The 72,089-nt window shown below is 36.1% G+C and overlaps 1 protein-coding gene across 4 annotated transcripts; it reads left to right on the forward strand.

The window, feature by feature from the left end:
• Positions 1-13,825: 13,825 nt before the first annotated feature.
• On the forward strand, positions 13,826-46,826 carry LOC134654133 (protein drumstick). 4 transcript variants are annotated; one of them, XM_063509580.1, is made up of 3 exons: positions 13,826-14,030; positions 38,087-38,346; positions 46,185-46,826. In XM_063509580.1, the coding sequence occupies exons 2-3, from the start codon at positions 38,129-38,131 to the stop codon at positions 46,231-46,233; spliced, it is 267 nt and encodes an 88-aa protein (XP_063365650.1). In that variant the 5' UTR covers positions 13,826-14,030; positions 38,087-38,128; the 3' UTR covers positions 46,234-46,826. The 4 variants fall into 4 exon arrangements, with proteins under 4 accessions (XP_063365650.1, XP_063365648.1, XP_063365652.1 ...); XM_063509578.1 differs by lacking the exon at positions 13,826-14,030 and adding an exon at positions 14,079-14,320 and having other exon boundaries at positions 46,185-46,817; XM_063509582.1 differs by lacking the exons at positions 13,826-14,030; positions 46,185-46,826 and adding exons at positions 14,100-14,320; positions 45,488-45,559.
• The last annotated feature ends 25,263 nt before the right edge of the window (positions 46,827-72,089 follow it).

Genomic DNA, 72,089 nt, shown 5'->3' on the forward strand with positions numbered 1-72,089 from the left:
TGTATATTAGGACTACTTGAATTCCTTGTAGCGCGTCGACATAGACAAAAATAATGAAAGAGGCCAGAGAGATCATTAGTTTTGTTGTAAATTAGTTACTACATTTTTAATAAACCTAGAAACCTACCTACTTTAATTTTGCACACGCCAGAGTAGGTCGAGGCTTATGCATGAAGCATGAATCTTGCCCTTCAAGAAAATGCATAAGTATGAAATTATCCGTTTCTATATTTTAAATAATTATCCCAGTTCGCATCATCCGTTGCACCATGAGACCGAGCAACGCCTAAAACAAAACAATAAATCACCCCAGCCTACCAATAAACGGAATCAATTTGAAACAAAACGTAAGGCAGTGAAACTACACATTACAGGTCCACATATTCGTAAACCCTTGTTACAGTCCAGTCTGAATCTGATCTTAGCTTACATGTAGTCGTTATGAATCTAAAGGCTTAGTTATACTAGGAAAGGTCTCAGTTGCGTATACAATGTTTAGTAGATTATGCAGGGTAAATCAAAGGGAGAGTGACGTGGCCGCGCGCGCTTTTGTGTCATTCCAAACGCAGTAAGCACAGATAAGTTGAAAACTTACACCAGTATAAGTACGATTTTCGATTACATATAGTGCTTCAGCTCATTAGATCATGCTACACTGGAGAGACAGGGACTCATTGCGCTTGCGCAACTTATGGGGATGGGAGCACGGGCGGTTCCCACGCCGCGGCGCCCGCGGCGGCTGAAACTTGCCTTAAATCCGTTCTACAAATCCCGCTCAGGCTTAACTTTTGTTTTTTGTGCCTGAGAACGTGCGGATGAGATGGAAATGTCACTTATGGAAGTATTTAACACCTCAGCTCTGCATGGATATCATTTGTCGTATTATTTGTGTAGTTATGTCTCATTTAAACAATATTTAAGCGTGAGAGGGATTGTGTATGGAGCAATTAAGGCATGTTAAAAATAATATCTGGAATAGCTAATATAGCTATGTTAAGTAACGTCGAATTCTAAATCATACACACGGACTTTTATTATAGTGTATTATAGTGTAATATAAGATATCAGCGTAAACGTAGTTCAACAAACACATATTTTCAATTAGGTATATAATTAAAGTTAAGTACCTCATATTTTCATACTAGGTACTTGGTTTTTTGATTTTGATCTGAAGCTCATGATCAGTCATTACATAAATTATGCCAGTATTTGAAAACATCAACTCTGCAAAGAAAATAACTTAGGTAATATGTAGATACACATCGCTTCTTTGCCTATGCCTTTTTCAAACCCTTTATTTTGAAGCCGACACGCTTAAAGTATAGAGTGCTTACTTGTCTGTTTTTAGTACCGACCTATTTGGCTTAATTTGCTGTAAAACGTAAAAAAAATGGCATACACCAATACTATATTGTTTTGGTGCATGCTCCGTTCTCGAAGTGTACGTCTTTACTCTGTATTGTTAAGTACGTAAATAGGTGCTAGGCGGCACCTTTTGACCGAATCAACTAAAGGTGCGTTTACCATTACAATGTAAGGATATTTCTTCAGGTACGTTTAGTGTGCTTGGTTCCGGGCTGAAACGCTGAAAATTCATAAATTCAACGACCGTTTATTGTCATATATGATGTTATCTCTTTTGGTTGCCAAAAAAGCCGCTGATATCACTTTTAGAACATTTTCTTTGCACTAGTTTCCGCAGAATTCATCAATGGCAACCAAATGTAGGATTTCAATGTCCATTTCGCTATTATTGCACTATATTCGCGGTAACGTAGTTAAGTCAAAGAAATTGGTAGGAATAACATACTTAAGGATAGTCACTTTCAGTCGAAATCACCTATAAGTACTAATTAGAGATTATTAACGTTAAGGTATTTAACCCTTAATTGAGCACCTCCCTTGTAACTAATTGTACCTTTAACTTACGCCTACAGTAGTACGAAAATCCTACTTTTAACAATGTAAGTACCTGTTAGAAATCCATGCACGCGCGCTACGCTAAAAAACGAGCCCTTCAAAACAAAAAGGCAACTAAAAGAGTCGTTCCACATAACTGCGCAATTACACTAATATAAAGAATCACTTACACGAGCCGACTTCACCGATTGCCGTCGGTGTATTCTAATAAGCGAGTACGGCAAAGTTACGAGTGAGGGCATTACTCTGTCCGTTCCGTAAGTCATCCGTGGAGATGAATGGTCGGGTCTTAACATGTTAGTGTCCGTACCATCGGTGACATAGGTAACTGAATATTCATAGACCGTATTCCAAGAAGATTAAGGTCTATTTATGATTATTTAAGTGTGTTGCTGTTGGTACAATGGTTTGCTTGTCCTCCTATTATTACAGGCGGAGCTTTTATGCGTACGTCACGATAGGCTTGAGTCACATTGATGTGGGAGATTCGAAATTTGAAGCTTTAGAGATTGAATGGAATTCCAAAAGCGTTACGTATTTATGTATTGTTCCGCTTTACTTAGGTATTCATTGACACGGAAAAACTGACCCCATATATGATCAGCATACATGCAGTTACACGTACGTCGCCCAAAAACACGTTGACAAAAAATGATAAGATTGATAAGGAATACGTAATTGCATATTCTTACTTACACGTCTTTTACAAAACATCATTGAAAATTTGAACTACATTCATTTATCCAAAACAAAACGTATTATCTTCTAAATACATATATATTCTCAACTCAACTAGCTAAGATACCTACACAAACGGAATTAACAATATGACTTACCTAGTAAAAAACATGTTTTTTTTAACTAAAACACTAATTAAATTACTAGCAGTTAAAAAAGTCAGTGTACTCTTTTGTGCTTTACATTTTCGCACTTCTTTTAAGGCACTCTTAGTCGGAGAAATTTTTTATAAATTCGTGACTACGAAAGGCAGTGCGCCCGCCTCGAATCCGCGTCCGGACTACAGGGATCACCGGATTAGCGAGGCTCTACTGTATATGTCTATGTGTCAATACAGGAACGACCCTACTCATAAGTTCGTCGTGAGAACTGAGAAGAGAGTTCCTAAATACATGTTTCGATTTCATTGTCTACAACATAGGCGTCATTAAACCTTAAATACTTATTATTAACATAATCTTCCAGTTAACTAGGCTATGGTTCGGTTACAATTGGGAGAGGGCGGACACTTGACGGGTTGTAAAGAAAATAACAATGTAGGTACATAATGTAAGTTAAACTTTTCAGTCATGGTAGAATCGCAATCAAAGGAATCGTCGGTTGGCAATTATGTAAGCAAACACACCGTTTATTCGTCATTTACGCACAAAAACATACATCATTGATTGTCAAACTTTGTCAGTTTGAGGTCCTGACCGCCCGCAGTCGTCAAAGCCTCCGCCAAACTGACGGTGGTCTCGCCGCAACATTATTTGCCAAATGTCACCACCAACGATGAGACACAATAACCTTTGTAAATCACATTTTTACCCATTACAACACAACCCAGCACCTTATTTCTAATGAATTAAAGCCGAAATTTAAAGACACATTCATTTTCAGACGTGTTTGGATGTGGTAGTTTACTTTACTTAAGGTAATAAAGGCAATGCTATCGGTTTTCCGCACTGTTCCGAGAATATGGATTGATTTGAGCGCTTTTAGGGTTCCGTAGCCAAATGGCAAAAAACGGAACCCTTATGGATTCGTCATGTCTGTCTGTCTGTCTGTCCGTCTGTCCGTCCGTATGTCACAGCCACTTTTTTCCGAAACTATAAGAACTATACTGTTGAAACTTGGTAAGTAGATGTATTCTGTGAACCGCATTAAGATTTTCACACAAAAATAGAAAAAAAACAATAAATTTTGGGGGTCCCATCCCATACTTAGAACTAAAACTATAAATCCCCTAAATACGGAACCCTTCATGGGCGAGCCCGACTCGCACTTGGCCGCTTTTTAAGATGTCTTGTTTGACCGTGTTTCAAACAATGTGGTCAAATAGCAACTTCCTGTGAGGTATGGCTGGTCTTATCTTGCATCCGTTGCTTGTGGAAAATCTTTGTGGATGGGAATTTCGTTGACGCGGGGTTTCGTCCGTGGTTTTCTTTACAGCGGATGGAATATTTCTTCCTGAACGTAAAAATGCATTTTTAAAATCGGAAGCTATACAAAAAAGCCTGCTTAGACAAATACCATATTAATTAACAATTTAGATGGTAAAATTAGCCTTTTAATGTCTATGTTTAGAGGGTTTTAAGTTGAAACTTTTAACTGGTATGTAGGTAATCTGATTAAAATCAATACACGTTTTTCTTAATTAAGACCTTGCGTGCAAATTCAGCTTGCTTTCAATATTGAATTAAATGAAAGGTACCTACTCGTTTTCAATCTCGCATTTCCAGTTAAGCAAAATTAAAATGATTACACGGAGCAGTTCCAACCGTCTTCATCACCGAGCAATTTAAAAAATAAACTTTATTCACCATTTCCAATTATGACAGCTTACAAAACGGCTTGCCGAACTAGCTCTTAAAACAAAGAGATAAGGTACACAAATTTTGTGTGCAGTTTAATATCAATCGGACTTTTTCCAATATGGTATACTTTAGCCGTTTCGTTTCACATCTCAGATTACAGATCTGAGTTAAGATGTGTTATTTAAGTGGCCTCTAAAGTATCGCTTTACGTCTTAATGGTGGCTGAGTCATTGCTGAAGCGTATTAGCATGTGCGAAGAGCAAACAAATTAAATCATTTGGAAAGTTATTTGCATTTGCTTGCTTTACAAACAGGGCACACATTCAACTCGCGCGAGTTGTGCGTAAAGTTACTTTTAGTTGAATCATATAGAACATATAAAACAAGCAAATTCTGGAAATATGAGGAAATTGATATTCCGATGTACATACTTCTTTAGTGTTTTTTATTTATTTATTTGACATTTAGATTTTATTCTAGAAACATTCTAGACTAGTATTTTTTATACAATTTTTTTTTCATGTTTGACGATCCCTTTGAGAAATTCTTAATTTAATTTAATTTGTGTTTAATTTGATTTGTATAATTATCCAATATTCTTATGGAATAATAACATCAATAAATTGCTCTGATAATTTATAAGTATGTTACGATTCATAAGTGCTTGTTGCTAGGCCTACATGAATAAAGTATATTTTGACTTGACTTGACTTGATGTATATGCTTGTCTAGATTTAAAGTATACCAAAACCCACTGATCCAACCTATCTGGTCTCAATAAGATGGTTTAGTTTAGGGACATCAAAATCCTTTAGAGCTAGAGCGCTCATAGAAATGTGTTGTCTCCCTTGTGGGAGGGCGGCGTACGATGAAACAATATGTGTAGGTAGGTATATGTAACAAACCCAGAAAGAATACCAACTTTATGTTTTTTATTTTTTATTTCGATATCAGAAATATTTCAATATATTTATGTAGATACTCATTTCTAACCCCATTTTTACCACTATTGGGCCATTATTAGGTAAGCGACTCGTGTGAAATGTCTTGATGTAGACTGTAGAGTATGAGAATTAAGTTATCGCTTCATAATTCATTTTTGGAATTAATCTATTCAAAAAATGTATTGTCCATTCTCATTCTCAATTGCTCCTAATTTACACGCTGACACATCACCCACGTGTAGACGTCTTTGCCTCGTTGATTTATAATAATATACCTTTATAAATCGCGACTAAAATGCCGAAACCTGCAAAAACGGTTGTCCTTCCACGGTTTCCAATGTTATGACTTATTTGTCTCGCCTGTGCAGATTTATCGATCGAAGAATAATAACGATTCGATCTGCATAATACATTCATTATAGAACAATCTATCGTAATTCAAAACGGCGTAAGTGCCTTTAAAAGCTATGTGTTTATAGCTATTTAAAATGATACGGTGGTACATGTAAATTGATTTTTTTGCAGACAGACACCTGGCCGAGCTTGAGATAAGTCGAAATAAGTTGTAAATTTTGCGTCTAGTGTTAACGTCGGTTATTTAAAAATAAATGCCATTTTTAAGAATATTGGTGATATGCGACGGTCTGGCTTTGTGATATGTTGTTTCATTGTAAGTAATTACAGTAAATTAATATAATAATTTAATTTATAAAGACGTAAGCTACGATGTTATGATTATCAATTATGCACTACGCACTATGCACTTTTGATACTCTACTTGCATGATTTGACAGTATACAGTTCTGATTTTATCTCAGTATGTATTTAGTTATACCTAGGTATAACAATTAATGTTTACCGTATTCTAAATCCTAATCAATTGTTTACGTACTTACGTTACGTGGTACCGTAAAATGGGGTGAGTAGAGTCAAAACTGAAATTCAAACCTCGATAACATTTTATTTTTACATATGAAAACTGAATGGTGTATATAATAAGTGTTCCGGACGTTTGTATTTTAGTTTTTATTTTATGTAGTTCCATTTCATAACTTTGACGATAAAGAGGAAAACCCACCTCACCCCGTAGTTCCTCGTATTTGGGGTGAGAGGGGTTTTCATACAAAGGTGATTTTGGAAGATTTATGGATCGATTTTTTTTTATTATGCGTATTACTATAGCTCCATTTTAAATTGGAATACATTATTTTTGTAGCAGTAGCCTTAAAATCCCTTCTCACCCCCTCTCAAACCTTCTCTCCCCATTCATAACCCACCTCTCCCCGCGAAACCTACTCACCCCGTTTTACGATAGTTAATTTCCAACTTCAAACTGATTTTTTAATTTCTTTCGCGATTGTTATGTGGTGCCGCGGGGCAGATTACTCTGATACAAATATTATAAGTACATAAGTACCTACATATATGTATTATAAAATATTTGTGCGACAACAGTTTATTGAACTAAATATAAAAAATAAGTCTCATATATCTTCCTCATAACAGGAATATTGAGCTAGATAATATATAGCCGCGCTAAGTAGCGGAATGAGCAGTGGCTATAAAACGGTCATCAGCTAACAATCGGCGGTCACACAATTAAGAAGGGACCCTTTACACTTGCCTACATTTGATTGGCGTGAGACACGAATAATAATAATTAATAAATAATAATTAATAATTATTATTTTTATGACTTGGTGAAAGAGCTATTTCAAAAATTCAAAATATATTGTGTTGGTGGATATACTTCAATATTATTAATACCTATATGAACAACTATTAGTAGGTAAAAGATATATCTGTGCGTTTTATTTTAGGAATATTAGTTACAATTAAGATTTCGATTTTTATTACATTTGTATTTTGCAATTTTTTCTCTAGGTACAAGCGACATAATATATGTTTGTTTAGTATTTCTTTGGCACTTCTTGCAATCCAAGGGGCCCTGGCAATCGATTTTAACGTGTTGTATAAGTCTTTAAAATTATACAGAGTTTAAGTTTCATGGTTTCATCATTTCTTATAAATATTTTAGGAAAAACATCCTAAATAGCAATATATTTAAACTGACTTTAGAAACCAGCGGGCCTTGGTGTGCTGATGCTAAAAAATTTATAAGAAAGTTAGGTCAACGCCTACGTGAGAAAAGTCCGGCGCATTTTTAATCCAGCGTATTTCGCTAGAGGTGAAAAGAGGAAACGCCAGCAGCGTGCTAGGTACATTTAGCCGGGTACCTATGGCCTAATAACATATAATACCCTTAATTTTTATATTGACTGACTTTTGTTATTTAACTATTTCTTATTTATTTTGAGTTCTCTTTGCTTAGTGTTAAATCGACTTTAGTACCTACTGTAGTATTAGCGTGGTATTAGCGTAGTGTGTTAGTTCTCTTAAACGTCTCAACATCGTAAATTAAGCATCACCGTCCGCCATTTGCATTTTTATTGTCCCCTGCATAAGGATCGGACAAAGGTTGTAATTTTATCGGTGGACCGCAAAATTGAATTAATATTTTTAGGACAATTATAAGGCGACCGCATTTTCCGATTTCAATTTGTTTGGGCAGGTATTCTATTTTTGTTTCTTTTTTGCCATTTATAATTTGGACCACAATTTTCTGCATTCATTAACCTTTTCTGCTTCGTTAAGCAAATTGGCTAGTTAATTTCACTTCTACCCAATTGATAGGTACAGTTACACATTCTCGTTACAGTTTCGGTGCCGCGGTGAACATCCCTGCTTCCACCTAAATTTAATCATCGAAAGTTAGTTTATGTACAATCATCAAATAGATAGTGACTGCCAGAGTGGTCAAATATATCGAAATATCTTTATTTCTATGGTAACAAAGATGCGTTACGATATATTTGACTACTTTGGCCGTCCATGACTGTATGTGATACCTGTTGCATTAATTTCACTAACCAGTAACGTTTATTTCTTTTACGTCTGTATTTAACTTGAATACCTACTGCTAGTTTTGAGAAATAAAACGAGAGGTATGACAAAGTTAGAATATGAACTTATGAACCCATTACCTACTAGTAAGTACACAGGTACATACCCATAGTACCTCCCCATTAATTAGATTAGTCGAACGCAAGTTATAATTATATAATTACAGATGTGCAAGTTGCAGAAAGTTTTGAAAAAGTTAGAAAAGTTCTCAGAAATATCGGCATAATTCCATAGAAAACAAAAGGAAATTTCATTTTGAAAATGGAAAATTTCAATTCCTGTACAAAAATATGAGAAGATTCCGAATTTTTTCTGAGTGGAAATTTCGTAATTTTGGAATAATTCCGAAGGCATATCAGTAGTTATAATGACATGCTATTTATAATTAATAGGCACTGTTAATCAACAATCTGCCACCGGATTCCTGCATTCCCCGCCGCTCAGGTAGTCCAATGTCGCCTTTAAATCATAACTTATCTTTTTACGACCTTTGCCAAATCTTATATGAACTTAATAGATATTAAAATGTGATAATAGTAATAAATTAGCAGCGTATTGAAATGATTAGAATGCGAGCTTAATTATTTTTATTCGAATTACTATTTTAAAAATACACAGATGCAGTAAAATAGGTACTTAGACCGGGACACCATTTTCTCATATTATCTAAGAAGTATATTATTACATTTATAACAAATAGGTATATTATATTTATAACAAATTGTAAACTATTGCATTTATATCTTCTAAATGTGACATAAACTAGTATGTACAGGTACTGTACTGTATCTAAGTACCTGTTCGTATATATTTTTTACACCTCAATGAAAGCCCTATTGTCTTGTTTTAAAAACCTATAGTGATCAACTTTTAATCAGGGATGTCTTTTGTTTGTTTGGAAAAAAGTCGATTGGTATAGGATTAGGTATGTGATTTATGTGCCACAAAATAAAGTAAGTAAAACAAAATGAAACAAAAACCAAGTCGTAGTTAGTTTAATTCAAATTTTAAGATATTTCCCTCCTTTTTAGGGTTCCGTAGCCAAATGGCAAAAATGGATTTTAAGGTATATATACGACAGTCTAGAAACAGACATGCTAATCATATCCATCGTGCATTTCGTTGCGAATTAAATCTACCATGACTTTGTAACAATTATGATGTCTGCAGCATCAGCCAGGTCACGATTCGGAGTGCTGTCATACATTACGTTGGCATCAGAATTAGTAACTCTAACGTTACCATATGCGCTATAGGCAGTAGATGGCCCTCCCAAGCAGCATTAACGACTCTACCTAAGTTACTAAGGCGGATAAGTACAAGTTAGATATTTATTTGATCAAAAAGCAACATTGCTGTATCTCCATATAGCTACTGTAATATATGTCAACGATATGCTGGCATATACAGGGTGCTTCCTGTAACAGAAGCAATAAATTAAAGTAAAGGCTGTACTCCTCAAACTGACCAACATTTGTTCAGCAACTTTAAAAAAATTATGAATCCTTTAGACTTCCTCTTTTTCATACAAAATAAATATTGCCTTCAAAGTACGCTGACATCAGTGTGTTTGACCGGTTGACGTTGCTTGTCAGGCTTTAAACATAACAAAATTTGCAATACATTGCGTCTTAGAATAAACTTTAAAGTGTAGTAAAAATCAAAACATGAGTTATTTTCAAAAGTTGCTGAACAAATGTTGGTCAGTTTGAGGAGTACAGCCTACAGTTTAATTTATTGCTCCTGTTACAGGAAACACCCTGTATAGTGACATACTTTGGGCACCTCTCAAGGTGTTAGTTTGCCACTTACCACCAATAATCCCTCCCTTTCCCTCCTTCCCCCACATTCCGTTGTAACGAGCGGTTTTAAACAGCCGATTGCCGTACGATTCGACAATCGCAACATCTACCTAATACCTACTCGTTGTTAACGCTACCGGCACCATAAAAGCGTATCATATCTCAAATCCCATCTGTACCTTATAAAGTGACTCAAACTAGTCGAACGCCTTCGAAAATGTTTTGGTTTGTCATTAGACCCACTGTGTGAGCTAAATTAATCGAAATCGTATCTCGTTCAAAATTTTCTTGAAAAAGCAACCTTCTCTTACAAAACATAAAGTACATGATTTCAATGAACGGCAGTAATATATGAGATTGAGAAAGCAAGCGAGTAATGCGACGATCGCTTCGTGCTTTGTCTTTCAATCTTTTTGGACGGTGACGCAATTCATACCAAAACGGAACAATAAAATAGTTCGCACGCACAATCCAAATTTAGTCTTAAAACTAACCCACTAAGGTCGAGGATTGAATGGGGTCGGCTCAGTTGATCTCAGAAAGAATTGTCCGTTGACAACAGAGACATCGATGCTGTTCTTTTTGAATATCGATTGTAAAGAGCATTCTCATGATGTTGTGAGAACTTTCAAGAAGGCAGTACAGTCGTGTTTTAAATTCTTTATCCTATTATCCGTCGACAGTGTTTAGCGATGGATTCTACTAAATACAGTGGTACACACGAGCGTTAGTAATGCGCTTAGTTGACGTTCGAACGGTGAGCGACAAAAGTGGTATGTTACCCTCTATGTGACTGTCAAATGATCGGTCATTATAGTCGTCACTGGTCTACTTTAAGAATTGATCATCAGGTAACTATTCGATTGAAATATAGAATAAACAATATTCTGAAACCCGTTCAGAAAAAAAAAATTTTAGGCATAGGAATGATACTCATTACAGTAATTAACAATTTGTAATACTTTGTCGCATTTTAACTGGGGTTGGTAATAACTAATAAGTTAGTAGGGCACGAATTATATAGGTAGGTATGCTGTAGTAAGATTTCATGGTCTAGTAATAAGCAAGTACTTAACTGATTTATTTATTAGGTAAGTAAAGCTTTATTGCACAAAATAGAAAAAAAAAATAAGACTAAAAGTGGCTAATGGCCTAATTGCATTCTCTACCAGTCCGTCATAATACATATTAGGGATAAACAGAGAAAAGAAAAATGGAGCAAGTAGAAAAGTAAAAAAATATTTACCCATTTGAGACAGGTAATACCTATAGCGAACAACTGAAAAGCATAACAAAATGTACCTATACAAGGTGTACCAAAAATAGTGGGGATAAGTTTTACGCGATTTTTTTTTGTCCTTCGTATGGAGGGTTGACCGACTTGGACGACCTGCCCCATAGAAAAAAAATTGTAAATATTCGCGTCAAAAAAATCTCTCCTACATTTCTTAATCAGAAGTTCAGAACACGATACCAAATATGCCCTTAAACGGATCCCCACTATTTATGTTAACCCTTGTATAAAATGCACAAATAATTTAAATGAGCAGATTTAAGTAGTTGCATTCCAAGTTCTATAAGATTCCTAACCTAACCCGAAATATGAGGTGCCAAAATGATATAACAATAACAAACCGTGCCTAATCGTATTTCTATCTAATCTTTCACTGCATGTGCTTGAAATATGCACCCTAAAGTCATAGTTGTAAGTTTGTTTTTAAAATTTAATGCAAATTAAGATACGATTTTTAGTGAAATATAATCGCAGTATTCCATTTCGTTCGACAGGATTTAAAATTGGAAAATTAGCAACGCATGTCACTGGCCAGTGTGGTCTCCATTCATGTTAACAACAAAAGAAAATCGCCATAGACTATAGTAACTTTTTTCTACCCCTCTTATTTCTGCATTGTGAGCAAACATTCGGTTTTCATTTGTCTATAGTTTTGCAGTCAATAAACGGTTTAGTAGGGTAATGTCGTAAGTTTTCAAATTTCGAAGCTCTGATGCGTCGTTGTTTTTTTAAGGGTTTCATAGCTCCCCGTAGTTTGGAATAATGCATTCCAATTTTGAAAACAATTGGCCGATAATATGTTTTGATGTTTTCGGGTATTGTCGCGTTTGTTTGCATTGTCTGCGGCTGATTGGTTGTATGGCCGTGACGGAGGATCTTTGTAGGCTTTGTGACATTTTGTTTTGTAGTTTTGTATACGTATTTAACGGTCGCGTGTCGGTCCGTTAGTTAGAGCCTAGTTTGAAGCTCAATGATGATATTTTTGAGATTTTATGTGTCTACAAAAGTAGGCCATTCATTTACAATAGGTATATGCATCTCCGTAATATCTCACAAATATCCTATATTGTTTTTCTGACTTTGTATCTACTTTTTTTAGCCTAGGAAGTGATTCCGAAATATAGTGATAGTGTGATTTCGAAAAGGACGGGACTATACACATTCACATACATACACATATACATTCCTACCTAGGTTAAGAAACAGTAGGTATGATTTTTAAAAATACAATATTGTTTAAAATTGAAAAGTGTTGATTAAAAGTGATTTTAGTTGTTCGTTATTTTGGTTTTTATTTATACTATTAAATGACTAATATCCGTACTTTAATTCGGTCTCTTTTCATAGGTACATCCAAAGTTATCTTTTCAAATAGCGCAGTCAGCAAAGTAAATCTGCAAAAACTGTGAAAGAAGCTACTTTGTTGATTACTTATACCTATTAAAAATATGTTTTATTTCAAGCAGAAAATCTAATAAGATTGTAGCATCCCCACTGCGCACGCGTTGAAGTCTTTTCTTAGAACCTCGTACGTTTTGGTGCATATCTTGTGACTAAAAAAAGTTAGCTGATAATAAAGAATACTTTAGATTTATACCTATAAGAGGTAGGTATGTGTCCCTTTAGACAAAAATCTTTGATGGTGAATAAATTTACGTTAATAAATAATCTAAGAGTAGGTAGGTAATACGCCGCATGCACGTAAATTAAAAGAAAGAAGCGTTTAATTTTAATAAAGTCATGTGTAAATTGTCTACTGGCTGGTTTGTTGTCTATTTTTCTTCTGTAAGAAAGTAGGTTGTATTTTATTAATACACAAAATATTTAAAATATACAACACGTTAGAAATAAACCGATTATTTTTTAATTGGAAAATGCTTTCGCAGCAATATACCAATTAGAACTTTCTATTCGGATCGCATACATTTTTTATTAAGAAACTTCAATTCAGTATAGAAAAACAGTGCGGAGCATCAAAGTTTAATACGTGTATACTTAAGTACTTATACGGTAAAGTGCGTGGATAAAAAGAGAAGGCGGTGCGTAGCCCGGTAGCCGCACATAACCGCACGAACACCATTTACGACATTATTATTATACATGCAATGCGCTAACACGCCAACCTATATAACAACGAGTGCGAAGGCGTAACTCGGTAGCCATCTGCCGTCCCGCTCGCCCCCGCCCCGGGCGGGCGACTAAGCGAGACGAACAACCACAAATTTATTGAAAAAAAAAAGCGGCTACTGCACTCCGCATCGGCACAAAACTAGATACATTTTTCCACGTCGCCGTGTGGGAAGAGCTCTTACGTGCGCGGGCGCGTGCTAGAGCGGGATAGGTTGAGTTGAGTGTGTGCGGCGCGAACTAAACGGTCGGTGATGTGGGCGCTGCCGGTGTTGCGCGCTGCCGGCAGAACGCGCCTGCGCAGGCTACGCTTAGCCCGTGTGACCTTTACTTGGTGAACTTAGGAAGCATCGAAACGCAACCCCCCTCGTCCCCCGAACGGCGCGCTAAAAAGCCTTGGAGCGAAAGGGATGGTTAGCGGTCGTCGGCTCTGTCTTTCAAGGTATTCGTAGAATGCGTGATCTGTATCGGGAGGAGGGGAGCGGGGTCTTTCGGAAGCGGTGGCAGCTCCCAATGACTCCTGGGTTATTCTTCCCCAGGCCACTGCTGCTCGAGCTACGTACCAAGTCAGTTTTTTCTCGCACTCGTTAAGATCGAGCCAACACGAGAAGTCGCCACTAATAAATTACAGTTTTTTACTGCCCTCTATCAGTCCGCGCCGCGAACTCGAGTTATTTATACGTAAAATAAACACTAATCAACAATAACACCAGTTGTCAGCGCCTGCAACCAGTGAGTACTGACATTTTCATTTTATCGTCTAATCGCATTTCTTAATCGTTTAAGCAATACTTTATGATGGGAGTGAAATAATCTTATAAGCCGACCGACGAATAAGACATGCGATTGGATTTTAATATTAGACTTGTGTTTTAAATTTAGAATATGCCATGGTTCAAGTGTGTTGTGTTTCGTATATTGTCATATCTGACGTTTACTGGATTATATATTTATTCGTTTTTAATTAAATTGTACACTTAAATGTCATATAGTTTTAATGATGCAAGTAAAATATGTTTTTATTTGGTATATTTATCAATATACAGTCTATTTATTAAATTTACCTTAAAATCAACATGTATTCAATAGATATCTATTCAGACAAATTACAAAAACGTGTAAATTCAAATGTTTACCTTATACCTACCTATCTAAACCTCAGATAGGTAGGTATATTTGCTTTCTTTAATATACTTAAAAACTTTTTCTGTAAATTATAAAGTGCACAATTCTTATTTTTATCCAAAATATAATTTTTTCACACATTCTTTACTCAAACATTTTACGATCATTTACGTCGCCCCTGAGCCTTAATCAAAAATATTTATGCATTGGATTATAGAACATAAATAACAGATGAGCAGCCTAAGGTCCTTTGATATGGGACCACGTTATTTGAACAACCGGACCCGCGTTATTATGTAAGGCCCTTAGCGCCAAGAGGCGCTAGTTTCACAAAAACGAAAAAATGTCCTTAATACTTTTTTTACTCCATTCACCGGCCGAAATGACCATTTTATAACGATTTATGGTTTATTTAACAATAAAAGAGGAACGGTTTGTTGGGAAAAGTGGCGTTTTGTGAAGTTTGGGAACGTTTTTGGCTGTTGATGGGGCTTTGTTGTGCTGAATGCGAGGTGGACGCATCATTAGACACAGCTTTTGACACTTTCGATCGACCCGAAAAAAAAAAGTCATCGAAATAAATTTCAAATATTATTGGGAATTATTCCTAATTCATTTTTTTGTCTAATAGTGTCCCATATCAACCTATATACGTATTACAAACGGGGGATCTTATGGGATCACCTCAGTATCTCGTCTTGCTTGACACCGGCGTTTTTAAAGATAAAGATAAATTATTTCGCACTAGCTGTTGCCCGCGACTTCGTACGCGTGAATTTGTATATTGGCGGTTATAAATTCTACATTAGCTTAGAACATTATGCAGCAAAAGATAGCAGTAGGGACGGTTAATCATTTGTTAATTATTATACAACGCATGAGATTTGTCTTTCACAACCTGGCTACAAAGTTTCGAGCCCCTAACTGAATAAAATTGTTCTCGATAATCTCGATATAATCTCTCTCAACCCCCAGAAGATTTTCAAGTCCACTAATTAATAAAACCTACTACCTAACTACCTATTTACGGAGTTTGAAGTTCCTAGCTTTAAATAAAATTTGAACCCTCTACCAACTCTCAACCCCAAGAATTTTTAAAAACGCTGAAATTACTTTTCTTGTATTGTAATAATATGCCTTTATACAACGATTCAAGTCCCGCACTCGAATAAATATTTGGGTTCCATACAAATTTTCGACCCCCTTCACCACCTTGGGGGATGAATTATCAAAGACTCTGAAATTAGTTTTCTTTTCTCTTAATAAAATACCTTTTTACGAAGCTTCAAGTTCCTAGCTTTAAATAAAATTATAACCTATACAATCTTTCAACCCCTTTTTAACCCTGTTATGGGATGAATTTTTAAAAACGCTGAAATAAGTTTTCTTGTGTTATAATACTATGGCGTTGTACAAAGATTTAAGTCTCGCACTCTCAAAAATATTTGATCTCCATACAAACTTTCAACCCCTTTTTCACCTCCTCGGAGGATGAATTATTATAAACGCTGAATAGGTTTTTTTGTTTTTTAATAAAATACCTTTTTACGAAGTTTCAAGTTCCTAGCTTTAAATAAAATTTGAACCCTATAGAAACTTTCAACCCCTTTTGGACCCTTATAGGGTATGAATTTTTAAAAATGCTGAATAGGTTTTTTTTGTTTTTTAATAAAATACCTTTTTACGAAGTTTCAAGTTCCTAGCTTTAAATAAAATTTGAACCCTATACAAACTTTCAACCCCTTTTGGACCCTTATAGGGTATGAATTTTTAAAAACGCTGAAATTACTTTTCTCGTATTCTAATAATATGTCATTATACAAAGATTCAAGTCCCTTACTTACAAAAAATATTGACCTCCATACAAACTTTCAACCCCTTTTTCACCACCTTGGGGGATGAATTTTCGAAAACGCTGAAATTAGTTTTCTTATTTTTTAATATAATACATTTTTACAAAGTTTCAAATTCCTAGCTTAAAATAAATCTTGAACCCCATACAACCTTTCATCCCCTTTTTAACCCTTTTAAGGGATGAATTTTTAAAAACGCTGAAATTACTTTTCTTGAGTTTTAATAATATATGGCTTTATACAAAGACTCAATAATACCTCCCGCACTCTCAATAATATTTGATCTCCGTACAAACTTTCAACCCCTTTTTCACCACCTCGGGGGATGAATTTTTAAAAACGCTGAAATTAGTTTTCTTGTTTTTTAATTTAATACCTTTTTGCAAAGTTTCAAGGTCCTAGCTTAAAATAAAATTTGCACCCCAAGACAAAGTTTCATCCCCTTTTTTACCCCCTTAGGGGTTGAATTTCCTAAAACGTCGCAATTACTTTTTTTTGTAATCGGTTATTATGCCTTTCTAAGAAGTTTCAAAGCATTTGTAATGGATTCAAACTTTCAACCCCTTTTTAACCCTGTTAGGGGATGAATTTTCAAAAACGCTGAAATTACTTTTCCTGTCTTATAATAATATACCCATATACAAAGTTTAAAGTCACACACTCACAAAAATATTTGATCTCCATACAAACTTTCAACCCCTTTTTCACCACCTTGGGGGATGAATTTTCGAAAACGCTGAAATTAGTTTTCTTGTTTTTTAATATAATACATTTTTACAAAGTTTCAAATTCCTAGCTTAAACTAAAACTTGAACCCCATACAACCTTTCATCCCCTTTTTAACCCCCTTAGGGGTTGAATTTTTCAAAATCGCTTCTTATCTCTTGTACACTTTATAAATGCAACCTAGTGTGCAAATTTCAACTTTCTAGCTTTTGTAGTTTCGGCTCTGCGTTGATGAATCAGTCAGTCAGTCAGTCAGTCAGGACACTTGCATTTATATATATAGATTATACATTACCTACCAGGCAAACGGTCTTAGTAACAGTTACCTACTTATGGTTAGGTACTGGTAGGTGCATTAGCATACACATGTAAATGCTTAAACTCATTTATTGTGCAAAAGGGGTAACTGAAAAAAAAAAATTAATGCAATGCATTCTTCTAGATAAAAACATTTTATTATTATCTATTCATTACTTAATTAATGTACTTAACCTTTGTACGAGGTACATAATTACGCAATAATATTAGGTACTTTTATACAACATCTAACAACACGAACCTACACCACATCATGATTACAAATCCACTTTTTACAATAAATTAATAACAATCATTGCGGCTATTTGCATATTTACATGAGTATTAAATCACGATTCTCATTAAAACAAAAAGAACGCGGAAAATGGTTAAGAACTTTAAATTAACTCTTTATTCTCTTGGCTTTAATTAAAGTTCATAAATAACACGGATGAAATAAAACCGATGTTTAAATTTAACCTTTAACTGTCAGAAGTGCAAGTGCATTGTACGCGCACTTAAGAATTGCTATTCTTTTGTATAGTCGACGTAAAATATACGTACTATGTTTATTTTTATCCTCATTACACTGGAATGAAAAGCAAAAGTGTTAACAAATTTTAAAGAACGCTGTGTACTCCTATATTTTTTGCTCCTAATATTGAGAAGTTATGGAAGACACAGATAGCCTCTCTGTGCATCTTGCATTTTGTCGAGTGATAGAGATGCATAAAACTAAAAATCTATTTACAATTTTCGCGGTAGAGACTCAGCATTTTTGGTAATATTCAGTTAAATAAATAAATAAATATTATAGGACATTATTACACAAATTGACTAAGCCCCACGGTAAGCTCAAGAAAGCTTGTGTTGTGGGTACTCAGACAACGATATATATAATATACAAATACTTAAATACATAGAAAACAACCATGAATCAGGAACAAATATCTGTGCTCATCGCACAAATAAATACCCTTACTGGGATTCGAACCCAGGACCGCGGCTTCACAGGCAGGGTCACTACCCACTAGGCCAGACCGGTCGTCACAATCTTCTCTCTTAAACGTAGATTTTTTTTCTTCTGTCAAGAAGGTTAGGTTAGGTTATATCACTTATTAGGACTTCAAATGCAATAAGAAGTAATATACTTAATCAAAAATAAATGTAGATTGGTTGCTTGTTGAACGTACATAGTTTAAATTGTTTTAAGACATTTTTGGATGCATAAATAAATAATTGAACTTTAGCTGTATGTAAACTTTATAACCAGGAAAATTTGTAACTAAATAACTTTCGCGTATGACATATATTCCAATGTGAACCGCTTTTATTATCTCTCATTTTTCAACAAACTATACCTACTTAAATTAAGAGTGACTTTTAATACCAAACATTATAGGAAATATCTTAAGTAATTAATTCCAGGATTAATAAAAAATATTTTCAAAGGTTTCAATAATTCCAATTTATACATTCGTAAAAACAAAACATAACATTGTTTTTTATTTAAATACCTACCTATATATGTAATATAGTAATTTTACAATCGCGCCTAATAACTAATTTCCATTCATATCACGCAACAAAAATAGGGTTGTACAAAATCTAAAATGATTCCATTTAGCTGTCGAGCGACGGGCTAATTCGCTCTTGCACAAACATCGTAAAGCCCGAGGCCTGGCCTGACCGAATTTACATCCCTAATTACCAACAAAGTGGGCTTCGTAGGCCAAGAGCCGTCGCCGTTTGAATGGCATCAAGTTCATTTTTTCTAAAATTTGTAGCATCACTGCATGATAAAAATAAAATGTATAACGATTCAGTTCTGCAGAAAAAATACAATTCTGTTACGTACCTAATGAATGTATTTAAATATTTTTTGCAAGATTCTATGGTGCCTACTTACGCCTAAACATATTTAATAAACAAACCTATATTATGAACAAAATTATAAATAAACTGTTTAATATGCAATTTCGCGTATTAAACCAATTATTTAGTTGTAAGCAGTCTGTTATATATATATTTTGTCGTTTTTACCGTATCATGTTGAAGATAATAAGAACACCTAGAAGAACAGTCGTTTAACTGACTAAACATAGGTGGGTGTTTATTTTTGTTGTCCCCTAATTTTTTTTTTCAAGTTTGGGATTTTTTTATGTTATTTCTACTCAGAATCACGAGCTCTTTCTATCCTAATAGGAGAAAAAAAGTGTCCCAAAATTTCCATACATTTTTCGATCTTTCCATTCCGCGACCGCCATACAAAGTCTATGAAAAATGGTGACGTAATGGAAATAAAAACCTTAGGACACTTTTTTTCTCCTATTAGGATAGAAAGAGCTCGTGATACTGAGTAACAATCCCAAATTTGAAAAAAAAAGTGTAGGGGACAACAAAAAAAAACGCCCAGGTACCAAATATATTATTCATTAGTAAGTATTATTTATCATAATACTTCGTGTAAAACTTTGTTCGCTTATGGGATCACTTCGGTCTTAAAAATCGGGTTAAATTGCTTTTTTTTTAATAAATGGCCAGCCTCTTAGACTACCTCGCGTAACGCAGTGGCACGCACCGCCCGCGCGATCGAGGTTTGATTGCGATTCCAACAAATTACGTATTATACCTTTTATAATTCGTAGCGTTGCGTAATCGACGAATCTGGGCTATATATGGTAGTGCGGAATAAATAAATAAGATTTTATTATATTACATAATGATATGACGTCTTCAAAGTTTTGGTGTAGGATGTGTCAATGTTTTTATTAAAAATAGGCAAAAAGCAACTGACCTAAGTGTCCAATAAAAATATAGACGAGGTTTGAGAATAGGGAAGGGGAATAAGGGAAGGTTCGGGAAGGCGCATAAGCAGGACTCCTCTTGAAACTTAAATCAAATTTACGTTGATATTGCGGCAGACATTTTTAAAAATTGGCTACAATATCATCTTGTAAAGCAGCCCAGCCTTCCGTTAGTTAGTGTCAACTTCGAATTCTGGTTTAAGGACCCAATTCCTTTCTCACTTTAAAAATAGCGTTCGAATTTCAAATTTCGAATCGCGTTCCAAACGTCGCGGCGGGGCGCCCGCGATCTCTTTTGACATCGCCGTCGCAGCGACAAAAAGATGCAGGCCCATCGCTTATGCATCTATCGCCTCAGAAAAACCAGTAGATAAACGTGACCCGAGGCTCATAGCAACTGTGCATGATAGGAGATCATACATATTGGTTCTGCCTAAAGCTAATGCTCGCGATCGATGAAAACAACATACCAGAACACGTATTAACACATCCTATGTTTATGATCAGGGGAGGAATAATGTCCCGGCAATGATTATTTATTACTGCTTTTGTTGTGCCGCGAAAGTTGAATTAGCATTTTGATGCTTGACCTAAGATGCAAACTAGGTTTGATATCAAATAATTGGCATGCAAATGGGATGCAAATCAGAGACGTTTGTCTTTTGTTTCGAGTTGAATACGTTGAAGGGAAAGTATTGGTGATGCTAATGTACTTGTGCTGTTCACCTGACTTAATCAAATTGTTACACGTACGCCTGACAAGTTGACTGTGACTTTATCCTGAAGAAAAACATTAGGATCAGGTATTAGGTACCGCATGTTTTACCTGGCATTCCTTAGAGGTCAATGCAAATACCCACATAGAAGCATATTTGTGATGAGTAGAAGACCATTCCAGCAGAGGAATATTTATATGAGAGACACTTTTTGGTTTCATGGTCTGTCTTAAATAACTAACAGGATATGGCACCCTTCCCATTCCGAAGGTACCAATTTTTATTTAGACAGTTTTATTATTAAGTAAGTAGTTTTGGTTTTTTAGAGAACGTTAATTCACAGAAAATATCGAGCCCTTAAGAAAATTAAAGTAACGAAAAGGAACCATGCTTTAATGCTTTAAACAACTACTCCTTCCAACATATTCCTAAATCTTTGAACTTATGTATTTACCGACCGGACAGGTAACCAATGTAGCCATTCAAACTTCAAAAGTCAATAAGCGATACCTTATTTGTACATAACAAACGCCCTTTTAAACGCGACTAATTTGTCATCTAGAGAGTGCAAGAACTCCACAGGAAACATTTGTTTGCCCTAGATAAAAGACAAAGCTTGGTCGAGTTTCGACTGAGCTTATCTCTTAGTAATCTTGACGTGATAGATAAACGAATTCCTTTCTTGGGATGTGTTAAATATCAACAAATAGAGCGCTAAAGTTTGAGCGCCATTGCCCTTTTAGGGTTGACAAACATTGGACATACTTTTGAGCGTTTGGTTCTAATAGTTACCTACCTACTTAGTTCATTCAATTATGTCGTATAGGCTCTACGGCATGATTTTATATTCCTAAAATATAATTGATATACCTAACTATGTACATAGTTTTAAATGATGCGCACGATCCTTACTTAATAATCGCAACGAATTAATTCCTTTGACTAAAAATATACATGATTAAAATACAGCTACCTCGTTAAAACAGTGCCCACCCATTAGGCTCCTATTTTTTTAATTTCCATACGCCTGGAATGGATACAAAGGCAAACCTTCCAAGTAGTAGTTGAACCAAATAACGCAACCGTCAGATGTTTATCGATACCTTATCATATTTGCGCGTAGGACATGAGCTCCTTTGTGACAGACAGACTGCCGACAAAAGAGCCGATAAGTGATAACATTATGCATATGAGGGGCTTTGTAGACAATAGTTTTAGCGGTTTGAGGATAGATAACCTTGTTCATTATGCGGCATTACCTAGTACCTTGTCTATTTACTGTCTAGGTATATTAAGCCTACCTGCCGTATTCGAACTTCAAGATATTCACAAGAGACGACACGTACTAGATCCATTCTAGATACGTTATAGTTTAGATTTCAACTAGTTCTCTTTTGCTGCGCAATTCGGGCAACAAATGTCACTTTTACGTTAGATAGAGTTAGATATCTATTAGATGTGAATTGGATCTCTAAGCCATATCTTGTGAAAATCGTTCACGAGTATCTCCAGAATCGCGCAAATGTCAAATTTGACAGGTTAGATCGTAAACATATCGTTATCGTATCTTGGTGATGTCCAAAAGATATCTAACAGATGTCTATTTCAAAATCCGAATCGGGCCCTACATGTCTATTTTCTTAGTTGGTTCATTTTCTCAGAAAAGTCAATGGTCAAGGGTTACAATAGATAATTATCAGGTACGACGACGTGTTATTTAATTTTCCAGAAACAAAATTTGAAGATTTTTTTATGAATAAGGGGAAAAGTACAATGTTAAACCTAGTCGACCTTTTGTATACGTATCTACATAAAAGTTTTAGTTCGCCGAAGACGAAAAAAAAATTGCAACTTATTAACACATTCGCTGCGTTACGGGAAACATTTGGCCGTATTAGACTTTCCACCGGTGCGGCAGTTATCTGCGCTTGTCTTACCCCCAGTGCGGCGGTGGTTAAAATTCCCGTAAAATTAAGGATTTTGAAAAATGCCTATATCTTTTGGAATTTTATACAGATCCGCGGGCGACGGCAGCTGTATACACAAGAATATAGTATATTGATCAGAATGACTTTTAGTCCAAATCGATAACATTCCAGGTCTGTAGGGACCTTTAAAGTCAGAACATGGTACGGGAAAATGTAGGTCGTGCCGCAAATTTGGCTTTCTCAATACGGGAAGTATATGACTCGTAACGCACTGACAGTAAGTTCGGGTTTCGCGCTGCCGTACCGAATGTGTTAACTACCTAACCACTGTGGAATTACGTAACAGGATATATCTCTGTATTTTGCAAAGCTTAGAAATACCTCTTTAAAGCAAAAAGGGTGGGTTATCTTTATCTTCATCACCAGCCTCGGCAGGCAACTGCTTAACATTATTAGACTTTATATAGTCGGGCGTGTCTCACTCCGCGATTTCGTCGCTTTGCTACAGGTAGCTAAAAGTACATCCGTTCGGCCTCAATTTTGGGGAAAGCTATAAGCCGCGCGTGGCGCTGTCGCCACCTAGCGGCCATATCTGTGCTGATCGTAACAGACGCGTTTTGTTAGAGAGTGAGTCTTCTGTATTTAGTAGTATTATTTATTCTGTGATAAAACGCACCACGAGGTTTGGTGTCTACCTACCCCAGGGCTATAACCACGAAAATCGTAGTTCGCAATTTGCGGGCATTTTTCCCTGTCACTTTAATTACGCCTTCATTGGAGTAAAAGAGAAAGATCCCCGCAATTTGCGAAAAACGCACTCTAAAAAAAATTTGGTTGGCCCCATCAATATCTTGATAGTCGTAATCAAGCATCTTGATTCCATACGAGCCTAACAAGAACTTAGACACATCAAATAAGGTAATTCTGATTGCTATTACTATATCTATGTAACTGAACCAATTAAGATCTTGTTCAATATTTACATGAAAAATAATTATGCTAACTAATTGATCCTAGCAAGATCAACTAAGGGCTGTTAAGGATTGAATCAACCTACGTTACATAATTATGCCAATAAGTTAATGATAGATGCAAAGTATATAATTGTTAGGATTAATAACATACCTACTTTATTAATTCAATCACAGATGCACTTATTGTTTTAAGTAATCAGCTTTCTTTGATTTATATAAGATCGTTATTATTGTAATTAACTTAACGTCAACTAAGAGAAAACTGCTCTTAGTTGGTCTTCATTTTTTAGAGTGCGGTTTTCGCGGTAGCCCCTCTGTATACCTACACATACACATCTCTCAGTCACTCGTCTTTGCCTCTAACATAGTTCGCCTGGGGGCCTAGGCAAGATGACAATCGTTAATTGATAGAAAACGGTCACCTAACCTTAAAAATAATAAACTTATTGTGGTTCAGTATATTCCGGTCACCAACTCCACTCTCCACGGAACTATTCTTTGTTCCAAGCGTTGTTGTCATAATACTAAAATGTGTAAACACTTTTTTACTACAGTGGTTAGCACATTCATTCACAATTCACTCATTGATCTGTTTGTAGAGGTCAGTTCGCGCCGGCGCTGTTTGTCCAAGGCGTTTAAAACCAACACTTTGAAAGCGGAGCGCCACAGGTGAAGTACCTGGCGTTTTTTTGGCATTTGGGAGTTAGTTGACGAAACTCATTTCCTTAGGAAATGAAACGAAGTATCTTAATAGTTTATTCAGCTCTTCAAAGTTAAGAATCGCATGAGCAATACGTTTCGCAACGAATTCGAGCCAGCCGGCCTAGCCAAGGTGACAATCGCTATCGCTACGACAACGAAACGCTTTGTCTCTCTCTATCACTCTTCCATATTAGTGTGACAGTGACAGTTGCGTTTCGATCGCTACGGAACGCTAGCAGGTATTTCGTAGAAAGCATCACTCGTCTGGATCTGTCATCGAAATCTGGATTCACTGTGATTGTCTTCATCTACTTTAACACAGTCAAAATGACTATCATGCGTCGAACGAAGATATTCATGACAGTTTCTCCAAGTCGCATTTGGATAAGCTTAATATAAAAAACCTACTACCTACTTCCAAAAAAATCTCTACAAACTTTTTACAGACAGTTGCTCCATACAAAAATGAACTTTTATAGGGATCATTATTGGACGCATCTATTTCACATTTTAATGAAGGCTTTTGATGTGTATGCCGGAAATACACTATTGATATTGATGATACTGTGATGTCTATTTGGACATGCGTGAGCGCTTGAATCAAGCTACCGTGCGCCAATCAGGAATGGGGCGGGGCGCGTAACTCGGAGCGAGGGTCGTATGTAATAAACCGGTTAGTGAAATAGTGGTGGAAGAATTTCCCAACTTTTATTTTTTGTATAGGTAACTGATTGAGTTCATACTAAACGATCGGAATCATCAGGGAAAATTACGGTTAATTATAGGTAGGGGATGTGTTGCGTTGATAGGGACATACTTGTAAACCTATGTACATATAAACGAAAAATAAGTATACCTACATAAACACCCGATAATATTGCTGCTTTATAGCACAAATACATACATACGTACGTAGGTATATAGGTACAAGTCGCATTTGAGTAAATCACCAACGCAAAGTACACCTCCGATTCATTTCTCATCAAAGGTAGTTTTTTGTACGTAGTAGTAGAGCTCTAGCATAGTTATAATAAGTATGCGGTAATACCAGGTTCTTTTTTTAGCAAAACTGACATCCGATTTAAATTACACGATGCCCAAATCCAACACTGCCATTAACCATTTTAACCGCTCTGTTTTTTTCCACCACGTTACGCAATATAAGCCTCTAACGGCTTATAGTGTCGTGGGTCGAGTCGCGACCTACGAGATCGCTCCAGGAGGTAGAAAGTCGCCCACGCTGGACCCACGAAAATAACCATCGGTGTGGAACCGTGTGATTCTGTAACACATAGGTAGTTAATCGCTACTATTGACAGTGCTGGCCAATAGAATATTAACGTCCGGACCTACTGTTTTAAAGTCACTTGAAATATTATGTTCCTTGCTTAATCAACCAGGAGATCTGACCGATGGTAGGTATATGTGTAAGTAGTTTGTAGACCTGACCGGCTAGCATGAGTTTCGTTTTCGCGCGCGAGTCCATATACTCGAAGTCGCGCTAGTTGTAAGTATGAAGTCGCACGCGAGAACGCAACTCATGCTAGCCGGTCAGGTATAGGTAGGTACTACTATAGTATTTTAGGTTTCTCTACAAAAACTTCTAATATTTAATAATATCATAACCATTAAGATCCAGTGCAAAACAGTCCAAAGCCAAACTACAACTTTGAAGACTTCTGTTTACGTCGTTTACATTCATTGCCAAGAACCTGCTAATTGGGTTCAGGAAAGTGTTAAAAAAGATTTATTAGAGAATGTCTTTAGACCTTTAATTAGGTTATTATAACCTCAATTTGGACCAAAAAGCCGCGGCTAAATTAAAACAATACAAAAATGTTATTCTTGTACAAATCAGAAGTCGTTTCACGCACTTTTAATGAACTCTTTACATAAAAACAATACGATCAGCTCCCAACATTCGCCCGGAGCACATATGTGGCTCTCCTCCCTTTGATTGGCCGCCGCGTAAGCCAGTAGCGACTCCCGCACTTACATAATATACCTACGTAGGCGTAGCGGCATTCGGTAGCGGTATATAACGGAGGTCCGCCCTCTGAGGAACGAATTTGAAGAGAGAAAGGGGCACGTTGTATACATTTTTATTGATGACTAGTAGGTAGACGCTTGATTTAAAGTTAAAGTAGCACACATTATATTAGTGTACATAGTTATATTTGAAGTGGTTTACGTGTGGTACGCCCTCTGAGGTAAAAATAAAGAGAAAATGAGGAAAGTGAAACTTACGGCACCTGTTTTTATTAGAATAACGGTTGATTAATGTAAAAATGTGGGTGCGTGTATGCAGTAGGAGGATCGTGTACAACATGCAAACTTAGGTACATGCAAAAATCTCGTTAAAGCAGTAAGTATTTTATTTTAGACTTTTATCTTCTATCTGTAGGACCATTATAAAAAGGAATTTAAATATTAAATATTTCATAAACGTTAGCAATAACATACTAGAACCCCTTTATCAAAAATGGTTCCCACTGATTTACCGACCTGTTTCCAAAGCTTTATTTACTCACAACGCAAAAATAACGATATAATTCTCACCCCGACTTTAAATCCGGAACTTTATCAAGCCCGAAGGCCCGAGATCGACGCGCAGCGCCGGGGGCGATTCGAGCGAGGGCCTAATATATCAGGCTGGTGGGAATGAGAGTAGCGTAGAGACGGGTTAGGACTAAAATTATCTCTAAATATGTATAAATAAATAAAGGGAAACCCTAAAGATAACTCATCTATTAGTAAGTTTTATTGAAACTTAAGTCGACAAAAATAGGTAGGTTGTTATTTTGTCTTAAATATATACACATTGTAGGTCGCACAAAAAAACGCATTCTGATGATTCTGATGATGGAAGCCATTGAAGCATAGCTAGTTTAAAATTATACACGTTTATAATTTAAAAATATATCGTAGGTAAGTTACCTAAGTATAATGTACATGATAAATCATAACATGGCTTCTTAAACAAGGGGTTTTGTTGCTGGGTTTTTGTTAGTCTCACGTTGAAGTGGATACAAATAAATGTCTTCGCGGTATTTTAATTTAGATAGATACAAATACAACAAGAACATATTTCTTAAATGAATCTACGAGTAGATATATATTACAATTTTACGAAATTGGAAAGCAATACACAATTACACAACCGTCTACATCCACTTCATGTTATAATTATCACGAAATTATTTAAGGAAGTATGAAAAAAAAGATTAACTGCAACTTGGAAATTATACTTACCTTCATTATAGGCCAGTACAGTTCTTTATAGTATCTTTGTAAAAAACAAAATTAAACAATGGCGTCTCCACTCCCTCTCCTGTGCCAGCGCATCGCATACCGTTCCTGTGGGAACGCACGAGACATAAACTGTTTCGTTATTTCTGCTCACTGATTTGTATATTATAATTTGGCTCCGGTTTAGCGAGCGAACTTGAATTTAAATTGTTATTATTACCGTCATTATGTACTGCGCCTATATGTAATTCTTGAAAGCGATTCCGATTAAATCACGTAGCCACTAAGTTATAGATGACGTTGTAAAACCACCTTTATGGCTCCGTCTGGGCTCAAGCAATTTTCAAGAGGGAGTTGGTAACCGTGCAATGGTGGAACGAATAGAGATAAGAAGAGTTAAAGTTACTTAACTAATGTTAACAGATGAAGTAAAAAAAAATGCGCTTTAATTTGCAGATTTTCGTCGAATTTCCAGAAAAAATTAAAAGTAAACTTCCGGAAAATTAGGGCGGATTAATTGGGAAAAAAGTGAAATCTGAGCAGCTTCTGGCTACACTGTTGTCTATTCAAATAAAATGCAATATGTTACTAAATCAGTTCTAAAATACCTACCTAATTAAGTATCTTAAATGATTATAAGTATCTACTTGTATAGCTAATTAATTAATATACATGAGTTACCTACTCTTATTTGTTGTGTAGGTGTGCACGAGGCATCATCATTTTTTATTTATAAGTTGCCTACAGAAGCTGGCAATATTTATTGATAAGCATTTGTATCATTACGACAGATCTAAATTTTTGCTTAGGTACCTAACCACAGAATAAATAATAGTACTAAGTACAGAAGACTCACTCTCTAACAAAACGCGTCTGTTACGATCAGCACAGATATGGCCGCTAGGTGGCGACAGCGCCACACGCGGCTTATGGCTTTCCCCAGTGGCGGATTTCCCATAAGGCACAGTAGGCTCGAGCCTAGGGCGGCGAGATATTAGGGGCGGCAAAAAATCGCTGATGATAACAAGAAATAACACAAAATTAGGCCAGGCAACGAATTCTCAAAAAAAGGTATAGAGAGAAATGCTTGGAACACAATTTTTGACTTCGTAACTTTTTTTGAACTAGTTAAGAGGTGAACATATCAAAAGTCCCCGGCCGTAGCTAATGAGCCGGGGAAAGAGGGAGATTTGAAGGTCCCATTTTTCGGCTTTTCGCTTATACTTATCTCGGAAACTATGCGTTCTAACGACTGATGAAAGCTGATTAAATTTGCTACAAGTTTTATTAAGTACAGTTTTTCGATATCATAAGCATCAGCAATCATTGCCGTAGATAAATTACAGTTAAGTCGATCAGCTGATGCTTTTCAGCCATCTTGGCGCGAACTAAACTGCGAAATCACCGAGAAGTTTGCGAGTGTGGAGTCATACGTCAACGTCGCGATATATTCGCTCCGCGAAGTCGAGCCGCGATTCACGTGCAATAGTCTGAAGGGGGGCTTGTATAGGGCCCTCCACACTCGTGCGCGAAGCCGCGAACGAGAGTGTGGAGTCAATTTCGCAGATCTGCTACACTGTTAAAATCTTTCGGGTTCCTTTCCTCGTGATCACCGTGAATATTATTGATGGAAATTTAATGCAAAATTATAGACATTCAAGAGCGGATATCTCAAAAACTAAACAAGATACCTATCGAAAAATTCGACTGTATAAAACTTGTAGCAAATTTAATCAGCTTTCATTTTGTATAATGATCATGTCACAAGGACGCATAGTTTCTAAGATATTATAAGCGAAAAACCGAAAAATGGGACATTTAAATCAAACTCCCCACCCCCGCTCAAGGGCTACGGCCGGCGACTTTTGATATTTTCACCTCCTAACGAGTCCAAACAAAGTTACTTAGTAAAAAATGTGTCCAAGCATTTCCCTCTATACCTTTTCGTTGCCTGACCTAAATGCAGTCAGTATGATGGGTGCTGATACTGAGAAAGGGGCGGCTACAGGGTCTGAGCCTAGGGCGGCAAAGACTGCAAATCCGCCACTGGCTTTCCCCAAAATTGGGGCCGAACGGATGTACTTTTAGCTACCTGTAGCAAAGCGACGAAATCGCGGAGTGAGACACGCCTGACCTAACCATTGACGTTACATATTTTTTAAATGAGGATTACCGACTTAACGCTTGCGTTTCCAATTAAAAATATTTCTCTTGTGCTTTACCAATGCGAAATGTAAATCCTTGCACACGTATTAATTTTTAAGTTTCTCATATTTATTGTAAACAATTATTATTTGCGAGACACCTAACCTTTAAGTTCTATTATTTTCATGTTACTACAGTAAATTTGTAACATGATTCAGCTCATATTTCACATTCTATCAACGCATTCCGTCCTCATATTTTCGGGACGTCGATGTTGTGTCTCTTTCATTCCTATATCGGTTAACGGTTGAAAGATAAGGAAAGACACTCCATTGTTCCATGGAATGACACACATCTTGTTGCAATCATACCTTAGCTTTGTATTGTGTGTCGAAAGGTGTCAACCGGGATTTGTGAAGAAAATTATTCATACTTTCTTAGAAATTGTGTAATTGAAAGATTATGTGTCGATCTGTATTGAAATTATATTAAAATTATATTACAAAATTAACTTTATATTTTTAAACGCTATCTATCTAATACGGAGTAATATCTTACACAGATTTTAAAACCAAAGATGTCACTCCTGTAGGTAATAATGACATAACAGCCTGTGTGTGTGACATAATGATTTTATCACATGGGTCAATATAAATTTTGTTCTATTTTTTTATATTGATAACGGTTTAAGTTTGATTGCCCTTAATTTAAGTTGGGTGTGCGCTCAAGAATGACGTATGACCCAGTAATGAGCTATGCAGATCGGAAGAGAATCACAATCATGTTTAATATACCTATAAAAAAATTGCCACCACATAATAATCAAAACCTATTTTACACAATAAATTAACGTGATTAATTAACCGTTTATAAATACAAACACAATTAAACCATCCGTTATAGCTAATATTAACAAAGGAATTCTCGAACGCCGACAGATTCCTAGAAAGCCGAAAGCCGAATGGACACACGCTGACTAGGCTATTTCTCAATACAATAGGCTCAATGCGCATTAATAGACCGTATTTGATGCAACTATAAAGGCAGTACAGTCAGCAGCAATAGTTGCTAAGCGGGCGAGGTGTTCAAAATAATCTTGACGCGACTTTATTGTTAAGAGAATAAGAGCGCGTCAAGGTAATTATGAACACCTCGCACGCTTAGCAACTTCTGCTGCTGACTGTACAATAACGATAAATACCGCAGTTTGACAACGAGTATTCACGTCAACTACTATTGTGTGGAATAGGACCTTAGAGATTTCATATTCAGTTTTACATGTTGTTAATTAAAGAGCGATACAAGAACACTTCGAAAGGGATACATTTTATGAGTCTTTCCTAATCGTAAATATTTAAGGACTTTTAATGATATTTTTCCTCAACTGGAAAATTATATTGATCTTCTATTACACTTAAAAGTACCAACATTTTTTTGGGCTCCGCACTGCCGCTAGCTGATCTTGAGAGATTTTAATTTCGAAGTATAAAACAATCCTTGGATTGATGATTTGTTCAGACTTTTTGTAAATTAAGTAAAACTGTTTGCTTAATAACTTCTACATATCCAATGTTATATTTAGACAGTAACATGTACTCCCTGTAAGTACGTACATGAGAAATCAAAACACATTAAACATATACTCGAAATTCATTAGGTACTACTTAGTTTAAAAATTATAGTTTTGAAATTTTAAACCATGCCGTATATAGGTCTTAAAGTAAAATATTTTACTGTACCGTAATGAGTTTAGAATTTTATTAGATCGATCTTAAGCAATTTTGTTTTAGAGCCACATCACTCTTACATGATCTTACTGAAGGAGCAAACAGCTCAACAGTCATAAATTATTCCGAAATGTGCACAACAGTTGTAAACCAGGCTTCACGAAGCAGTTAACAATCGATTTAGGGCAACAAGGTTCCAACCAGGTGGTCCACGCACTAATTTAATTACCTTGTCAAACAAAGAATCTGAACCATCATTGCGCATCGGGGTTGTAAATCAATATTTACGATTGGTAAATAAAATTAAGGAACACAGTCCACGAAAAGCGGATCGAAAGCTTCACTTGTGCTTACTATAAGTACCTACGAGTACATAGTTGGATTACTCAACTCATTTCAATTCATTTTTTGTTACTATGTATAGAACTATAAGTAGTTATGTTGCTTTAGTACTACGTAGCCTAAATACACCCTTTGTGACTACAAATCCCAGTCCGGATACAGTAGATGGCAAAAGAGTAAGGCGAATAGTTGCCAGGACACTTGCTTAGAAGTTTTATATCCTGTGCTTATCTCAAATGCTGCACCACGCGCAGGCATTGGTCAGCAAACTTTACGCATTACAATATTTATGACTCAAAAGTCTTGGCTAAAACATGACGAACATACTTTAGTTATTCATACGTCCTGAATAGAGGAAAATTACCATTCAAATAACAATCGTTTCTGCTTTTTATTCCTTGTGATAAATTTTAATTGCCACCCTTTAAACCGAAGAACAACTAGTAACGTTTATAGCTCTTCCATTTAATTTTGATCCCCGGTTCAATAGTTCAATAGTTCTCGGCCATTAAAAGCAAAGACTCAATACCTTTAATAGATTACTCGTTTTTACATGTATGGGAGTGAAATCTTTTGTTCGCGAACATACCATTGCGTTGTTAATTAGTCTGCTGCAGACAATGTTGATTGCTGAAGGAGCAATAGATACTGAGTTTATTACATTTATCGGGACGCTTACTATGTTGCAACAAACGAAGGTTTTTGTAGTACTTGCCAGTGTATTGTGCATGTTGTGGAATTTTGCATTATTAACTTTGAAGTGGCACTTTTTATGTGTAATTATGACTTGAGTAAACGGATGTGTGATATTCGATACAATGTTATTAATAAGTTGTCGAACAATTAAGTTTATTGTGTAGCGAAGACTAGTAAAATGTGAGGTTTATGTAAAATAACAAAAACACACTGTTATCGTATACTGTAGCCTTAGTGTGAAATGAATTATCTCATTATTACTAGCAGATTTTACGATTCATCAACCATAAATTTAGGTTTAATAAAATATAAACGGATAAATAAAGAGTTTTCACTTTTAAAGGCATTTCAAAGGCGGTAGCGGATCTTTTAAGAGATGATTAACGCCGACATTCTTCTAAATCAGGATAAAATTAATAGAGGTTTTATTAATCATCATTAAAGTGAGTCAGAGCTTTCGAAACAAACGTTACAACCGCAAGTTTCGCTGTGACGAGTAAATTTTACGACATTATGCGTGCAAAGGATGATTACGGTATTTTGACAACAGTATTTTTTTGTACTTTTATGAGATGGTAGGTAATTTGCACGTTAAGTACGCCCGCTACCCGTTCGGTTGGATTGACCTTAGGAGGATTGGTGTTAGTTTACATGAAGCAACATGTAGCAACATGAAGGATGCCTATATTCTTGGCAGTAAGTAGAGGTACCTACTTCCTACTTACTAAAACCAGTCAAAACAGCCAAGGAATAGAACGATGACATTTAACTTTACTTACTTATTTTGAAATATATCTGTTGTTGTTGTTGTTAATTCTTGTAATTTTTGTAGTAAGTACAAATGAAATCTAAAGAAGCTAATGAGCAATTTTCTACGAAATGTCAATAGTTCAGACATTGTCTTGTGCCGTGAATCATCACGGAATATTAAGATGAGGTCGGTCAAAGACGCGATGACGATGACTCATCCCCGCATCCGTTTCGTGAAGCTATTGATTTCATCAATATACTTGTAGGGAATCTAAAAACCATGTTACGACATAGTTAATACCTAATGAATCGTGCAGGACTAGATAACGTTAACTCTATTTTATTTATTGGATGAGAATCGACTTCCAATGATTTAACTCAAGGAACACCAATAATTCTGAAAATCACGCAATATAAGAGAAGCTCCTTCGTTTAAAGCTTGTCTAAAAAGATTTCCGAATAGTTTAGTTACATGGTTTTCCTTAGCTACAAGAATACAATTTTACTTAAGTTCTGTAACTATCGCGAGGTAATAGGTATTTGTTTTGTCGTTACAAATCGTTTGGCATCAAATACTGTTTGGGGCCTAAAGGTGCCCACAGATTAACAGTCCGCCGGATGATATCGGCCTGTCAGTTAGAACAAAAAGGTGACAGCTCCGAATAGCTGACAGGCCGATACCGTTCGGCGAACTGGTAATCAGTGGGACCCTTAAGACATAGGACCAAAAAGCATCGTGATATAGGTGGCTGCAGTGCTGAATTTCACCTTGACTACTTAGTGTTCTTAGTGTATTTTTCTCTTAAATTTAAATCTAGAAATACAATTCAACGTGTTACTTCTACTTAACTTAGAAAAAGGTACCCGGAGATGCCTCATACAAACAAACCTCGAGGTAGTATTTCTTAAAGAGTAATTCGTGAGCGAATCAGATGTTTATCGACATTAAGAGCTTTTAAAAATCCCGACTGCCATAAAAGGCATATTCCGAGCTCTAGATGAGAGATTGCCGAATTTTTCACTTTTATGTAAGACGTCGACCCGACCACTGTATTTGGTGCTAAGAATTCGTGCTACCAGAGTTTTATGCGATTCCGACACAAAGTTTTTAACTGATATTTATACTCTTAGTAATCTCTAATTGTTTTAATTTGGCTTGAAAATTGTGAAATATACTTTTAACACACTTTTTTATCATATAAGAAGCTAAGTAACAGAAAAATCGCCTGATGGTAGGCAGTTACCGTTCTAGACTAGTTTATCTAACGCAACTATTAGACTTCTCATAGAGTAAATTTCGAACGATTTCTTTTAGCTGGTATGGGTCTCACTTTACACTGGTTCTCTCAAGAACTAAGACTCTAATGTACTCGCACGACTATAATGAAAATACACGGGTAGAATTGCCAGGCCCTAAAGAAAATAAGTACCTAACCCGGCTTGTCAGGAAAAAGCCTAACAAATGCCAAACTAAACATTTGAAAGACCTGGCCCAAAAATGCCAGATCCCTGATATCCACAAACGTGTAATGCAATAGGCTACATTTAGGTGCTTCCTTAAAGCAATCTTATTCGAAATTCACAGGTCACCCCAATTAGGCCTCGCAACACGACCATTAAAATGGCGAAAGTTCTGTTGGCCAATAAAAATTTACAATTCCGAAATAAACAAATAGCAGATACTAATGGCAGGCAGATACTAATCAGGCATACAAAGAAATCTACGCATGAATGCGTTCGTTACTTGTAGGTGTGTTTTGACTTTTGCGAGTTGAGTTGCTGTTTATATTTTAACGGTGACATGACGCAATGCAAGAGGCGATGCGCGTGTTCGCAGCAAAGAGCATAACGATCGTCTTTTGTTCAAGTTGGGCCGCGAGAAAATAAATAAAGTTAATCTAATTTAGTTTTCCTTGACATTTAAGCTTTGCCCCATATTTGCGACGACAACGGACTCAACGGAGTACCTATAATAGAGAATGAAAGTCAACTTTGGAATATTTGGAATGCAGTGTCAAAGTCAAAACGATTGCTTCAGTTCAATAACTACATATTTAAAATTAGTATTTTTCCGGCCGTGAATTTACTCTGGCATAACTGACAAAACTTAGCGTAGCGTTATATGCTTTATACTTTGCTTTGTTTTATTTAAGTTTTGTTGAATTGCCATAACCTTTTCGACGCCGTGTCAAACACAAAAGCTGTCACTCAGACGCCACGTCAATGAAATGTCAAAACTGAAATTGAACTTTATGCACGTAGGTCTATGTTGCTTTGTGGTCTGTGACCGATTAATCGGTCTTTGGCGTTGAACCTACGGTGCGGATATATCGGTCATTGGCGTCCAAAAGGTTAAAGTGGTAAAGTCCATTAGGCCCATTTGCACCATCCCACTAACGCGGAGTTAAGCGGTTAAACCGTTAACCTAGTGTCAAATTGTACTGGTAACCATGGTAACTCCAGGTTTGTCCGGTTAACCCCGGGTTAGTAAATGGTGCAAGTCGGCCTTAGACAACAGTCTTGTACGAAGCAAGCCATCAAATACTTCATATCCCTTTATGCGTTTTGAATACAGAGGGCCTACCGCGAACCACGTTCGACGTGTTGCCTCTCTGTCGCACTTGTAATTTCGTACGTAAGTGTAACAGGGAGGCAACATGTCGAACGTGTTTCGCGGTAGGCCCACAGGCTCCGACATACGTAAATGTCGTGTCGATGTCGCTTTCCAAGCACCGAACTAAATGTTCTAGAAAGCGCTTGCCTCAGGGTGCGGTAATGACAGAAGTCAAAAATCATCAACAACTGAACATCTTTTCAAAACAACTTATCTCCTTTATCAATAATTGTAAAACTAACCTTAATACTTGAACAGCAAGGTTGACATTTGAAGGGGCATTGAAATGGAGATGCGTGTTTTTGTTAGGAGTTTAATTGCGCGTGAGTGGATCGCACGGTAGCCGCGAGCCGGCCGTTCCCACGTGGATACGGTAAGTAATGTAAGTATGTAATGGGGAATATTTAGGGAAATTGCGAGGAAAGTAAGGAAGTCTAGAACATCATTGCTGGGTAATAGACCATGTAACTAACACTATAGCTAAAAAATAGTTTGGTTGTTAAGTCTTGGCATTTGCTAATAGGTAGATATACTCGTAAATTTGGGTACTTACTTTATTTCCAATACAAGTAACAACTGTACACACAATGTACCTAAATAAATTCAAAATGAACACATATGTAGGTGCATTTATTCTTGTGCCATTTTTCCCGAGATCACGGGGACAATGCTGCCCTCGAAACGTCAGAGGTCATTTAAAGCTTTAATATGTACTTATATTCAATTACTACGTCCCGTTAAAATAAATAATAATACGTACGTGAAAACCGTGAAAGTTTAAATCAGTGAATCGTGTAAAATACTAATAAAAACTCTATAAAAAGAGGAAAAGGCAGTTTACAAAATAATAATACACTCTTTTACAAATCGACCTAGCCTTAAACACCTTAATATTGAAATATTGCCGAGTAGGGTATAAAACATTTAATAAAGACCTAGGTACCTACCGACCTAAAAACAGATCAATTATCGTAATAAAAAAAAACTTTTATCATGACTCACCCTTACATCATTTAGAGAAAGAATAGAACGGCATCGCAATTGCAAAACAGACCAGTTTACAAATGCCATAAAAATCCACCTGTAAAATAATTTAGCTAGGACTGGTCGCTCGCCGTATTTCCCCGTCGGACTTCAAACGAAACTGGGCTTAACTGCGTATGGAGCTTAAGGATACTTATGTCATTTTTCCTTAAAACAGGAGGAGCCTACCGTGGCTACTTCATTCACTCTTGCGCACGTGGAGGGGGCTTGCCTTCCGTGTAACGTTATCAGTAGTTTCTGCACCCTCTCGGGCTCAGTCAGTTGCTAATCGCCCCTGCTCCTGAACGCACGTCTCGATTTGTCTCTTGACACTTCTTGTTTTTAGTACACTGTGTTTTTATTTCATCTTAATTAGTTTAATACGCAATAGAAAGCGATTTTTAGTTAAATCAAAGGTGAATGTGGTCGTAAATCAGTGAAAGTGTTAATACATAGTTTGCTTGTAAAACGATTAACTCGTCTTCAAGGTGCGTATTTGATACTTAGGTTAATTAAAGTTAGATTAAATAATTTGTTGAAAGTAACTTACATTAATTAAGTTTGATTGAGTGAAAGAAGCGCTGTTATATAACATATGTTTGTATTTTTATAGGCACTCTTATCTATTCCATATTCATCTATGCAAATGCGTACTTCAATAACAACAAAAGCAAATCCTACCCACATACCTACACCTATGTACCTACGTGTAAAACAAACACGATTGCATCACTGTAAACACACTTGAATTTAAACTATACAATCTTAATCTTAAGGTGTAATATTCTTTGTACGTGTCGTTTGATAAGTTATCATTGTCGCAGGCCTAGCCCCGCCCGTCGCACAAGCAAGATAGAACAGACAAAATGTTCGCAGTGATGCAAATCGACGAAGACCACACACGGGACTTCAGGCGCAAGCTGCGGCCGAAGTGCGAGTTCGTGTGCAAGTACTGCCAGCGCAGGTTCACGAAGTCCTACAACCTGATGATACACGAGCGCACGCACAAGAGTCCCGAGCTCACGTTCAGCTGTGAGGTGTGCGGGAAATCGTTCAAGCGCCAGGATAATCTACGCCAGCATAGGTAAGTGGCCAAATAACGGTGGTGCTGATAACGATTTAGAATTGGTTGGTGATGGCTTGAGAATTAGGGTGTTTTTGAAGAATATTTGTACGGAAAATCGACTTTGGTTAGTTTGCATTTTCGTCCGCAACATTGAATTAGACTTCATAAATAATTCGGGAAAATTAATGTTATTCTATTATTCCGTATGCTACCGTCTCGTAACTATTTTATTAAAGTTACATATTTATATTCTACAAATGTCTTGTAAAGAAACTAGTTTGGTTATATAAAAACATAACAATCGGATCCGTCGGCAAATATAGACCGACTTCAGAAGTGTGGTACCTAGTGTAGATTTCAGTACGATAGCTATATTTAAATATTAATTACTGCAAGATTATACTCGATAAAGATGGTCTAGCCAAGTTGACAATCGTAGATGGAAAACGCCAATCGAAACTTAAATGAAATGAAATTGTATGAAAATGCCTTTTCTTAGCATCTGTCATGATACATTTTTTCTTTTTGTTTGTTTGTCGATGTACATTGTACAATTGTCACCTTGGCTATGCCCCAAAGACAGAACATGGTTAAGATTTTTTTTTATTAAAGTTTCTGTCGAACAAAGCACAACCATAACGTACCGTCCTAGATCGCGGTTAAGTCAGGTGCCGCAAGGTCGCGGTTGCCCGTCGGCTCGCATTAGGGTCTAGCCGGTCAAGCCTACTGTTACATGGTTTCACAACCGTGATCCTTTAGGAATTAGCTTATGGTTATGGGCTCCGGTTTCCGCACTTAGAACGTAAATATTGGGCCGTTGCGCGTGAAATGTCTTGCAAGATGGTTATAAACCAATTAAATCCTAAAATTGTTAGTTAGTTATGGTCACTTTGACAAAATTTGCTTTTGGTTATTCAGCACTAAAAATATCCCACTTACACATCAGTCATGCAGGGCCTCAAACAAGGCACCGTAAATGCATTAAAGTATAAAACAGACATAAAAAACGACAACCTCCGAAACGGTAAAATTTATCAAGCAAGATAACTGAAATATGTATGTAGGTATATTATGCTAACATGAGAGATACGAAACGCTCGTGGGCTCAATTTGGGATTTATGATAAACCTTGTCTAGCGTTTTACACAACAAAGCAATCTGAATGTCACGAAAAATAAACTGCAATTAAACTATGTTCAATTTTCAAAGTCAAATTTTAAAGGTAGGTAACTCCTCTAATTAATAAAATGGTTTTAAACATCTAGAATAAAAGTAATTAAGTAGTCCTTTAACTATGACAAACTAAATAATAAATAGTGCAATTAACATTTATTGACGTAGGTACAGCTACTACTGATGGCGCTCATGTTTTAGATTTCTCGGGCCTAAGTGTAAGTATACCTAAGATATAGGAACGCTCGCTGCTGGCTGGGCTGGTTTTGTCCGGCCGACACTTAAAAAAAAACAATATCGGTTGCCTGTCAACTTTGATTCGGCAACCGCATGGGTGAATGACCTGTAATCGTAATTGGTAATGTAACGCCAACAATCTTTCTACTGTTACCAAAAACTATCCCATAGCAGGAAGTGTGCGATATGTAATTATTTCAACAAACAATCGACAGTCGGTAGCGGTACCGAGCCTAGGGCACTCACGGCGCCACGTTCACACGCCGTACGTACATGTACGTATGATGTACATCATTACGTGCTTTTAGGGTTACTCTTCCGTCAATGGTCGGAATTTTAACCGACTGACGAGGGGAGGGTATTATTTCGAGTGTCTTTGGTTCTCTGTGGAACTGGACGGATTTTGAAATCATGGAAACGTTAGTGACAATTTTTTTTTATTAACACTATAAATGTCGCAGATTTTTTATTCTCTCAGGCACTATGTTCACACGCCGTAACTAGACTCAGCTGCAAAAGCGCATGGCCACTTTAAGAATGGAATTCATTTAGACTTACTTTAAATTTAAATATCTACATTAAAGTGTTAAATCGTTAATAGACTTAAAAGGAAATCATCTAAATTATACATATTATTATAAATGTTCATTTATTAAGTTCATTAATTATGATTTTCTGGTGGTAAAATATTACCAAACTAGATAAGTTCGATTAAGGTTTATTGCAATTTATGGATCAAATATCATACATTTGATTCGTCAGTAAAATAACAACACAATAGATAACATTGTCTACCACAAAATGGCTGCACAGTATCAACTCCAACATCAGAGATAAGTTTCATAAAGTCCTGCAACACCCAATTGCAGGCTGTAAAGATTGACAAGATTATCTTCCGTCACTGAATGTAGATAAAATTCTAACAGACTATAAAATACGTAGCCCTGTGAAATTGCAGCAAATTGCGGAACTGTTAGGCGTGGTACACATTGTTCCTTGTACGGTCGGCGCATAAGCTGCAAATTATACCGTGGCAGTCACGTGTGCCGAGTCTTGCGGGCTACCGTCCGCGTTCGCACAGTTTCGGAAGCATTAGTGCCCATTAAGAACCGTTAACACACGAGCACGTCACGACTCACGACTCGAGCGTGAGCGATCTATCGACGATCTCGGTAGCGGATGCGGTACAGTGCGATGGGTCGCACGGAACGTTTTGTTTTCTCTGTCGACGGTACTTTCTAAGTGAAGCAACGCTAAGGACGCGCGAAGAACATCGCCGGTCATTAGGTCTTTTTTCCTATTTCGTCTAAGCTTCCAAGGAATGTAAACGGTTATATTGCAAGCTTAACTTGCGCAACTACAAGCCTACCGCAAATGTGTAACGCTGACATTTACCATTATCTAAACCAGAAATGGTCAGAGCATCTGAAATGGCACGCAAAGTACTTACTTTATATTCACGACTCGTCTGCTGCCGCTGGCTTATATGGATGGTATTTAGCGGAGAAAGTTTCGTAACGTCACATTGTCTCTAAGATGATATTTGCATAGGTGAGGGTCGCAACCCCGTCACTATAACTCGTCGCTACCAACACATTGTATGTTAATTGCGGGTGACAACCGCCGGTTCGCAATCTGAGTGACACGAGAGCGCCGGTCTAAACGCGGCTTTACGGCTTGACGAGTTTAATGAACCCGCGTTGACAGATACGTAGATTTTTTAATATCTTTTGTTCCTATCGGCGACAGTTGGCTTGTTTGATATTATCTACTGCCATAGACATACATCTGTTTACAGCTATAGCTTAGGATCAGTGATTTGGCAGTCAGTGCTATTAGGTACGTACTTAGAAACCTACCTTTATCCCTTTTTTATTTGCTGTATGTGTGATTCGGTTTACTCATGATGAACTTACAATACCTATACCCACGTTAGGTTAACACGGCGCACGATATTTCAAAATGGTTTAATTGCGCCCGATGCCCTACTAAGTTAGCGCAGTGAGCCATCGGCGCGCTTATCGCCCATCTTAGATCCGCCGCAATGCCCGATAGATTCATTTAATTGGCTAAATTAAAGTACAGGGCTCAGTATAAAATTATAAATTGGCGAATTACCTATATATATTTAAATATTTGAGGTACTAACTAATATGATAAATGAATTAAAACATTTTAAGCGACAAACATTCGACTAAAATATGAAAAAGAGTCTGTAAAGTAGGTGTGTAGCTACTTTAATTTTATCAATAAACATATTCAATACACATACCTACGTAGTTTACTTGAAGTAAAAATTATTCATTCATTTCAGAGAAAGAAAATATGATTGCTAAAACATCTGTTAAGATTCAAGACAAAATCCTTTAAAAAAAATGTTATAATTATTTACTTAAGACTTGGAAAAACTGTGGACTCTTGTATGAATACAGATTTACAGATGATAGTAAAATTGATGTTAATAAAATTGTTCGATTTCCATACATATAAGTAGTTTTATGTGACAATACGATCTACATTAAGTTTAATTATAAAGCAAATGTATTCGAATAGGCAGAGCTAGATTAATGCAGTACTCCCATATAAATCTAAAGCGATCTCTCGCGATTGTTCACGCCGGAGAAAAGGTGGCAATAGGGACTAATTAGTATTCCTTCTAACTATCACAGGATGTTTGAAAGGAAATAAATATACTTACGAGTACACCTACCTACTGTACCAATTATTTTAGGTATTGGCTTTGTATGTTTTCTTATAAACTAGCAATTAAGGTACCCATAATAGAAATCAAAAAGCTTATAGTAATTATTTTATTTAGGATATATGGCCTAAAGTACTAAAATATATGTTTAGTTATATTTTTAGATGTCTTACAAACAAATATTAACGATAACAAACCATCATAAATACGAGTATAATTACACAATCAGAATTTAATTTAAAATTATTCAAATTTAGATCAGAATTTGCAGCATCCTGTATAGGTACAGAAACAAAGCGCGCAGTTCCCACAGCCACATACAGGGTGCGCACGAAGTAACCCGCTCGCGCGGAAGTGGAAATGCTGTCACCTGCGCCCTTTACAGTTTACACCATTGTGGCCGTATCGGCCGATCTTAACACTTCTTCGCGCGGGATCGTGTTGAGAAAACTATTCCGAATTAGATCTGACGAAAAAAAATAACTATACTATCGGTTGATTTTTCTGCTTTGATATTTAAACCTTTAACCGCCAGAGTCTGATATATAAGACATTACATATCCAGCTCATTTCGCAACAGTCTGATAAATAAGACAAAGATCTGATTTGGTTTTTACAGCACATGTATAACTCCCGTAACTATGCCAACCTTACTGTGCGTGGTACAATTACTGTCGGTGGCGACACGAGCACGCTCGATCAAAAATTGCTGGCGGTTAAAAGGTTAATAAATAAATATTTTGGGTCAATCTTACACAGATCAACCTAGTTCCAAACAAAACAATGCATGTAATATGTATAATAAAGTGTAGAAATATGGTTGCATACTTCTAAGGTTAAATTGTACAATCAATTTCATAAATGACATACACATATGTCATACATTTAGAGCGACAAATGTGTTTTCACCTCAGCAGCTCGAACAAGGGTACTTTGCTACTTAAAAACAGTGAGCAAAATCGCATTTTGCTCACTGATAGACAAAATGAGCAAAATGCGATTTTGCTCACTCAGTGAGCAAAATGCGATTTTGCTTACTGTTTTTAAGTAGCAAAGTACCCTTGTTCGAGCTGCTGAGGTGAAAATTTAATTGTTGGTATATCTTAAGAAAACATGAGTGAATAGAGGTAAGTGATGAAGAAGGAATACATTTTTCGGGTTCTCTAATATGTTCTCACTCTCACTGCTGAGGTGAAAAATGTTGTGTACTACACCAGATCAAAGTTATTTACATCTCGTGCGCTTTTGAGTCCCTTACTACGCTCAAGATTCAAAATTAGATTCACTCGCTACGCTCGTGAATCTATTATAGAATCTTTCGCTTGCACGGGACTCAAAATAAGCACTCGAAGAAATATCAAACTTTGATCTCTTGTTGTACAAATAACTATATCGACATAGAAAGGCTATACGTAGCAGCCATATAGAGTTCCCTATTCTATACAATATAAGCTTAGGTATGTCCTAAAAATCTACCCCAGAGTTACTAAAACGTACGAAATTTTCGTAACTCAACGGAAAATTACACGAATGAGGAGAACTTCAAACTTAACCAAATTTTATCAAAATCTGCCGAAATTACATTCGACAGCAAAATAAAAATCGGCTCATTTGGTTTTATTATTTACAAAACCGGTACATTTTAAAAATAATATTGTATTAATAAATAGAAAACATAACGGTCTAAAAACAATCGCGTAAAAAAAGACAAATTTTAATCATTCTATTGTCTGAACACGACTGAGTTAATATGGATTAAAACCAACAAAAAAATTGATCATCTCACAAAGATTAAGGTGTCGAGCAACCGGCATTATGAAGAGTGAAGACATAATACCATAATCACGACCACATAATAATTATAATTACTGGCGACATATTGCTTGTTTAAAACTAAAATGTATTAAGTCAATTAACAGAAATATTTCAAATGCAACCTCAATTGTAGTTATATTAAGCCTAAAATTATATAAAGGGATTTTTTGATTTGAGGTTTTTCCGTCTAAAATGATATGCGGTTGAATGACATTTCAAAATTATATTAGCAATGTCACGTTTATTTTTACTATCTATAAAAACAGTTTGAAATTGGCCACCACTACGTGTTACACTAGCTTAGGTAATCCCTGTGTTTATTTACTAACCCCAATTATAATTATATTATACAGCCCTCCCCTTTATAAACAAATAAGTAGGTATATTGAGTAGGTATGCACTTTTACGTGTGTGTAATTTTGCGTGTAATGTTTAATATGTAATTTTGCGACGCAAAGGGACCGTAACGTGCAAAGTTTGTTGCCAAATATTTTACGACTTACTTTAGCGGACAATTTTCACGGCTTGGAATTGAGTCTTTAGCCACGGTTTAAGGGTTTAATATGAATAACGTTGGCACGTTCGACATTAATCCTTTTTAAAACGTTAAAATCCTTTTTTTTTCCATTGTTGCGGGCGGAGACAGAACGAAAATGCGTTTTAGGATCTTACTTTTTAAGGCGTAAAGACATAATCTTGTTTAAGCGACGGTTATTCTTTTTTTTAAAGTTATACTCGGAAAATCGGCAGATTAACTGAGTACCGCAAGGATGTTTAAAACGTTTTTTAGTGTTTTTGTTTTTGAGATTTACAGTGGTTTAAGATAATAATTATGTCTTTAGTATGCCGTTTTAGATGATGATGAATAAACGGTTTCTTTAGTGTTTACAAAAGATTTAACATTTTTTTTGTAAATTATGATGAATTCGTCAAAATGGCCTCCTAATAAATGTATTTTCAATTGACCAGCACCAGGGTGACCATGCGTTACAATGTGTTAGGACTTGTATTATTTAGTGGGTAAGTTTTCCCAAGCTTACGCTGGTCAATTAAGGATACATCTATAAATATCCTGTTCTAACTTACAGCACTTGGTTGCACAATTTGCACATAATTCTTCTACGCACCGGCCTAACATCTTTTTCTTCGGTGTATTATCTACTTAATTGCAATTATAACATGAAAATGTAACATTTTGTAATTGATTTAACATGTTTTTCTCAATTGTTGTAGATGTAGTCAATGCTTGTGGCGGTGAAGGAAGGAGAAAGCACGATCCAACTCAGCGGTCTCTCTTACACGATAAAGTAAGGATATTTTGATTCCTACTTTGATAACAAATAATAACAGTTATCAGAATACTCGAGAAGAGAGTTTTCAATTCAGAAACGGCATGTGTGCCAATAATTAACACTTAGTAAAAAAAAAACAGTGAAGAGGACCGCACATAAAATGTTGCTTTTAATGATCGTGCTACACAAATGCCCAAGCATTTGAATTGTATTATTAACAATATTTGTGAACTGTCCTTTTCATATGAACTTGCGACTTATCAACTGCAATAAGTTTACACGTTTCCATGAAATCGATTTTTACATATCACTTAAGTTATTTACATAGGTAACTAACATTGGTGTTATAATTATGTTTTGGATTCTTCTACTCACACACTTTAAAATTGTATATTTATCTATTTCTTGGATTAGGTGATGAACATTAAAGACAAAGATATAATACACAGTATATATCTAACAAAACTTCTTTATAATTTTTATGAAATACAACTCGACAATTGTCTAACATTACTATAGGTTTCTTTTAAATATTTATTTATGTATATCTGAGTTCAAGAGAAGAGAGTAATATATTTGACATTTTCCTTTAGTTAGTCTCTTGTCCATTATTAATATTGCTTACTTATTTGTTACAGAGAAATCCATTATAATCCAAACAAGGAGGCCGCATGTCTAAGATGGTGATTCAAGACTCATGTGTATCCGCATTAAGTAATAATCGGGATAGTCTCTACGTAACAGTATTCGTGCTTCACCATTAAATCCGCCAGGATAGAATTTTGTTATTTTTCGAATTTATCAAAAATATAAGCAAGAAAACGTATAGCTACAAGTTTTCGCAGCAAAAATCTAAATTAAGAACATTCTGGTGATCTGTAAATAGTATTTATTAGAGTAAGTGATGGTAGCATTTAAACAGCTTAATTGCTTAGCTTATTTTAATGTAAAAAAATATTTATATGATTTATTTAAAATATTGTTATGATTTTAAGCTACTAATACGTGGAACGTACTCAAATAATTTCAATTAATTATGTATTTCATATTAAAACAGATTTATTTTACAATACGAAAGTAATTTCCATGATTTCTTATTTATTAGTATTTAGTAAATAGCGTTCCATAAACTGCTTGATGTATATTTTGAGGGTTGTTCCTAATATTTAGAATGTTAGTAAAGACTACTTATAGAGTTGTTTGATCTAGATATAGCACATAAGAAAGATCTATAAATCCGAAAGTATTATGTAATCAACAATAGTTAAAAATTCTGACGCATCTCAAATCCAGATGAAAAGCTGTCATAATAACCATATAGCAAACCTTATATTTTTAAATAGTAATTAATGGCGTGCTAGCTATTTTGACGTGTAGTATCATTTCATTTGACAATTTTACTAAACCTATGGTCACCCTCGACTATGAAATGTTATAAGTTTTGTAATTTTTCAACTATTCCACTTAGATGTATATGTTATTTGAAAATTCAAAATTTTCTTTTAATGTAGAATGTTTAAGGAGAGTGTAGACAGTTAATTGGCTTTCTCAATAACTTTACCTTTATTTCGATACTTTTGCGAAATAGACTTGGTAAGGTTTTCTAAATATTATCATTTATTGTCTTTACGCACAGTATATAAATATTTTTTATATATGAAGTGTCACATGAGACACTATTTGACACTATTATATTAGAACTTTGGAAGTTAACAAATATTGTATTAATTATTGAAATAATAGTAGGGACGGTTAATAATGAAAATAATCCATGTGCCAATAATGGACAGGTCGTCTGTCTCGTAGCCATATTTTTTATAGTGTAGTTGTATAAAATAATATTTTTCGAATATGTTATTATGTATTCCAATTCATTGTAAATCGATGATAATAAAAATTCAGTAATTAAAAATGTTGTTTTCTTTATCCGCTATGATAAGTGCTTGTTACGCTTGTGTTTATTTCTTACTTAAAAGTATAAAAAATACACTTTACCTACTAAGCGGAGCAGCACCCCTAGCACATGAGTGGTGCGAAAGTATCTCGCGGCGAGATAGACTACCCGTCTTTTTCTAACCGTGTTAAGAAAAGAGGGACGGGTAGTCTATCTCGCCGCGCCAATCGTGTGCTAGCCCGGCTGAGTTTACAACTAGGTAATTGATGGGAATTCGCATGAGTGAGATGATTTTTTTTTAATCTACTATTGATGGCTATAATAGAACAGTTTTTGAAAAGCTGAGAAAGGAATGTCGCTTAATGAGTGCGAGTGGGATATAAACATGAGACCAAGTCAAATAACATGTATGAGAAATATAAATTCTACTACAGGTTTTTTTCTCGTTTTTGGAAGTCGTATTGATCGATTGACGCTCTCATCAAAATCGGCTCACTAGTTTGATCTAAATTATATCTAATCTAATCATTGCAGTTTTAAAATGGGTAACGTAAATGTTCCAGTGCTGGACACTATCCCTATACTTGCCATCGTCTAATTCCAAGAAACAGAGGTGACAAACGGCAACTATTGGAATAGACTGTCAAACGCTTGCACATTTACCTTATATATGCATATACTAGCGCCCCGCAAAAAAAAACCGCATCAAAATCCGTTGCGTAGTTTAAAAGATTTAAGCATACAAAGGGACAGACAGACAGCGGGAAGCGACTTTGTTTTATACTATGTAGTTATTAAGCTGAAAGGTACTTGTTTGGCTCTAGTCTAGTAGCATCATAAGCCTTTAATTTTTATTTATTTATATAAACATCATAACCTTTTGATGAGTCACTTAACTATCCTAATATTTTTCTCAACAAGCAAATAAGCACAAATCTCAGAAGCAAATACCAAAGTTATCTTTTATTCGACCATATTCCATTGTAACAAGGCGAAACCTGCGGGCTTAGCACGGGCGTATCATATTGCACGTGGTATGATACGTTGTCTTCTAACGTTATTGGTAAATTTGTCATATCGCTGAGCATGGCCCCGAGCTACGATAAGCCTACCACGTCGATATTGAATAAAGTTATCGACTATCATACGATAGTGACCACGACTGTCTATGCGTAGAGCTTATGAAAAATCTATTCAATGGCTGCCCTTATTCATATGTCGGACGTGTGTCGGACATAGTTTGAACATGAATAGTCAATTTTATTACTACACTTCCAAATTGAAAAGTGTTTAAATGAGTGACAGCTTTATACAAATTGACCTACATTATAACATGCACGGATAATCGTGTTTGACAATTGAGTCAATTGACAATAATTTGACATTGACAAGCATCGCGTACGCGCGTGATCAGTGAAAATATCAGAATACAAACCAAGTTGAAGAAAAATACTGATTTGCTGTGAAATCTAAAGAAAATGCCACGCATAATGTAAGTTTCTCTAAAAACCAATAATTTATTTACAGAAAAAGTTATAATTCGTTTGATCATAACTGATTTTGTCATGAATATGTTTTTCAGTCGATTCTTTGACGCAGAAGAAAATGCTAGCAAAATATATAACTCAGCATCCCCTGTTCGCCTACAGGGAGTACAGGGAGGACCATGAGCCTCTCGGAAGCCAGAGATAAGTGCAGTGCTGCATTCAAGTTCTATGAGAGCACGATCCGTACAGATCAGTGGCATCAGTGGCAGCAGGCATGGAAGTCGGTAAGTACTATGCTAATAATTAATACAGATCAACCTCATCTCAAACTAAGCAAAGTTTGTAGTATGGACACAAGAAACATCCATAACTTAGCATTACTTAAAACATTCAGTGCCAGCGCGAGCTACGCGCTACGAGTGTAGCCGATAACATGGGAAAAACCGTATGTAGCAAAAAGCGCCTACGAACAGTGAACTCCCCTAGTGAGTCGCTGGCAGTTAATGTGTTAATGTTTGTTGTTTATCTTGTTGATATTAGCCCAAATCCAGTTTCTAACTACCGTTGCAGGTAGGGTCATCAAGTCATCACTGAATACAATTTAGCTGTTAAATGTGTCAATTATCTATAAATTCTATTTTTATTGTCAGACTTGTCGTTAATTGAGCTGCAAAGTTAGAAAAATCAATGTGGCAGCACAGACTACATATATACAGACGCTGCTATCCCATACATTCAAATGTGACCGCCTAAAAGCGCACCATTACCAGATGGCGTCACTGAAAAAGCACTGTTGCCTATCATGGATACAAGATGGCGCTGTGTCACATCCAAATCATAGAATTCCTAACGACATCTATACGTCTTCATTGAAAGTTAGTAGACATATGTCGTTGCCAACGATTAGAAGTAATCAACAGATGTCGCTTTATAGCGTATTGAATAAATCATGAATCTAGTTTAAAACTGGATCAAGCATGAGGGGTGGAAGGAAATGACCGAACAGGATAGTCTTATGTATCTTTCAGTATGAGTAAAGAGAGTTCGGGCACTTAAGGAGTACAGGGAGGGAAGGGAGAGGCAGGGTACAGAGAAATAGCGTAGCCAAACGGTATAACCATAAAGTAATTTCGGAAAACGATACTGTGGTGATGATAATATTTATATATTATAAGAATGCTACATAAGTCTTGCCGAAACTATTTAAACCGGCTGAAAATAAATACCTGTCATAATAATTTTGCGCATGCTACCATTGGTGCATGGCAAAAGGATTAGACATTACTACTGGCGTAAGTCCGTCTATATGCCACCATGCCACTGGTACTTGAGCGTTTCTTTATATTTTTTTAATCCAATTGCTCAAAAAGTTTAGTTTTTGTAGCTGCAAATCGTGCGTAAAGTTTGATTTTTTTACACTAGTGCTAAAAAGTAATCTGATTGATACATTTTAAATAAATGAGTATTATGCGAGACCCGTTTATAAATGACCCACCTGAACAACGCGCGATTGGGCATAAAGGAGTATTATTCGAGACCCAATAGTATTACTTGAACAACGCGCGACAGAATGAAGCTGACGTTCGTACAATACACTTTATACACTTAATATAAATGTAATTAATTAGATATATATCAATATAATGAAATAACAAAAGATTCATGTTTTTTTACATATAGCTGGTCAACCAAATCTTGTCAGTAAAATAAAGGCGCGAAATTCAAATTTTCTATGGGACGATATCCTTTCGCGCCTACATTTTTCAAATTTGCCGCCTTTTTCTACTGTCAAGATCTGGTTGACCATGTATAATTATATGTTCTGAAAATTAATTTTATTAATTTTAATAATACAATTTCTCTTCAATTGGCATAATGCTGACAACAGTGACAACAGAATCCACATTGAAAAAAATGGCAATTAAAAGTAAAACTTTTTTTATTCCCTTCCCGCCTTTTTTATTCAACATTTAAAGTGATTTATGTTTGTAAGTAATTGCCAAGAAAGCATAAGTTATTAAATAAAAATGAGTGATTCAGACGATTTTGGAGTTAATTTAACGCCACCAGATATCAAAGCAAAGGCATCCGTTGTAAGTGACAGGGCTATAACCGCGAAAATCGAATTTTGCAAATTGCGGGCATTTTTCTCTGTCACTCTAATTACGCCTGCATTGGAGTAAAAGAGAAAGATCCCCGCAATTTGCGAATTTCGGTTTTGGCGGTAGCCCCTCAGTATATTTCCGGAAAAATCGAAAGCTCGGTACTCGTGCAAAATGACATACTTCTCGCACTTATATCGAAAACTACTATTTTTTGCCATTTTTTATATTGTGATCTTTTTTGCCACTTTTGTGTTATTTGTACTCAAATTCACGAGCTCTTTCGATCCTAATGAGATAAAATACCTCAATTCATGCTCAATTCACTCTTATCGTGCCTTCTAAAAATTTACGATACAAGTTGCATTGCAATAACTATAAAAAAGTAACTGATTTGACTAGTACGAAAATACCCTATTGTAACAATACGATGCGACGTTGTCGAGTTAAACTGGACTCGCTTCGCAGTAACTCATAGCAGTTTGGCAACGTTGCGTCGTGCTTTTATTTTTAAGCAACAGATTTGTACATGATTTGTACCATCTTAGTACCTATACATACAAAGATATGTTTTCATAACGTTCCTTTTCAACTTCTCCCATGGCAAAACCCGTACCTATCAAACCTGAAATTATTATACAAAAGCATTTAATGTTTGTTTTAATAAACTTTTTCTGTTATAATTAGAATAAATATATCTAATTTTGCGTATATTGACCAGGCAGGTGTTTGTATCACTAATTATGTGACCTATAAGTATAGACAGACAACAGCGTGCACAGAAACGTCAAAAACGGCATCAAGTAATGATTATTGCTATTTTAAAATTAGTCCCCTACTTCAGGGTAATGTTATACGCCTGTTCCTTAAAAAAGCTGAGGGCCTACCGCGAACCACGTTCGACGTGTTGCCTCCCTGTCACACTTACGTACGAATTTACAAGTGCGACAGAGAGGCAACACGTCGAACGTGGTTCGCGGTAGGCCCTCAGAAATGGACACTGAGGCATAATTATCATTATTTTGGAATTTAAGTACTATATAATATTATTTGTAGTCTTTTGGAATATCATATTTTATTTGAACTAATAATATTGTATAATAATAAATCATAAAAGCTCTATTTAGGGACAAGAAAGAACTTTCAACGGCAACACTAAAAATAAACTGTCAAATAGTCAAGTCGCCACAAAGCGGCACCGCGTTTGTTGCCTTATTAATTTCATATTATAGCTTCATTTGAACTATAGTACAAGTACGTGAATAGAATACCTAGACGTGTCTTGCTTGGTGCAGTTGCGTAGGTATGCTAAAAGGAAAGTTGGAAGACCGATGTGGCGCTTTAAAGACTGTGCTAAGCGTGACATGTGCCCAAAATGTGGGAGGTCGTGCCGCTCACGCATCGGCCTCCACAATCACCAAACCCGTTGTCTAAACAGCAATGCATAAATCGTCTGCAATAGACGAAAAGACCTGTGATGATGACGTGAATTACCGATGTAGTAACGGAACACTACTAATGGTAAAACCTACATATTAATCTGACAGTGTCTACTGTTTGCCAATAAATGATAAAATTGATAAAAAATTAACACTTCAGGTAAGTTTGTTTTGAATACAAAGGTTAATTAAATAATTTATCACCACACCAACTGGTAAAGGCCCCCTTGATTGTTCAAATACTAATGAGAAAATTGCATTTATCCCACATGTGGGGCAAAGTAATCAGATCTAAATTTTGAGTTTCCTTATGTTAGCTGGTAGAATTTACTTTTAAATGATGATTTTGAATTATAAATTCTTTATAATGTTCATGTGGATTTGATTTTTTTGGTATTTTATAGTTGGTATTTTCCCTGCATTGGCATGGTGATAAATTCTGTGTTTCATTAGGTGGCAATGTTTGTTTAACCCTCGTGCCTTGAATTCTCACAACGCTCAAGATTCCACTTCTCGAACCACTCGCTACGCTCATAGTTCAAATCTTCTGCTTGCCCTGGAATCAACATTAGCATGAGCGGTTAAACAACTGCTTTGCCCCCTTGCCCACTAATAACTATTGTCAAGTTTTATTTTAACCCCCCATGCTAATATTGATACCCGAGCAAGCAAAAGATTCCAAAGTATTTAGAGTTAGAGCAAGAAAGAAGAAAGGTACGTCATAATTTCAAAGATGTTTGACATTTAAAATAACACATGTACTGCGCAGGCGATCAATATCGCTGCATACTTTTCTTGGTCTAAATCTATACAATGGTTAGTGTTTGCAAACAGACTCCAATGTGAAGGCAATGTGTATTAAACTTTATTGTGATATTATTACATTTTATATATAAAAAATATGTTTCTGATTTCAGGACCCAGCCTCTAGCCACTAGAAGTTACAATGTATGCAACAAGAGAGTGAAGATGAAATAGTCAATGCATCTCTGTACAGTCGCCATCAGATATATCGGAACGGCCAAGGTGTTCACAATATCTGAACACGCACTCTAACGCCCTGACAATAGAGGCGTGTTCAGATATTTGTGAGCGCCTTGGCCGCTCCGATATATCTGATGGCGACTGTACCACAAGTAAAATATTTTGAGTGGAAGATGGTTGAGATTGATTCCTGTTTCAACGGACAGACACATGCTATGAAGATTCTCTTAAAAATAATAAAATACAATTAATAAATTCAATGTTTAACATGATAGTGACTTTATTTTGTCTACCCACTAACAACCAATTTGTTCAATGCTGGCGGGCAATGGCGGTAAACTTAAATATTTGATGTGGTATGAAGCTAAATGTTTTGAACATAATGGCAAGCCACTAAAAAGTTTTAATCCTAGATTAGCCATTAAACTGTGGCTACCAGTCTGATTTGTTAATTGTTATATAAGTACAGTCAGCGTCATATAGTAGGTAGCATCCAAAGTATTCAAATAGTTCGGTACACCATATTATTTGTATGGCGTACTGAACTATTTGAATACTTTGGATGCGACCTACTATATGACGCTGACTGTACTTAATTTAAATATATATAAATTGTATATTATTTCTACGGCCTCCTAGCTAGTCAGTAGTGACAGTGACCCTGCTCTGCTATGTGCTATGAAGTAGGAGGTCCTGGGTTCAAATCCTCATAGGACATTTATTTGTTTTTTAATTGTGTGTGTATATATTAATGGTCTATATCTATTCCCATCTGTCCACACCTCTTGTATGGCGGCGGGGACAAATGGGCCACCACCATGGGACACCATATTAATACACTTTTAGGGGGATCCGAACCTAGGACTTCCAGCTTTGATATGATCATAAAATATAAGATATGTATGTATTTACATTTACACATTGTATTATTGCTCTCATACATATAGGGATATTTTTTTAAATGTCGGATGTCTCTTCTCTTTTGAGCATGAATAGAAGCAGGGGATAACTGACAGAACGGGATAGTCTTATGTATCTTTCAGTAGGAGTAGCAGCGAAAGCGCTATTATTGTTTGTCCTTGTCACAGTCTCACATCTTGTTTTATTCCCCACCGTAAATTGACCACCGTGATTGGTCGAATTCATTTGTTGCCCACCATAACAAATAAATTCGACCAATCATAGCGGCGCAATGCGACGCTATGATTGGTCGAATTTACATGTTTTGTCCCTCACGGAGGCACGCGTACACCACTTCTATAGGATGCTACCTTCTATGCTTTTGAGCAAGTTTTTGTCACCTGCCCTGCTATTCAAACTACTCAAGAATTTACAATGTTTTGTTACCAAGTAGGTCGATTAGTGTAAGACTGTCCTAAAATATATGTATAGCTATATGAGGACAATTTTGTAATGCGTAAGGTTAAGTAAATTAATATACAAACAGCAACACTCCTAACTGTACATCGGTACAGTTAACACTTAACAGTGTGGCTGATGATACCATGTAGGTTTAATATATTTTAATTATTATCACGTTTCTAAGAACAATAGTACATTATTGTCGAGGTTCGGAAGTAGCTACTTGCAAGCTGAGGATTCGTTTTAAACGGACGACCTTGGGAGTCCGTTTAATTGAATCCGAAGCCAGCAAGTAGCCTTCCAGCCGAGTCATATATAGTGCTTTTCTCAAAAATGGTGCAAGAGATATTTTACAGAAGCAACGTTCTAATTTCACAGAGAAAAGTAAAACCATTAAAAAGATTTGCTTGCCGCCTTTAAAAAAAATAGAAGTGTATTTTTCTGCTGAAAATACGCCAACGTATTTGAGACACCTAAATAGTCGCGGTACCAACATTATATTAATAATAAGTGCTGATCATCTGTTCGGCTGTTTAATGGACCTATGCCTTCATTTGATATGGCCATTTAAAGTTTTAAAAAGTTTGGAACTCGTTTAATAATGGAATTTGTATGCAACATTGCAGTCCCGAAATCGAGACAGCAATGTTTTTAACTTTTTAATTTTTAGAATGACCATAAACTACACACTTCGCGACCTATTTTTTAACCGGCAACGTCGACTTTGCCGTCCATTTTTGAGAAAAATTATATTATTTATTACTTAATAATGTTGATATGTTGTCTGTGATATGATCATAAAGTATGAGGATTTACTACAGTGACATCTATTGATAGTCTTTCTCAAACAATCGAGCTATTTAGTGTGTTACAACGGCAAGAAACTAACTGTCTAGTAATGCGATAGATGGCGCTTAGAATAGTTCATGCCATTATTTATTTATTTTTTTCTGCGTCGATTTACTATGTGTAAATGGATGTTTTAAAAGGTTTTTGTTGTAATATGCTAAATAAATTAGAACTATACATGTTAATTTAAAAATTGGCAAGATTTGAAATAACACAAATATATATTTAGGCCCAATGGTGCTCTGAGTGACATCTCTTGGATTTTTGTGGAACTAAGCGAGGCTTGTATGGGCCGATTACTCTATACTATACTTACTTTATGGTGGCAGCAACCCAGGCTCCGCTAGCAGTGAGCGGTAACTCAACCAATTACCGGGAGAACTGGCTTGTCTAAAATGGATCCAGAAGAATCAAGGATTGGAGATGTAAGTACACCTTTCTTAAACTAAAATCATGAAGAGTTTATTGTGCCATTTAAAACTATTGACACTGATCTTCTACTATGACTATGTTCTACTAAGTGACAAAAGTTTGTTAAAAACTGTTCTATGACTACTATAATTGCATGAAGTTGTCATGGCAACAATGGATGTTGTAAAAGTTGATCCAACTGTAGATTAATTACCTAACTAGAAAGTTCTAGTTTGTTATACTTGTTTTTGGTAAACTAGAGTTAACAACATTGAAAGATACACTACTAAACTACCAATTGACATTTTTTTCACACTGCAGAAAAAGGTCATAATGATTGTAACAACAATTAAAAACTTTGGAACCCGTAGACCTCACTTTCAAAATTGTTTTTTTACCCTGTCTGAAAATATTCAGACAAAAAAAAAAATATTAATAAAAAAATAAAATAAATATTATTAAAATTAAATATTAATAATATTTTATCCTTATGTCTTAGATTCATGGCACAAAGTGTGGTGGTGTTTTTCTTTTGTCAATACACTTGAATTCTTACATACAAAACCAGCTTCTACTATTGTAGAAGCTGGTTTTGTATGTAAGAATTCAAGTGTATTGACAAAAGAAAAACACCACCACACTTTGTGCCATGAATCTAAGACATAAGGATAAAATATTATTAATATATACCTTTATAGTCGGCAATAAAAACTTTTATCAAAAATATCATTTTTATTTGACAAGATATGTACTTACCACCTTATTCATAAAACTTTACGGACCTGATTTAGTTAAATAATTTTTTATCCCTTTCTTTCAAATACATAAGGGAGCCGGTCTACCTAGCTTTATTTGACGTTCATAAGCGCATTGTAATTATGCCTACTTGAATAAACTATCTTTTATCTTATCTTTATCTAAGTCAAAATGACAGATAAAGACAAACGATTCATAGCTAATTCAGGGCAGTAACACTTTTATGAATAATGCCACTAGGCTAAGCGTATTATGAGACGCAGGCGACGCAGTTCATGCAGCGCAGCACAGAGCAGATTTTGTAAAGTATGGAACGTCCTTACTCTGGAGTGTGCGTACCTAAAGGACGTTCTATACTTTACAAAAATCGCTCTGTGCTGCGCTGCGTGACCTACGTCGCCTGCGTCTCAGCATACGCTTAAGTTTCCGTCACACAGGCGCGTTTCCCGGGCGGGGCGTGAACGTTTTATATGTAAAAGCGGCGCGCCCCGCTAACGCCCCGCCCGGAAAACGCGCCTGTGTGACGAAGCCTTTAGCCTTACGGCTTGGCCATGACATTGCTCGACTGGCTTCGGCTAAGGCGACAACCATAGGTTGTAGCGAGACACAGCGATCGGACCTTTCGTTCCCATCTAGCCTTCCCTGCCTTAGCCGGAGCCAGTCGCGCAATGTGGCCAACGCGTTAGTATTTTTATAGTTTACCCCGCGACATCATTAGTAGTTTGTTTCAGTTCTTATAAATTGAAATATATGTCATACACTAAAGATAAAGTGATCAAGTCCACCGGTGGCCAAGGCTGGAAACGAGGCAGGGTACGCGGCTAACGTCCCAAATTCTCTTATGTAAGTACATATATATGTTTTGACGACCGGTCTGGTCTAATGGGTAGTCACCCTGCCTGTGAAGCCGCGGTCCTGGTTCGAATCCCGGTAAGGGCATTAATTTGTGTGATGAGCACAGATATTTGTTCCCGAGTCATGGATGTTTTCTATGTATTTAAGTATTTGTATATTATATATATTAGTCTAAGAGCTAGCCACGGAAATAGGTACTTATGCAATTTATAGAGCAACGAAATCCCTCTAGTTAGTGGGCCATACTATCATTATTAATTAATCCAGCATGGCAGCAGTTCAGCGGTGGGTGTGTGAGTGGATGGGCAACAAAGGGGTTGTAAAATGATATCATAGCGAATTATATATTTAATTCAAATATAACAATGCCAGGCGTTTTATTTGGGGGAATAGTAGTGTCAGGTGATGAAAGTACACAAACCACTTGAGCGCCTGCAGGAAGACCATGAGCAAATTCCACCTGACTCACAATTGCTTCACGCATAGTTGTATATGTCTTCTACTTTTCCTTAACACATACCTAGGCGTAATCGAACAGAGTAGTACTATTATTTATTCTGTGACAGAGTACAAAAAGTACGATTGCGAAAAGTACGAGTGGATTATATACGTAAAGCAAAAACGCCTGGCATTGTTATATTTGAATTAAATACATAATTAGCTATAATATCACACCAAACACAGAGCTCTATAAATTGCACACCTTCAATTGATTTTACAACTCCGTTGTTGCCCAACCACTCTCACACCCACCGCTGAACTGCTGCCAGGCGACCGGATTAATTAATAATGTTAGTATGGCACACTAACTAGAGGGATTACGTTGCTCTATAAATTGCATAAGTACCTATTTCCGTGGCTAACTCTCCGGTTATATCGTTGTCTGAGTACTCTGAGTGTGTCTGAGACCAAAACACTTTTTCCCTTTTCAGGTCATTACTATGTATACCTATACATTACGGCCCTCGCTCCGAGCCGTTCCTGGTGCAAAAGCTGCCCATAGTAATCCAGCGTTGAAAAGTTGCTAGCATCATGGGCACTTTCGCACCGGGGACGACAATTAATGATTTGTTTGTATACCATAATTTAATGTGAAAATAAACTTGGTTTATCTTTTTGGCAATAGTTGTGTTATTTACCCATTTATAATATTCTCTCCAGCAGCACAGAGCCGATATTGTTAAGAGCCCATCAACGTGCACACTAGCGCCACTGCTAAATAATCGTGATTATTTCAAATTAACGTCAGGTATTTAAAAAAGGGGGCCGCTACGTACTGTATTTTGTATTTGGGGCATTATCTATGAAAAGGGACCTTATTGTCGATGGCGCTTACATCGCGCGGCATTATATTTATATCGGAGCATCTTTAATAATGACGTAAGCGCCATCGACAATAAGGTCCCTTTTCATAGATTCCGTCACATTTAAGTACCTCTTGAATACATCAAACTAGTTTTTATGTTGCTGGATTCTTCAATCTATGCGTCCAAAGTTAAAACGGCCGTTTTTGTTAGATCGGCGAATCCAGCAACATAAAACTAGTTTGATGTATTCAAAAGTTACTTTAATACTATGTAGATACAATACGTAGCGGCCCCCTTTAAAAAAATCTTTCGTTAAATTTAAATTATCACGATTATTTAGCAGTGGCGCTAGTGTGCACGTTGACGGGCTCTTAACTTACCTAGTAAACATAGAAGACTGACAACAGTGCCAACGCCGCGAGAATATTGACATTGTTGTTAATGGATTTAACATAGTTTTTTAAAATTTAACATGAATTATTAGAGTATTAAACTCTGTCTGACCGTAGTTATAGTTACTAAAGTAGGTAGACTTATAGCATAATAGAGCATTTAGGAATATTCTTATTTAACCTTTTGACCGCCACAGACTAACTAGATGCGTCTTTAAATAAGAACGTGCTTAAAATGCTTTAATTATACTATAGTGTATATATATGAAAGTCGGATTAAATACGTTTAGAAGCTATAAGTAGTAACAGTGACAGATTTTGTACGCTAAAATGAAAAATAAGAATAAGCGACACCTACATGCGGGGAATGCTGTTTTGTATGAAGATTGACCATAGAAAAATAGGTAAATAGATTAGGTAGGTATTTGTGTGATAGTAAAACATAGTTGGTTATAGGCGAAATAAGTATTTATTAAGCTGGCTCGCACGCGCACATTCTCAAGAGCCCATCAACGTGCACACTAGCGCCACTGCTAAATAATCATGATTATTTCAATTTAACGAAAGATATTTAAAAAAGGGGGGCCGCTACGTACTGTATCTTGTATTAAAGTACCTTGTGAATATATAAAACTAGTTTCTATGTTGCTGAATTCGTCAATCTATAAACTCAAAACAAAAACGGCCGTTTTAACTTGGACGCATAGATTGACGAATCCAGCAACATAGAAACTAGTTTGATGTACGAGTATTCAAAAGGTACTTTAATACAAGATACAATGCGTAGCGGCCCCCTTTTTTAAATATATTTCGTTAAATTGAAATAATCACGATTACTTAGCAGTGGCGCTAGTGTGCAGGTTGATGGGCTCTTAACAACAGCCGGTTTTGTGCATGATGCTTAGGAAGTCCTCGGGGAGCGCCTTCCTTAATTTCCCTCTGTATCCACGAGAAGTTTTCTGGAAGAAAAATAAGGAAATAAGTAACAGCAGGTTCATGTGGCAGCTATGAAATATGAATGAAATATTTTCACATGAGTGCAGGCTATTTGCACCCAAAATATAGCTACTAGTAACTAATCGACGGGAACGACCATTTCGGGGAATAATATCCATTGGTTTTTATATATATTATCCGCTAGTTTTTATATATATGTATGTATGTAATGGATACATTGGAGTCTCGTGAAGAGCAATATGAACGCTTACTGATGCACACCAAAAATATGAAAGTTAAGTTTTGTCCTAGACTCGAGGTTGCTGCTTGCTGCGCATTCCGCTAGTCATCAAGCAATAGGCCTGTAATATTTTTTTTGAATAAAAATATGACTAAGTATGTTTGTCAACAATGCAGCACATTAGAACTAGAACTGGATGCCTTAGTTAAACCTTAAATGCATTCCCAGATTATGATATGATATGATATGATTTATTTATCTCACAATATACAATTTCACTTAAAATTACACATGGTAGATTTTCAGGAATTTATATTGTGATTGTCAGTTTTTTTCACATAATGAATAATTGAATATGAAGAATAACAGTATGTATCCTAGACCCAGTAACTACTTAACATAACTATCAAACAATAGTTACCTATCTCATTGCACAATACAGCCACACTCATACTTATTCAAAAAAGTTACTAAGACACGCCTAGTGGAACGTCACAGTTTTTTATGTCTAGTAAGTACTTAATTCAGTGCTCAAGAGAACTTACCTTCTGTGTGCAAGTTGCTCGAGAAAGGTATTGACTTACAGTAGTCTGGCCAATGGACAAGCCATCATCTTGACTAGTCCCGCGTTGGTAGTTGCCATCAGCTACCAGTATTACAGCTAATACTGTTAAAACCTAAAACAAATAAGAACATAAGATGTAATATTTGTACCTAGGTAAGTAGACTTTCCCCTTTAGGTTAGGATATGAATGTTGAGGTAAAAAGTGGCTTAAATAAGTAACCTCTGTTAGTAAGTATAAGATTGTGCAACAGAATATCTTAACATACTAATTTTTACAATTATAATATGAGATAGTATTTAAGAGTTTAGTAGCATTGTCATTGAGACGCCTGTCTTACATGGAATACATATTAACTTTAAAGAAACACTACAATTTTATTAAGCTTTACCTTTAAGGTGTTTTGGTAATCCATCACCGTTTTGAGACTCTGCGTTAAGTTCGGCACATAAATGCACTGCACACTCCTTACACTCTGTAAATATGCCGAAACTCTTTGTCTGGCATATCAAACGGGTTGCAAGCGTTTCTTAAAGCTATGCACGAGATTTTTCGACGCTTTGTTTCTTCAACAGCAGCCGCGAGTAGGAATAATAAAATTTGACTTCCCTGCAAATAAAATATTGACTATATTATATAAAGCGGAACATTGTAACTAATAACTCTCAATATAATCATAGAAAAACGGATATTTACCTGTAATTTGTATTTGTAATAGGTTTATTCACTAGTTTTGCTTTCACGACAAGGCTTATCGTCACCTAAGAAGCACTTAGATAAAATTAACTAAGTTGAACTGTCAAAATGGGATAATATGTCAAATTATCCAACCCCCATGTTATGCAAATTGTCTTCTGTCATCTACCGCTGTCAAATGTGGATAACTCCATATATCGTCTGCTACCATAGTATGCATGATAAAATCGTCGGTAACTAACGTTTTATTCACATATTTTATACCATATTGCGTGATAACTGCTACCGTGCTAAGCCCACTGTATACATATTTATACCGTGGAACAGGATCATTTATGAAGTAAACAGCCAGCCTATTATGGATAGCTTTATCCATCTTTATCCACGTGATAAAATAACTGTCACTGTTTAACACCGTGGGAAAGAAAGTGACGGACACCGTTTTATCACGCTGTCACGTAGACAAGAACGACCATCATATCCGTACTGGTTAGCGCGTAACGCGGCGGCAGCGACAGACAGCGGGACTCCACTTAGTTACCAACTTAGGTACTAACACGGAGAAATATATGTATAAAGAGTGCTTACCTCCATACAACGCCGCGTGCATTAGTATAGTTGGTCAAAGCTATTTGTCAGTCAGTAAGAACCAGGAAAACTATACCTTTTTTTGGTTGCTAGTACTAGTGTAAGACAAAGATAGTATGATTCTCTCTGTCTATGTTTAAAATGAGACAGTCCTTTGACAAACTATAGATTCGGACTAGAGACCAGATAACTCTGCATGGCATTTGCAATGAAACAGTGTGCCAATGTCATCTTTAATGTCCAATTTCTATGAAAATATCACGACAAATAGGTACCTATAGACACGCTCCTTCACTTTGGTTTATTCAAATAGGTTTAAAGCTAACTCAGACGGACCTTACTAACACAGAGAAAGATACATAAAGAGTGCTAACCTCCATACAACTGTATTTTAGTGGGTTAAATGTAGATGGCGCTGAACTTTAATTAAGAAGCCTAAACGCGTTAAATTCTGATATACAATACAACAACAAAATGCGAAAATGATAATTTAACTTGGCTCACGGCATTGTATGTACATATATTAAAACTCTTTATAAATTTACTTCTCTCTGGTACCTACGACATTTAATAGTTGTTTTTATTTTATGCGCTGGATGGTTAATAAGGTTATGGTCTGGGCTATAGGCCTGTTTTACTATAAACATGTACAGTCCCCTTTTTGAGCTTTCCCGCTAACCCGATTTCGATTCTGGTCATGATACATCATCATCATCTTTGTATATACATATAAGCAGATGTCTTCGCGATATGCTACAAGTTTAAAAGAATCTGGACTGACCGGATTTTGAACCCAAGACCTTCGGTTTGGAAGCCGCACGCCGCTTTAGCCTACCAGCCCTAGTAGCACGGTAGCATTTTTATCGTTTATCACCATGCCTGTCACGTTCTAACAAGTATGTAAGTGCGAAAGTGACGGGCATAGTGATAGTCGATAAAAATGGAACCGTGCTGAGCCCGCAGGATTACATCCGTGTTTACGACGCCCGAGCTGGAAAGTACCAGGACCTCAGCGCTCAGCAAGAGCCGTGATTCACTGAGTCGTTTCGCGACCTATCAGTCATCTTAGATGCTATCTACGGTCAGGCCGTGTATTCCTGATTATAGCGAGCTTAGGAGAGTAGAGGTCTCGGCGAAACCAATGTATCGAGCTCTCGAGATCTAGTAGCAACTCAAGAGCAATGAGAACGCGTCACTTGCATACATAAAATATATATGGCGTAGTTAATTTAAATTTTTATACACGACGTATTTTTGTCTGCTTTTTGACCTCTTTCTACGTTACAATACATAATTATACTCAGTCAGGTAAATACGTAACTCAATACGAGACAACTTACAATAGGCAGCAACCATATTCAAAGATTGGCATCTGATAACCCAATAATCCCAATATACGATGTTTGCATGTCGGGCTAGTTCCATATTAAATTTATTGAGCACCTACGTACTTATTCACCTTGCAGATTGTATAGTTAATCATTAAGAAATCATCGTAATAAATCTTTTATACTGGTTTATTTGAACCTACAGCTTGCTATCTCGGTAAGATGTCTCAGAGTCCCAACGGAAGCCTGCACGGCGAGAAAGCAATTTTTTACCAACTCACATCAGCCTCGGGTTCCCACGACCCCAGTTGTCGCAGTGACTAAAGGGTTTTGCAAGTCTGGTCTGGTGGTTTGACACGGATGTTGCGCCAGTCGACTTCGCCACGCCCGTGTGTCTGTGATTCAAAAGTTTTTGCTGTTGTTGTGAGTAAACATAAGTACAGTCAGCTTCAAATAGATAGTGACGACCAAATTGCCTAAGTATATCGTAACGCTACTATAAGTATTTGCTACTATAGAAATAAGGATGTGTTCCGGTATATTTGGCAACCTTGGCTATCTATTTGATCCTGACTGTATCTAATTTTAAATGTTTATTTATTTCTTAATGCAATGACACTTATTAGCTAATTATTAGTGAATAAGTATATCCATAAATTAGTTCTTTTTCTATATCTGCCAATCCATATGGAATACTATGTACCTACCGATTGTCAAGTTAGTAGTAGTTTGACTTGAGAACGTACGCGTACGCATCTAGGATTTTGATAGTCATTAAATAGATACGATAATATCAGAAACTGAACGGACTGAAAATGATCTATACTTACTATTCAAACTTTCACAACTCATATAAAAAGCGCAGCATTGCCCTATAATCCCGGATCTCGAATTGTCCACGCGGTCCCTCCTCAAACTCATAAAATCCGAAGCTGTCGCTGCTGGCTTAATAATTGAATAGTGCCCAATTCGTGCCTGGACTACCCAGGTCGCAACAATCCACGACCTGAGCTAATTCCCTCGCGGCAGGCACAGACAAAACGCGGAAGGCGCAGAACGTGAGCATTATTGCAGCATTGTGACGGGGATTCGGCGGGAAAATTATAGGAAGATTATTCTGTACGTAGGTGAATTACATTCGATGCAGCTTATCAGCTACCAAGTAGTGTCTCAGATATAGATAATATATTATGTTAACTCGGAACGTTCACTGTCTAACGCATGATGTTTAACAAGAAATAAGCTTCACTTTGACTTTTTGCATGTTTTAGGTTCACTTGGGTTCTTAAATTCTCAGAACTTGGAGTAAGTACTAGTTTATTTCAGTGCTAATTTATCAGATAACCGAGCACGGAACGATTGACTGACCTGAGGATGTGCGCGTCAAATATACATGAAGGTTTGTAGCCAAAATGAGCCGTACCTACATTTTAACAAAAGTTATAGTTTTCAGCATTTAATACATAACATTATTAGCTTATAACTCAGGAAAGTGCCTAGTTTTTGAGTAAGGTGCTTAGGATTTGTGGCAGATAGGTACTCCCAGCTGCAAAAGTGCATGGCCACTCTATGAATGAATTCATAATATATCCATGCAATTTTGTAGCTCGTTGTACCTCACCCACGCTAGGCAGGTCAGTTGAATGCCAGCAAGGTCACTAGTTCTGACTTCTGCATTAATTTAAAGGCAAAAGGAATTATTGCACTTAACGCGCGATGTTGGTGATGCCGTTAAAAAATGCGAAAAATTATGATTATAATGAAAAATAACAAGTCAATTGTTTTCAAATTAAGTTCACTTGAAGGGTCAATTTCTGAACACGATTTTTTTTCTGTCCGTGATGAAAATCGCGGGTTAGCATCAGATAATACTTACCATTTTTTTTTTACATAAAGAAGTCACACTTTCACACCGAGTTCCATATGAATTCACTGATTAATTGGTTTTTAGAGTACACTTAAAAATACCTAAAGGCTCAAATTACTGCTCCCGTGCCCTGTCCGGAATCTACTTTTGAGCATAATGAAAAATCCTACGAAAAATTCTACATTAGTATCACTAATTTAGTGTCAAATACTTAAACTAGATGATATTTACTATCACTGAGCACATACACTATTAACTTCATTGTGGTAAATAACTCGTGATCGATGTTTAAATTTTGTCCGAGCGCGCGAGTACAATTTCGTCGGCAAAACTCACAGGGCTCTGACAGCCGACATCTGTATTTGAACCGCCTCGTGTCCCGCCTCACCTGTACTGGCAGTATTCGGCTGTCTTTCAAAGCAAACGGATGTACGTCAAGCCGTGGCGTGTTTGAGCAAATCGCGTAAGTATTTCGGAATCCGGGTGGGCGACAATTTTTTTCTAATTTCGATGCCCCTTATAAATTTTATTTTCCACATAGCTTTTCAATAACAATTGTCATATTTAGGAGCCCTTTATGTATCTTTATGTAAGCGATAACATAACAGTTTGGTCAAACACGATTTAAATTTTTGGCGAATTTTTTTATTACGAATTCTAATTTCCGTGCCCTAATTCCCATAGCAAATTTACCTAAAACAGCTGATTAAGTGGCACGGGAATTAGAAAGTATTACATTTATTGTCAACAAATCTTTTATTGGGGGCACTTTAAGTTAATTGGCAATGTTTACGTCATATTATTATTACATTTATGTATATTGGCATTGAATATATATTATATGTAATAATAATATGACGTATATCTTTCTATTTTGCATTTAAGGAAATCTTAAAGAATGCACAAAAATTTGTGAACGGTTTTTTAGTATAAGTACTATAGTACATACAGGGTGGACCCGAATAACCCGGGCAATTTTAATACGTAAGGTAAGGTGGGGTAAGACGACACCGGGGTAAGACTATCACTTGTATGGAATCCTTGTACTGTTAGTCTTGCCCCACCTTACCTTATTCATTGATCATATTATAACATTAAAATATTATATAAACATAAAACTATTTCTGGAATTATTACATATTATAATACCTGTACCTAAGGTTACATGAAACAAAATGAATCAAATTTGAAATGTTTTTTTTTTTGTAAATTTGACAGCTGACAGCGTATACCGTATAAAGTTTAAATATCTGGGAGACCGAGCTTTGCTTGGAAAACATATACCTACCTAAAAACTCAAAAATGCGCGTTTTCCCAGAGATAACACCTAGCTAGATCGATTTTTCACCCCAAAAAACCCTCATATATGATCAAATTTCACTCGAAATCGTTAGAGCCGTTTCCGAGATCCCCGAAATATATACAAGAATTGCTCGTTTAATAGATTAGTTGTTATAAATTAGCTTTTCTAATACAAGAAAAAATAAATATATATCCTATTCTTACTATATTATAAATGCGAAAGTATCTCTGTCTGTCTGTCTGTTATCTCGTCACGCTTAAACCGCTGAACCAATATCATCTTGATGATATTTGGCATGGAGATAGTTTGAGGCCCGGGGAAGGACAGGATCTGGGGGCACGGCAGTGTCGCCGCCAAGTCGAGCAAAACAAAGTGGCACGGCCGTACCATCAAATCTCAATAACATTCTATCAAAATAACATTTAATGCACTTTACAATCCCTTAGTTTTGTCACTGACACAATCACTCACGATCATCATTATTTTAAGGTACTTCTAGCATACCCAAATTTGAAACGTAATTTGGTTTTAGCTTTTTAAGCCAATAAAAATCTAATAATACTGCAATATTAGTCACGTTCTAAAGATCTAATAACTGCATAAATAAGTTTGTAATCCCATAGAAATATATGCGATAACAACGTTACCTTTTAGTTCTTACAATTAGTAGGGAAAGTAAAGGTATTACGACGTACGATGTGAGTATGAATAAAGATGTGTATACATAGTATCAGTATGGTATGGGTATGATTACCTGAAAAGAAGGACAGCCTACAAAAAGAGATGGGATCCTATCAAAAACATTACATGTAAAAAGATGCAAGTCTCGCAACGCAGTTCTTCTACTACAAAAAAGTTTTGAGATGTAATGGGAAACCAAGTCGGTTATTTTAGTCAGTGCCAGGGGGTATTAAAATCGTAATACTATTAGATACCTTATTAGGGTTCCGTAGCCAAATGGCAAAAAACGGAACCCTTATGGATTCGTCATGTGTGTCTGTCTGTGATAGTCTTACCCCACCTTACCTCATATGTGGTCAAACAATTTTTTGTGTTATGAATTTATGAAGGCAGCATATTCGATTTCTTCAGATTAACTTACACAATAACTTCTTCTCACTGTGCCCCTATTTACTTATTTCTTAGTATCATTTCCTATACGGCCATATACCAGATCATACACCTTGTACCTATCTACATGCAGATACATCATGACACTTTTTAATTTAATGAATAGTTTTGTATGTATGTATGTATGTAAGTAGGTATTGTTTTGAAATATGTACATTTTACTAAGAAAGAGAGATTAGTTGCCATTAAAATCAAGGAAACGATTAGTCAAATACGTAGTTTTTAGTGTATCATACTTTCGTAGATTTGTCGTCCGAAACTAATATTAAAGAAGGTAAATATGTTCGATGCCGCTTCAGTATGGTTAAAGTACATTATTGTAGATTAAAATATACATAAATAATAGTTTTAACTACCAAAATAAGTTAAGAAAACAATTCCTGTGCCATGTTCTAATTTCCGTGCTAGTAAAATCTAATTCCCATGGACACACTAATTCCCGTGCCCTGACCAAAATTTTAAATTGAAATAACTTTTATAGTTTTATGAATATTTTTACCCCATAAGAAAATTAATGTTTATTATATTTTTTATCAAATTATCAGCATAATTTTTTTTGTGTAATGTTAGTATTTCAAAATTCCATGGGAATTAGACAAAAATGCTCGTTTGGTGAAATTGACCCTGAAGCGTTACATTATTTATTTATAAAAACAACTCAATCTTGTTTTGCAATACCTACAAAAACTTTAAAAAAAAAACATTTTGAAAATATTGACCTAAGTAAAATTATAAATAAATAAATATTCTTCTTCTTCTTCATCTTCAACCTAGCGTTTTCCCGGCCTAGCGCCAGGGTCCGGTTTCCTGCTGCATAAATATTAATGGATATTTTTACACAAATTGACTAAGCCCCACGGTAAGCTCAAGAAGGCTTGTGTTGTGGGTACTCAGACAACGATAGATATAATATACAAATACTTACATAGAAAACAACCATGACTCAGGAACAAATATCTGTGCTCATCACACAAATAAATGCCCTTACTGGGATTCGAACCCAGGACCGCGGCATCACAGGCAGCATTATGTTTTAAGTAATGAATTCTGTGATATTTTAAATAGAAATAGAGAAATTTACGTTTGACCCTCGAAATGGTAAGTATTTAAAAATAGATAAATCATACCAAAAGTCTTACGAGGAAGCTACCCTGGTCAATAGTAAGCGTGAGCTCATATCGCTAATGAGTGCAGTTCACACACATTGTCTGCTGAAACAAATGTCTCGTTTCCTGGTTAAACAAGCCTAAGCGCCACTTGCCATAAACTACAAAAATAAGCTCAGTACATCTTACAAAAGGGTCGTATTTCCAATCTTGTCCAAACAAGCACTTACTTCTTTTTATCTAAGAACGGTATAAATGTCTCTCTCATTGTTTGTAATTGTACGCCTGAGAGTAATCATGGCTTATTAATGGGTAAAGTTAATTAGTTTTGGAGATTGGGTATTAGTCATTTGTAGAAAGGGAAACCTTTTACCCAGACTAAAATTATGACGTTAAGTAGGCAAATGTTACGACCGTATTAGCTCCTCTTCTGGGTTACACTAAATTATTAAATACACTGAAAATACAGTATAAACGTGTCTAAATGTGGTTTTCTACAAGTCTATCTAAATACCTAATTTTAGACTTATCAGACCCAGATAGATCCACCAGCCCAGACGTAATCAACTAATCAACATATCAGTAATGCTGATTCAGCAACGTCAAAATTATATTTTTTTGGTAAAGGCCATGGCATAAGACATTGAGGTATATAACAAGAGACGACATCTCGAACAAAATGTTTCCGCACCTCAGAGAAGTGCATACACTTCTTTGCTTTTAGTACGTCACCGACCACTGACGAGATGCCACACATGTACAGAAAAAAAAAATTAAAATATGCCTTCGTGCGTGTTAAAAAGTTGCAACAATAGCACAAGAAAATATAATAAAAGGGATGGCCGGACATTTCACCGGTAAGCAATGGAATAACTGTTGATTTACTATTATTTAGTTTTCAAAGTAAATGTTTGGTCGTAGAAAAAGTATTGTATGCAACGTTGTTTAACTGAGTCAAAAAATACTCGTGGCGTCTTTATTAACAATTTTCGGCTTCGCATGCATGCATGCACTTCTCTGAGGTGCGGAAACATTTTGTTCGAGATGTCGTCTCTTGTTATATACCTCAATGGCATAAGATAACTAATTTTGGTTTCACAAATCACACAACACAAACCATACACACAGGAAGTAAGTATAAAATTATCTTAAAATCAAAATATCTAAAAGTTAATATAAACTACACTGCTAACGTTATTTGACAAATTAAAACAATCACTAGACTCGCCTTAATATGCTCCAATCAAAAACATTGAAAAACTTTTGTTTTGTTAATTCTTTTGAATTATATAATTAACAAAAAACCTCAAAATCCAATGTTCCAGCAATTTCCTCTATTGATTCTCGAGTCATCTAATTATATTAATAGCTTTAGGAAACTAGAAACCGATTGTTTTTACTTTGGAGTCAATGGTCCAATTTAATGGACCGATTTTCTATGGACAATTTTTCGCGTGCTATGTGATCGTTAAATCCGTTTGGACAGCTCGCCGCCATTCAGGAAATGGTCAATTCACAAGCTAATATGATCCACAAAACTCATTCAATCTAATTTGATTTCAGGCTAGGATTCGTTCATTCATCGTTTTGTGGTTTCTTTATTCAATGGCGCTTGATGGTTTTATGAATAAAAATTGGATTTAGGGAAATACGAGTGATCGGTCACTTGAATGAAACCGAATATTTATGTGATTGTAACTAAATACACGTTAAGTCTGCTTACGGTTTTGGTGACAAGATTTATAAATGGGGCTTAGATAAATTATGTTTCTAACTAAGACATAATTTGTGGCACTTTAAGATTCTCTCCCTACATTATTATCCCTGAATCTTGGAAGATCTACAGGTCAAAGGAACAGGTCGTAAGTTTTAGGAAAAAACGTTACTTACTAAATAAATGCAGCATATGGACTTATTGCGTGTGTAGTAGTTTATAGTAAAATACCAATCTAGTGAGTAGTTTCTGTAGAAGAAATGAAATGATTGGTGTTATTCGCAGGAAAATGGCATATCGTTTGATATGTGGAGAAATTGTATGGATAGTAAATCAACATTGTGTAATTCAAATGTAGAACGTACATTTATAGTCACATGAAGCTACTAAAGCTTGATACTTAAAGCTCTGTTCTCTAATTTTCACATTTGCAGTAACGTAGTCAGCAGCAATATCGCTCCGAAATACTGCAGCAGTAAGCTACCGACTACAATACTGCAAGTTACGCCAATTTTTATCCCCCGACGCAAAAAGAGGGCTGTTATTATGCTTGACGTTCGGATAGGCTGGTTTCGATGCGTGAAAGCGAGTTTTCTTTTGGTAGCTCTTAGCTATGTTTCATAGAAATCAATACAGCAGTTTGAAGATTATCAGCTCTTTAAATAGCGTGTAAAATAAACATTAGCGTATTGCCCAAAACTTCGCAGGCGAATTTATTAGGTCATTCTGGATGGGCACTTTGAAGTAAACCCTGAAACTACAAAAAGTTTTCAGTAGTTTTTCATTTCAGTATTAGGCAGCTTTTATGCCTTGTCCATAATTATAGAAACAAAGTACCAACTGCATGTCAGTCATAGATAGCTCTCATGTACTAGTAGTACTAGCTTCGTGGAAGGAATGAGTGATGCGGTCAAACTTCGTGACAGAGCGTCGCAATTGCGGTTGCGGCAAACCGGCGATTGCTTTTGGGTTGGTTGCCGCGTATGTTTGAATGATTTGAAGGGTATTTGCACACCTTTATAAATAGGTATCTACGTAAATGTAGAGGGAGTAAAACATAACAGTGGCAATAGTTACGCGAGCGTAGGACTCTTGTTAAACTGAATGACTGATGACCTTTACTTTGGATTTAATCTTGTAGCAAGTAGAGAGGGTCAATAGAGAGTACTCTGACCATCAGGCGGGTGTTATGCCTGATGGGGACTGAAGTTCACTGAGAGTTTGTAGAAGTT

This window comes from Cydia amplana, chromosome 14 (genome assembly GCF_948474715.1).
Source record: "Cydia amplana chromosome 14, ilCydAmpl1.1, whole genome shotgun sequence".
NCBI lineage: Eukaryota > Metazoa > Arthropoda > Insecta > Lepidoptera > Tortricidae > Cydia > Cydia amplana.

What these genes read in the sequence shown, in the direction of transcription:
- LOC134654133 (XM_063509580.1), top strand. Translation starts at nt 38,129, where the DNA reads ATGTTCGCAGTGATGCAAATCGACGAAGACCACACACGGGACTTCAGG. An exon ending in GATAATCTACGCCAGCATAG is followed by an intron (nt 38,347 to 46,184) that starts GTAAGTGGCCAA and finishes TATTTGTTACAG; the next exon opens with AGAAATCCATTATAATCCAA.